The following is a 70,857-nucleotide window of genomic DNA, read 5'->3' as shown; positions in this document are numbered from 1 at the left end:
CCTAATACACTTAATACAGAAAATAAACTTAACAGCAGATACTTTGGGACTTCTTCGTAAGTAGTATTGTAATGGGTGACGTTCACTTTCACTGGAGTACTTTTCGAATGACGTATCTTTACTTTATGATTTTAGATTAGTTTTTTCACCATTGCTGCCACACTTACATTCAGTGAAATATTCAAGCTTGCGATGCCATTGATTTATGGCCGCAGCATTACATCAGATAAAGCCTATCTAGAGGTACTGTGCATCATTTTGTACACATTTCCCTGTAATTGGGCAGGACATGTTTATCTTTGGAAAGCTTCACATCTTCACTAGAGTTCAAAATAAAGTTATGTGGGTTTGAAGACAAAGCTCAGCCGCACAGCATGTATTTTTAATGGCAATCCCACTGATGGGACCGGCTGCATAAAAGGGCACAAACAATTGGATGCCGGCAGCTTTAATTTAAAAAATATGAATACACCTGCTTTCCAAAATCCGTATCTGTCAAACACCAGTTGGAACAAAACCATGAGCACTGGCCGTGCTACTGCTGTGTTTTCCCACTGGCCACTCTTTATCTTTTTTATCCTTCTTCAAACACTTCCTCTCTGGGCTGAAGCAACAGTGGCGCAAGAATGGCACCATCTTCAGTTGTTCCACATGTCTATTATTTACATTATCTCCACAAGCCTTGATTTGTACTGTCATTACCACAGCTGTATATGCTTTTTAATTGACATTTAGAGTGCATAGGAGCATTTGCAATCTATGTGTTTGCTAGTAAGTAACTAGCATTTGTATTAAAAAAAAAAAAAAAAAAAAAGATCCAGTTAATGAAAGCTAGCCCCGCTTAACCACAACCTGTATTGCCACACATATCAAAGTAAAATGGAAGTTATAGGAGCAAAGTGTTCACAATAGACATGAGAAAGCGTCCTGAAGTGAACATCGCTCCTGGTAATAGTGTGCCAGGAGGGAAATGTAAGTATGAGTCAGAAGGCTGTTTATCAAGAGATAAAACATTCAGTGCTTCCTTTGTTTCCTATCAGCGTCTTCCCAACACCTCTGTTTAACTTCCCAGACAACTGAGGCTGGGAACAATCCTGTTACTTGTAATAGCATGTGTAATCATTTACTGACAGTGACATTGTTGGCAACCAAGCACACACACACACACACACACACACACACACACACACACACACATCCACACACGTTGAGCTCAGAAAACAAGTGCTTACCAGAGTGAGATCACATACAAGGACTTTCTTATAAGCAAAAAACTCAGCAAACGCATCACAGAGTTAAACACAGGCGTATACACTGGTAAATACTTTGCCATCACACACACACACACACACACACACACAGTGTTTCCATTTGTGATCCCTTCTGTAAACACAAAGGGAGCCTTAAGGTGAACCAGGATCAGGAGAGAGGAGGAGGAGGAGAGAGGGAGAGAGAGAGAGAGAGAGAGAGAGAGAGAGAGAGAGAGAGAGAGAGAGGAGGGAGAGAGCTGTGATAGAGAGTGACAGCAGATGAGATATGTTGTCTCTGTTTGGTTTGTATGCTTGTTCTTCACTCAATCCAAACATTTTAAGCTCTTATTGCTAGCAAGCTGTCTAAACAGCATTAACTCAAGCTTTTTCTTTTCAAGGTTTACGGATAAGAAATATGGAGAAACCAAGAAGAGCAGAACCTCTTGTAGAATGAAATATTCCAGATTCAAAATTAAACTTTGTTCACTGGTGCAGACATTTGATTAGATTAGCAACTGTCTAATCATTCACCTGTATAAAAAAATACATTAACTGCACAGGAATTAATAACAGAGGCATGTATAATACCTATCACACATATCCTTGTCCTTTTATATTTATGGGGAAAATTCTTTGACTGCATTTATTCCTGCAAAACTCTACAAAAACTAAACAGTGTTTAATCTAACCCTAACCCTAAAACTAGTGTTAAATATAAACTAGAACATAAACTCAACTCAAAAACTAAAATAAACCACTAACCCAAAATTTACCAAAAAAATACCTCAAGATGTAACATTTAACTGGTTCCGGCACCCAGATTGAGTTACACCTACACACAGTAGAGATCAGGTCAGCATTACCTAACCCTCCAACGGACATGCACTTTGTCCTTGTGTCTTCTCACACGTAAGACAAGACACCCAGGCAGCCGTTTCCTCGTTTCACAAAGTTTTACACCACATAACGCAGAATGACCCTTCAACCCTGTGAGGCCTTCAACTCAGGCGTCGTAAATCTCCTGGGATGTGAAACTGAAAGACTGAAGGACAGAGAGAGAGAGGGAGAAGCAGAGGGGTTAGAGGGAAGATGCCAGACGCGGCAGATGCTGAGTCTGTTCTTTCTGCGTTCTTGTGACTTTGCGTTACGCGATGACTCAGTGGGTGACAAGGTGGGAGATGCAGTGTGTGGTTAAACAATAAGAGGGGAGAGGAAACAACAACGTCCCTATCACACAGCTCTTAAATGTGATGCGTCGGCCCTTGTGGTCGGGCTCAAGCAACAAACACCCTAAAAAACACCTCTCACACAGCCACAAACACATCCAGTGCCTGTGAATGAGGTGAGCTGAGGTGAGGTGACACATGCACACACTAATAAGCTGTTTCCCACACACACAGGCTCGTTCACTGTCCTTGAGCTGCCATTTACTGTCACTTACTTTGACACTTTATCTATCACTAAAAAGCAGGCCCCGGCTCACTCGGCAATTCCATTACTACTTAGCGGGCTATTGTGAAACAGTGTCGTCTGCCGCTTCCTGTAAAGGGGAACCTCTGGCAGAGCCATATGACGAGCATCTGAGAGGAAACGTCCCCAACCTCTGCTTTCTGCTGTGCTCGCTACAGGGAAGCGGTCAGTCCTCGATGGTGGTAGCAGCTCAGCCTGACCCAGCCTACAGGACAGTCTCATGTTAACCCCGGCCTACACCCTCGGCTTAGGAAGAGCAAAAATAGAACTGTGTTGCCTGGTTGTTTATGCAGAAGGATGTTGCACGGCTGGAATAAGCAGATTTGAAGCACACACCACTGGCAAACATTGCCTTGGCTGACATAGGCAATGTAGGATGTTAAATTAATTCTCCTTTAACCCCCTGAAACCCAGGAGCCAAGGGGAGTTCTATATTTATTTTATTTATAAGTTTTCTTTTATCCTTCCCTCATATCTTTTCCAAAATATTTTAAAAATTGCGACTTTGGCCTGTGAGTCAAGTACAATAGCTTACAGTTGACTTGACATGACATTATTTTATTATTTTATCTATTTATTTATATAATTTTGAGAATTAGAATCAGAAATACTCTCTTGATCCCTGAGGGGAAATTGGGTCAGTTACAGTTGCCCAGGAATTAAGAAATATAAAAATATGTGCCTCACAAATTCATAAAACAGCACGTGCAAGTATGTGCATTAAGTCTCAATATGTACATTAATCCTACAAAATATTGCAACAACAAATACAGAAATAATTATTCAATTCAATTGTGAGAAAGCATATAATCTTGTCTATAAATAAATAAATACATGTGTAAAAATATAAAATTATAATATAAAAATAAAAATAAAATAAAATATAAAAAATAAAATATAAATAACAAAAATAAAAAATAAAGGACAACAAATAAAATTTTCATTTTATGATGTTACTTTTCAGACCGAAAAAAAATGTGCCTTTGTACAATGAAGTAAGGAGTACTTTTACATTTTTCTCAAAGAAAGAAAGAAAGAAAGAAAGAAAGAAAGAAAGGAATTAAGGAAGAAAGAAATTTTGTCCAGAGGGTTATACAAATTTTTCAAAATAAAAGCCTGTCCACCAGCATATAGTAGGCTAATATGCTGGTGGACAGGCTATTTTGGCACAGGTGGCAGATTATGTCACAAAATCAGTTTCTGGAGGCAGGTCAAGTGTCTCGGGCTTGCCTAAACTTTCTGGCAGTTGTTGAGGCGAGCAGCAGCAGCCGGAGACAAACCAGCTGCTGAGGAGACCTGCTCTCATACATGGTGTGTGTGTGTGTACAGCACCGACAAGAGACCAGTGACAGTACAAACATACTCATTGCTCCACCTGAGCATCACTAAATCAATAAACATATTTGAGTCTGTCGTCAGATTTATTGGCAATCAAGCATTAGCTAATGTTCCCAATTAAACCGATAACCTTGAGTTAAAGTACATTTACCTTCAACTCCCTGCAGTGCTTGATAAGCTTTTACAATTTACTGCTGCGAGTGTGTGCCTCCACCTGGGTGTGCCACCTCAACTGTGTTACTCACACAGCTACCTAACAGCCTCTAGATCACGTAAGCGTATTGTGCCACTGTCATACATAGAGAAGTCACACACCTGCCCGGCACTGTACACACACATACACACCAGACTGGAGCCAGAGAACACACACTCACCTGATGCCTCACGCTGACAGAGCTGGTGACAGAATAGTGCTGAATACACTGTCTGATAAGGGTTCCCTGTCAGCCAATGGGTCACTGGTGTGTGTGTGTGTGTGTGTGTGTGTGTGTGTGTCATAGCAGTACACCTACCTCTTTGTGCAGACATGGGCTCCCTCTCAGCAGCAACACAATGCTCTTTCTATCCCCTCTCTTTCTCTTTCTCTCTCTCTCTCTGTATTCTCTCACTCTCTTTGCCTATCTCTCTCTCTCTTTCCTCCTCTCTCTCTCTCTCGGTAACCCGGCTCTTTGCTTGGTCTAATGTTTCTCAGCACCTCCTTTCACATGCACTCGCTTTATTAGGAGAAGCACTTCCCTCCTCCCAGTCGGCCCCCTCCCCTCCTTTACAAGCGCCTTTAGCTGTTCTTTCTCTTTGGCCCCCGTCTCTCTCTTTCGCTCTATTCTCTCTCTTCCTTCTGCTCAACACCTCTGTGACTCTCTCACTCACTATTTTGCTCATAAATTTCCTGCCTTTCTCTCTCCTCACTTTTTGCATCTCTCTCTCTCTCTCTCTCTCTCTCAATCTGCCGCTCTCTCTACCCTCAGTCTCCCTCTCTCTCTTTCTCTCTTTCTCTCTCTCATCCACTGGTGTTTTTTTTTTTTTTGTGCCCCTTTTCTCATTTTCCCTCTTCCTCTTCGTCGTTGTCCCTGTGTCTTACAAAAGTGGGTCAAACATGAAAGCATCGCCAGATCTGGATCTGAAGCTGGAGGGATATTCAACAAAAGCCAATGAGTGAATCTGTCTGCTGGTTGAAAGCTCGATACCCGTCACTCTTTTCTTAATCTGTGTAACCTACACCATTTGAGACAGAGTGGTTTCACTGATGCTTTTAAACATCAAAGAGATGACCTATAAAGTAAAGCTACACAGCAAAGTGCAAGCTGACATGATATGTAAAGGAAACGGACGTGTACATATTCAAGACGATTGGGGGGGGTGGTGGTCAGTAGTGATCAGTGGTAGTCTCACCTACTTGTCTGTTGTCTGCACTTTAGTAAAGACTACAGGCAAAGGCAAATATTAATATAACTTAACCAGCTGAGTCCCTACAGTGTACACTGCTAATGCATAGTACTGTCACGTGTATGAGAAAAACCTTGCCGACATCAGCAGAAAACAGCTAATATATGAGTGTGATCTGTGTGCATACTGATGTGAGCAGCACAATCAGTGAGAGTGCTGTAGGGAGACTGCGTTGCCTTTTCACAGTAAGAGCCGCAGACAGAGGTGTTCTTTTGCTTGGAAAATATCAAACGCTGTGTGCAGTGAAACAATACATGAACGAAAGAGCATGACACAAGATGGGCAACTGTAATCCCTGAGAGAGCCTCTCGCATTGTTTATCTTGCATCTGTTAGTCCTCCGCATCTATTCCTTATTAAATATTTAGATCATTCATTACTCATGCTGAATAATATCCTGGTTATTAATATTTCTGAGAATAAATAATGCTGCAACATGTCCTCTACTATCTATTCAGATTTGGGTTATTGCAAAATTCAATTCACCATCAGGACTCTTAAAGCTCTCGTCTGTCTATTTACCCATTAAAACTAAACAACATTTTTTCCTTTTTTTCATTTTTTAGCACCGCAGACTATCACAATTCGCTCTGTAGTCGTTCAGAACCATCATGACTTATAGCCAAAGTAGAAGAGTGCACCCGGTGGCTTCCGAGATTAGCTGAGGACAGACACATGGACACACAGGACCAAACACATGATCCCCTCCAGGCTGCCTGGGTGGAATAACAAGCCCTGATCTCTCTTTGTGACCCAACAGAAGGAAAACATCGGACACAATAAGCCTGATGATTGAACGCTGTGTCCAAGCTAAAAAAAAAAAAAAAAAAAAGTATCATCTCAGTGTCACTGTTGGGTGCTTTTAATAAAAGCATCCCACCAAATGGCAACTTTGCATGTTACACTTGCAGACTTACAACTGTAATAACAATCCATATAATAATGGATATCGTCGTCTGTGGCAAACCACACCCATATTTTTCCAAGACAAACAGAAACAGCAATTGCAAACACCGTCTTACCCAAGTTTTGAATAGTGTGCCATTGTGACTATGCATGTTTTAGAGGTTTGTCTGCCCTGGTTAGAACTGGCAGTAAATTGGCAGGGAAGCACCACTGCTGTTTACTGAGGTTATTACCGTTATGGGACTCACAATTCACTATTGGACTCATTATGTTGCTTTTAAAATGCTAATTCCAGTGGGTTACTGAGCATCCAACGGAGGCTCTTATCACGTTATTTGTGACAAAAGTTCTGGTTCAAACTATATATGTTGCATTTCTGTTTAATGCAATTATATTTAACAGGGACAAATTGATATATTAAATTAAAGTCAATGCTTAACATAATAATGCATGTCCTTGTCTCCATACCAAGCAACAGAACACAAGAGGGGGTATGTTTCGATGAGTAGCGTCATGACGGTAAACTTTGCAAACAAGACCTGAGGGGCCGTCAGTGTGCCTCATGAACATCGTTCTTTCACAATCTTCTTTTTGTTTCCTCATTTTGCAAAAGTCTTTGTTGATGCAACCACAGACGTCGGTTCCTCAAAAGCACCTAGGAGAGTGAATGGAAACAGACTGAGTCAGGGTAAGTGAAAGCGACGGCACCGAGGGACAAGACAAGAGGGAATTGAGAGGGAGGGCAAGCAAGACTCGTGAGGTTTGTTGCATCACATTCTGTCAGCAATTATGCAGTCACGATAATAAATAAATCCAAGCTTTAATTTGTTGTTAACACCCTTTTTTTTTTAACAGCATCAACAGTATTTCATGCTGAGTGCTTTCCTGCTGAGCCATGACGACCCCTTAAAGAGGAATGCCACACATTCAGAGAATTCACATATGGTTTTTACGTAGTTTAAGAAGGGCAGGTCAAAAGTTTCAAAAAGTGAACAACTGAAACCGATCCCTCACCTTTGTTTTATTACACATTTTACTCAGTAAAATGTGAAATAACTAACTGAGAATCATTCTGGGGGCTATTTGGCAATCTGATTTTGGTTTAGAGAAACACTTGTAAATCTTAACTAGCACAAAAAGAGCAGCCTTACAGCATACTCTAAATATGACATATCCAAGGGTGATAATTCAATGGCTTTTAATGTCTCATTTGCCATCTGCCTTCGTTTTTGGCGCTTGTGGGCCCAACGAGGCGGTTCATTCATTGGAGCTTCCAGAAGATTTGCTGGGAAAGGAGCTGGAAAAACACAACAGTCTGATGGAAGGAGAGAGGAATAGGACACCACTTGTAATGTATAAACCGGCTCGTGCATTACTCTGACACTGTGAGCTAAGAGCTGTCTGATTGAGTTACGGTATGTCTTAAAACTTCTGTTGAGAATGTTTATAATGCAGTAAAACTCAGTGGTGTAAAAGACAATGAGATAGAGACAGAGAGGGAGGAAGTGATAGAGGAAGAACAAGAGACGGAAAGACTGAGAGAAAGAAGGAGAGGGTGTGTGTGTGTGTGTGTGTGTACAAATTTAACATCAAGTCATTATCAAGTGAGTGAGGACTCGCAGTGGATAACGCGCAGCCTGACGGACAGAATCTGCGGTCCATTCTTGGGATAGTAATGGTACAGTTTCCATGTTCCACCCTGTACCAGCCTCTTCTCCTCACACATTACTCACACTGAGCAACAGGCAAAACAAACTGTGGCACACGGTGGAGAACAAGATCAGGCTGAGACCCTGAGAAATCACAGTTTTGCAAAACGCCAAACTATGGTATATTGCAAAATGGACATTTCCCAGCTGATTTCCGCCAATGCCTGACGACGATCAATAACCGAAATGCTGCATAATTACAGTAAATAAAATGGAGATAATAAGAGAGCGCTTGATTTTTCCATCTTAGCCTCCTGAGACCCGAGCTTTTGATTGGTATGCATTTTTAATTTCTTGTAGTTATTTGGGATTAGTTGGACCTAATAAATATAAAAAACTAAGCAATATCTTTGAACAGTGAGTAGCTTTCCCAAAAAAAATGATGTCCTCATATGAGTACATCAGGGCTTAATTCGCTGATTAAGGGCTTCATGCTGATTGGTTGAAGCAGATCTACCTGAACAGGGCATGCAGGAACATGTGTGGGCCTTAATTGGGTCAGGTGTGCAAGAGCAGAGCTGAAACCAAAACCTGCAGGACAGGGGGTCCATGAGGACTGGGTTGGTAGCCGCTGCTGTACAGGTTCACTATTGCTATCATCACTGCTTTGCTGATCAGATCTGTCATCACTGCTCTGCTGACCAGCATCTCCAGCGATTGCATGATCATCAAGATCAGACAAATCTTCCACCTCAGAGTTGTCTCCTACTGTTGCATTCAGTAGTCTTTCTGCTCTTGACAGAGTAATGTGCTGTGGAAATGAATTGCATAAGAATAAAAATTTTCCCAAAGTGTTTTTTTTTTTTTTTTTTTTACTTTTACACAGGTTCCCTTTGCATGAACAAAGTCCCAATGTCCTCATACGAGTACTTCATGTTTAGCAGCATCGTAGCTAGTTACAATTGCTAAAATTTGTCAAACTTTAATGCCATTTCAAGCAACAGATATTAATAAGCATAAATACACAAGATTAAAGAGGTTTCAAGAGGTTCAAAGAGGTTTTGTACCTTGCCCACTTTTGTTTAGGGACTGACCACAGAAGCATTTTGCTGATATTCTCGCCATCTTGTATTCTTACTTTTTTTGTGTATTGTGCTTCCATTACCACTAGGTGGCAGAGGAAGTGTCCCTGAATGTGTACAAAAGGTCTAAGTTCAGCAGAAATAAATATTATGGTGCAGGGAGGCCAAAATGTAATGTCCCCATATGAGGACGCTGGGTCTCAGGAGGTTAAAATTACCAAACTATGACATTCCTTCAACCCAGTTCATACATTATTAGCATCTCTTTCTCTAACAGAGAGCTTAAGAGACTGTTTGGATACAAAAGTCATTTTTTTCCCTGATAATCTTGCGTACGAGCGCTGATAAAAACTGTCAAAAAGAGAACCAATCATCTGTTATTCAAGCGCTTTGACTTGACTGCTGATTGCGTTAATTTGTACTGATTCGAAAAATTTCTGTCTCTGTTGGGGTGAAGCGTGAGGACTGATTGAACTTGTATGCCTTTGACAAGTAGGATTAATATTTAACAGATAGATTCTATATGTTTTTGCAAACTCCCAGACGGGACAAGATATTGCTGTATGTGGCAGAAAGGGGAAGGAATGTGGCTATGTTAGGGTTTAAATGACCGATAGAAGTGAATAGATGCGAGCTGATTTTTTTCCCTGGCCACTTTGTTTGACATGTTATGCACAAGGCAATCAGGAATCTGCTTCCCTGCATATCGCTCTAAGACATATGTACATGCATTTGACCGGCAGGGTCAGTGCACGAGGTCATGTTCCATAAATGAACCCATGTTCCATACCGTTTGGAGGAAAATGTGAGGCCTTGTGGTTGAGGAAAAAAATAAATTAGTATGGGGTCAATCAAAATAAGGGAGTGGGTTAGGGTTAATACATAATTCATATGACCTCTTCACTCATGCTGACCTCTCTTGGGCTAAAGCCCCACCCGTTAAAGACTGTTACCATGGCACCAGGTCTCTGAGGAAGTGGAAATAGTAAACAAAGGCCAACAAAGGCTTTTTGTCATCTGGGTTCCCCTGCCAGATGAGAAACATGATTGTTTGGTGAAAATAGTTTAAATTTAGTTCCTTCTGCCCGTGGCTGATGATAAGCACGGGGATTAAAGCTTTATCTGCCAAAAGCACACATTTAGATTTGCGATTTGGAGATTGTAAATGTTGTTGTTTTTCACGGTCATGCAGCACTGTGGACCTGGTGTGGCTTTGTGCTTGCTTGTCTTGTGATGACTTGTGGTACTGTTTACAGCTCCGTTGATGAGCTTCTATGTAGATTTTTGTACGTAATGATGGTAGAGCACCGTCTTATGCACCGGGGTATATTGCACACAGCAGAGCAAATCCTTATTTAAATAGACAGTTTAATGCTGATCTATTAGGCATCAGTTCAATGCGATTTTTACAAGGTTCTGCTGGAGTTAAACACATAAGTGAAAACACCAATCGGTCCTGTAAAGAACAGCTTAGTGTTGTAGTTAATCAGCAATGCTTCCTCAGATTGAACCTTTATTTTACCTCAAAAGCCTGTTGAGGGGAGGTTTCCTCATTAAAAATAGTGTTGAGATGGAAAAAATAATTAAAAACAACAATGTGTGACAGCTAAAAGTTTAAATACAGGATAATGTTAGTATGCATCCTATGGAGGAAATTATAAATAGCAGTGAAGAGTCCGTTGCCTGCGTTCAAGTGTCCTAAAATGACAGTTCAGTGTACAACTATTGAGACTACTTTGAAGATCATCCTAATAACCATCTGTCTAAAGGCTGAAATATGTGCACTTTTATGTGAATGCAGATAGACAGGAATGTCTTCTGCAGGGACTGGAGCTGGCAGTGTGGTAAATGAAATATGCTCCTCTGTATATGATGGGTTTAATGTATATGATGTCAAAAGGCCTCAGGGAATAGAGTGCCTCCTGGTTGTGGCTTGAAGTGCACTGCCCTCTGTTGGCAAGATATTAATCATAAAGACCACAGGCTGGCTTTGTGATGGCCATCAATCTGTCTGTTCGCGGCATAAAACCATCACCGCTTTGCACAGCGCCTGATATATCAAAGATATGTATGAGCTGTTGCATATAGGCACTGATAATGTGTTGAAAGGACTGTAAATAATATAAATGAAAACCCATTCACTGAGTCACACACATTTTCCAAAGGATTTAATATTGCAACTTGCATTTAAAAGACATTGAGAATCCAAAAAAGAGACAGACCAACTCACAGAGAGAGCGAAGGCAAAGAGCTCTGGCCCAAACAGGCCCTCCTCCATCTTTTGACAGTAAGGGGCGGACTGACAACAAAGCCAAGGGAGAGGAGACTCAGGCTGGTTTGCTAAAATCCCAATTTCTTGTGCTGCACTTCAAAACTCTCACAGACAAGATAGCACAGAAAACAAGAAAACTGACACGTCCATCCACTTGACAAACAGTTTTGTCCTGTTCAGCAACTTTCACAATGTCAGCACTTCATCAGGTTGTATTTACATAACGTACAGTATCAACACAATTACATATTTAATTGAGGAATAGAGCAGAGCTGGCTCAAATAGAATTTGGTGTAATATTTGGACCTGCATGGAGTACCAGCTGTGTGGGGTTTACCGCCTCCGGGGAAAAGCACATACTGCTAGATAAGATTTCAAGCACAGAGAAGTAATTAAACGCATAAGTAGCTGTAAATACTATTTGATCCAGGTCTGGGATACAATGTGCTTGTGGCCCTTTGTGTTTTCGAGGTTTGGCTGCCCTGGTTAAGGCCGGCTTCTAAGCTGGTAATGAAGCACCACTGGTGTTTACTGAGGTTGTTGCTATTATGGGATTCATTTTATGGATCTGACAAAAGTTGTCAACAAGTTCTTTGTTATGGTGACTGTAATGTATATCCCTAGTTACCAAACATCATTTGGTTTAAAGAGCAAGGAGCATAGTTTATCATGTAAAATTAAGGTTTACAATATTCATTATTTATGTATAATTCTGAAAACTGAGCTATCCTTACCTTTTCCTTTTATAGACTGATATCTGTGACCTTGAACTCAGAGTTGTCTTAAAAAAGTTCATATGGCACTGATTTATGCAATAATATATATCTCTAACCTAGAAAACAAACAAAGCAACCGTAGAAGATACTCTTGAACATTGTAAATTCTTGGCAAAAGGCTTACATGTTAGATGTGCTTTTTAATGTGCAGTTGATTTAGCAAAATATTTGCTGTTTACAGATAAAAGGCAGACTGTATAAACGTTGGATCCGTGTTATGTGCAGTTGCATACCACTGATTGAGGTACAAAGTCAGTTAAACGGTCGCTCATTGGCCTGCGATATGTCTTCAACTGTGAAAAATCTGCCTGAATCAGTATGGGAAATCAACCCCTTATCATCAACTTGGTATCCATTGCATATCATCTGTATGTTCTCTGCATTATGGCTGAAGTGATGCATGTTGTCTATACATTTCCATTGGAAAGAGTGTCACATTCAAAATGGGCATCTTGAGAAAAATGAAAAATAGGTTTCAGTATCACCTCCAATCTCAGAAGTCGTCAATAAATGTAAGAATAACATTTACATAAATAAAAATATCTTAACATTCTTGTCGTGGTCTCCAAATGCAAGAATGGGCAGTTGCTGACAATACATAAATACATTTACAATAGCAACAATTTTTAAAAATATTACGTATGGTCAATCCAAAATAACACAGAATAAACATTCAAACGTAAAGTACAGTATCATACAACAAAACTGAACTGAAGAGACCAAGGTTGAAACAACACTTGATGATAAAATTATTAATATACATGATGTGAAATATACATTATTAATCTGACTTTAGCATTTACAATTTTCATTCTCTGACATACAGTATATTACAGCGAGGACGGAGTTTTAGTTAATGGTAGGACAAGTGCATAGCAAAATAGAAGATCATTTGACCAAGTTAAAGAAACACTTTGAGACTGACAAACCAGCTTTAGAAAACAACATTTAAAAAATCATGTTTAAGGCAAATCTCATCATTTAAAATTGGCATAGTCTGAGAAAATGTCGACAAAGTCTTGTACCACCCTGTAGCAGAAGTCATACTGTTCCTGTTAAAAAAAGGGGGAAAGAGAGAAACGAGCGATTAAGCCAACTATAAACGAAGAAGCAGGAAATTTATAACATTTTTCTTTTGAGGAATGAAATCATACAGCTCCACAGGAATGAGGAGAATTTTTTTGTTTTAACAGTTTTGATGATTTATAAGCTGATACCTACCACAGTTTGGACCATGTGAGGCCTCTGCATGCGTAAACTCTTCACAGTTTGGAACACGTCCAGCAGCCCCTCTGCTTTGACTCGCTCCAGGATATTGCTCAGTGCAATGAACGTACCTGTTCGCCCTGCACCAGCACTACAGCACACACAAACACACACACACACACAAACACAGCCTTGGAGATTAATGAAAGCATCAACAGTGACTTGCAAATACAAAAACATAACCAACAGCTTAAGACGCGCATTTTTACGATCTAACGGGCAAACGCCCAGCAGGGGAAACCTCAAATATTACAACACAAATGCATCAATCAAGTCTCAACATCTGCCATCATGCACTTATGCAACACTACATGGGAAGGAGGGGAAGACTTTAACATCGAAATCTCTTCATAGATTTATTTCTGAGATGCAGATATTCAATTTTAAACAATCCCCACATGTGAAGCAGAGACAGATGAGGTGTTTTGAGCTACCTGCAGTGTACGACGATGGGATGGTTCCCGGACTGCTGCTGCTGTCTCTGCACTGAGGCGATGATGTCGATCATGCCTTTGCCCTCAGCTGGGATGCCGATCTCCGGCCAGCCGTGGAAGTGGAAGTGCCTGACCAGCCTCGTCTGCTTCTCCTTTGAGAGGAAATGCACCGGCCGATGAGAGATCGTAGTACATTTCAAATACAATTTACCAGGGCCATAAGAAAGCCTAATGGCAAGTGCAATGTCAGTGCAGTGTAAGTTTCACAGAGGTGTTGTGGGTCTAATTCAATGAAACAACTGAGATGCAACTCCCTTTGGCATAACTGCTCTTATCTACTCCACTCCACTTTTCCTGTAAGATCCAAACCAGAGATCTATGCAGGCACTTGCTCTTGTTTTTTAGCACAAGATATACTTTGCAGGGTCAGAAATAAACAGAGAATCAGTGCAGTGCCATCAAATGTACATGAAATGCCTTTGAGGGGGGACAGCCTACCCCTTTTGAATTTCACTCTTTTCATATTTTTTCTTAATTTATCAAATATTTATGCATGAATGTGACTACTGCCTCCAATGGGCCACTGTTGGTGAACTGTGGGAGGTGTATGACGGGAAATTCTCTAAGCCAATTCTTTCATTGTGTTCTGGGCAAGAAAATGCAGTGGTTTTTGCAGTTTTTTACTATAAAACCATATAAACAGTGGAAAACATCTCTGATTGACTGACAGTAGATTGCTGTGTATGTGAGGGTTGTATGATTTAAAATAAAATCTTAATTGTACAAAACCAGTGTTTATTTTCCATTATGCAATGCATAATGGAAAAAATGTCCTCACACCCTGCAGCATAGGTAAATGTTCATCTCTGCCACCCAAGCTGTGTCTCGATAGTTTGAGGTTAATTTGCTTACCGGGCCGAAGGTGAGTACCAGGTCTCGTAGACTGAAGGTGTCACACAAAGTGTCTCCCTTCATCTCCACTGTGTAATCTCCATAGGTGACTGAGTCTTCTGAGGGCCAGTACTGGAAACACTTGTCCTGCACACAGAAAGAGAGATGCCTGTATGTTAGCTGTCAAACTACAGACATTCCCCTCAATTGAGAAAGACACTTGATGAGTTGTTTCTTTTGTTTTTAAATGCAGCAACATCAACTAAGGCAACAGCACAGCTTCATGACAATTAGGAAATCAGAGCAAACTAAAAGGAGCAGTTCTGAATCTGAATCTGCTATGCTGTGGACCACTACTATTGCTGCAAGTTGTAACTGAGGCATGTAGTTCTTCAAATGCCCAATGGGTGGTGCTTTTGAAGCCTTAGCGCCATGGAATTAATGTACTGGTTTCCACCTATGTACAGCTTACCTGCTCCCTCTCCTGGAGCTCAGTGAGCATGACAATTGAGTGACATTTCCATTCCCAAACCATTCTCCAGAAGTCCTCCACTGTGTGGGACAGAGGCCCCTGGGTGGCAATGAAGTAGTCCTTCTGTCTGTAGCCCTGAGGCAAAGCAAAACACTTGACATTAATAAACATGAAGGTCTAGGTCCAAGAAAGTGTGTAAATGTTAATGCCTTTGGACTATTAAGGTCACAAGTGTAAGACAGAGGCCATTAGCTAATCAAATGTAAAGCACATACATCTATAAAAGATGCATTGATGTAGTCGGTGAACTCCTGCCCTCTTCTCATGGAGAGAATAACTCTGTTGAAGTCATCTGGGAAAGAAATAAGATCAGGAAACCACTCAACACCATTCAAACCACAGCTTCACAGAGTATCAGATGTTCCCCCCTGCCAACCTCACTTCTAAATAAAACATGAAATAAATTTGAATGCTGCGGACTGGATAAAATCTCTGGTTTATGGGCTAAATGGGGATGCATACACAATATGATCTGGAGATCTGAGCGATATACTGTGGCAACACTGATGAGTGATATACTGAACTGACACACTCTATATTGTACAGTCACACAATCTCCTCTATTGCATATCGTGCTTTCACATTCATTTGCTTCTTCCTTACATGGAATAATCTGCAGGACTCTGTTCTTCTTCATATTGGCAGGAAGGTTCCCTGTCCTCATGTTCTCCTTCATTATGCGCATGTTGGTCAGTTTCTGGGCACAAAGAAAGCAAGTAATGAAAACGTGACAAACCTGCATTCACATATCTATTTACAGTCATTTTACAAGTAGAGACACAAGATAGAAACAAAAGGTTAAGTTACATTATCTGGGCTTAATTTAACTTTGAGGCATAACGGTGTAGAGTTTCTCAGAGGTACCCCTATACATATTCTGCTGTTGTGGGCCACCAACATTAAGATCATGGCCCGCAGTGCTAAAAATATTTCTTTATGATCTTTGTGGCCGAAATCCTCTCACTTGATAGGCTATGTGGTTGTTGTGTTATTTTGTGGCAGTGCTGCTGCTGAAACTGTTTGGTTTGGTGGCCGTTTGACTTTCAGCTGTGACAAGCCTTGGTCAGTTTATTTAGTCAGTGTTTCCCTACTGCACTTAAATGTAGCTTATTCTTGCCAAGATGTGCCTTCATGATCAAAGTAACAAACTAGAATGTGTGGTCGCAGACACAGCAAGAGAAGCTCAAACTCACTGCCACCTGTAGTGTTCCTATAATATTTCTATAGTCATTCAGAAGAGTCACTGCTGCTCAGAAAACAGACCAAGAAAAAAATCTAAGGGAAACACTGGTTTCTTAAACCAAAATATAATACAGACCAAAATATAATGCAGACATTGCTCTAGGTTCCTGTGTGGACTAACTGAGGCATAAACATAGAGTTCATTTTCATACTCTCATGGTTATTTTAAGACTGATGATGATTTTCCTGTCAAAGCGGAGCTGTATTTACTCTGCTCACGTCCCCAGCTGCAGTGAGTTAAAGTATCTGATATGTGGTAGAGCAGGCTTGATATTTGATTGGAGGTAATCTGTCATTTGTCAGTATGAGATGCACTGCAAGAGGCCTTACCTTAAACTCCTCCTCCAGGCCGACCCGGTCAGATGGGGCTGAGGTGTTGTGCAGTTTGTGCAGGTGTCCTTCCAGAGACGAAACATCCAACTCTGTGTCTCCATAGAGGTAGTATTCCAGCAGGGCCTGGTAGATGAACGAGTACTGCATCTGGGGTGAGAACATGCACACACACACACACACACACACACACACACACACACACACACACACACATATATATAAAAACAGGTGCACCTACCTATGTACACATGTATATGTGGATCTATGTACACACTCATACTTTGGAGGAACAGGTTACACAGCAAAAGGCACACTATCAGTGTGTTTCACATTAAGTGTTGATGTAATGCCATGTCTCCAAGATGAAAGAGCACTGGGAACAGGCGCTATCGCCAACTCACATCTGTCTGGATAAGTTGTGAGCGTTGCTCTCGTATCTTGGAGACAAAGCCAAACACATCGACTTTCTGCTCTGCATGCATCATGTCTATCATGGCATCTATGACGATGAAGGTGCCCGTCCTTCCCACACCAGCGCTGTGGAGACACAAAACAAAACAAACAACAAAGGCATAAGACATAATTCTTACATGACAGTCACAATGTTGTCAGACATGAGGAATGGCCTACAAGGACATCTGTGTTAGTATACAAGTGTATTACTATAGCCACTAAATGGTTCAACATGTTTCCAGTCATACTTGAAAATGTGTTTGTCTCCCAACAAACAAAGAGGATCTTTTACATCAAAACATATTTGTTTCCTAATGACAAATTGGGTAATTGAAAGCATTATAAGTAATGTTTGGTTAAAGCCGCTGGCATGCACATACAGTTCATGGATCCAAGTAAACAACAAAATAATATAGACTGAAATACTATTTGCATCACCATTCCCCTGCAGCCCAATTAGCTCTGCTTTCTGGTACCTGCAGTGGACCACAATGGGTCCAGCGAAGGGTGGATTGACTGCCTTGACCTTCTTGAGGAATTTGAGCATGCCGATGGGGGAGAAGGGAACTCCGAAGTCAGGCCAGCTGGTGAAGTGGAGCTGGGTGACAAGCCGGGGAGTCTTGGAGGCATCGCTGGCCTGCTGCACAGAGACACGAAAACAAGCAGAGATAAACGTTTACAAAGAAATAGATAAGATAAAGATCTATACCTCAAAGGAAGAAATTCTGTTTCACTCAGAAGTACTAAGCACTTTACTAAGTAAAATCCTTTGATATACTTCTTGAAACTCACATATTGCACACAGAACTTGCGTATGGTGTAGTCCACCAGGACGGTGAAGTCCTCTACTGCCACCCTGACATTCCCATAGGTCCAACAGCCCTGGTCTGGCCAGTACTGGTAACATTTGTCCTGGGGAGAGAGGACAGTTTTAAGCTAATAAACACAAATCCTGCACAGCACACAGCCCGTTCATAATTACAACGTCCTCTGAAAGAGTCCCAGTGCAACAGGTGGTCCACACATTAAAAAAGGTTCTGAAATGTATTCAAGGACTTCTCTTTCAAGAGACAAAATGAGTCAAATGCATGACTGGACCAAAGGTGAGTGTTATGAATTCACACTGTGCAAATTACAGGCTTCAATTTTCTAGCCAGTCAGCCTGGATTAGTGTGAGTGAGAGGGATGAAACCACTCAATAAGAGTTTGCTGGGTAATTACAATACTGCCTTAGAGGGCTTTATCACACATTATGTAGCCATTGATTTCAACCTGTGCACACGCTGATTCAAACCTCTTCACCAATTCTCTTCTTATTGATCTTTTCGCCCTTCTCTCTCTGTTCCACCCTTCTTGTTAAGTGAGGTTGTTCTGGTTCACATGCAGTGAATAGAAATTGCAATAGTGTGGCAGAAAGCAGACGGCTGAGGAAAAATTACAGGTGTGAAGTGAATAGTTTAACTCAAACTCCATGGTACCATGGCAAATTCGATCTATTCCAAGTGCAAATCTCCTCAAATCTTTTAGTGATGAGCCATTAATCCCAAGGGAGAAGTTGGACTTTTCGCTTGCCTCTTCCAGGGAGGCTGGAGCAGAGAAAATGCTACAGAGGTGCTCCTGGAGCTGATAGGGGTTCACTGTGCTGCTCATGGTCACTTTCAGCAGAGTAAATTCTTTTGCTGTCACTTAAACAACTCTGGCTGAAGGACACTCTCCCTGCTCACTATACCAAACCTGCTGCTCTTCAGTGCACAAAAGGTGACAACGATTTAAGAAATTAGCAATGCTGAAAATCACTTACTTCTTTCCTTTCTTTCAGGTTTGTCAGCATGACAACAGTTGCTACTTTCTGCTCCCATATCATCCTCCAGAAGTCTGCCACAGTGTCTTCCTTTGGACCTGAGAGACCAAAGAAAATTTAGATATATTTAGGCATTATTCCCCAGTAGAGGTAATTTCATGTCATGGATTTAGGAAACAGATGGAGTGTACTTTACCTTGTGCTGCTATGAATTTGTTCTTTTCTGTGTAACCCTAGTAAAAATGAATACAAAGTTGAACACACTGTAAAACTGTGGAGCAAAATGTGTATTAATAAACCAAGAGTTCTTGTTTTGTTAGAACACAATTTTTCCATTAAGTGTAGTAGCCTCGGGCCATTAAGATGATGAAACAACAAAAACAGAGATTTCAAGCATAACTCACATCAATGTAAGAAGCATTCACATAGTCTGAACAGGGATTTCCATCCAGCTGAGTCAACACCACCCTGGAATGGTCATCTGTTTGTGAGAATACAATTTGGAGCAAACGTCATTACTGAACACATTTTATTCGCATGAAGAGCACTGAGTTGTTGGATGAACAAGGGACGAGGGACAGAAGAAGCAGAAGGTAGAGCTAGATGATACGGGCCAAAAATTTAATCACTTTTTTTTTTTTTTTTTTTCAAACTTTTCACGATTTCTAGATTTGCCTCGTTTTAGCTGACATGATCTTCAGTCCGGTGATATGCACATGCATTTGTGGACATGCACGTTCTGTGTAGATGAGCAAACTGTTTGTCTTGTATCTAGGTTGTTTGGCTTGTAGTAGTCAAAATCTCAATTTTACAATTCAGACTTTTTTTTTTGCATTGATTTAACAGAGAAATCCAGAGTCATTGATTTAATTGATTTATTGCCAAGCCCTAGCAGAAGGAAAGAAAATGACGTTGTTCATGAGGTGCTGTTGCTCAGGCTCAGAAAACATCAAGATGAAGACACGCATGCCCACACACATACAGGAAACTGTGCTGTCGGGGTGTGAGCCAAAAGAAAATGTATTTCCTACTACAGAACACGGCACATCGACATACACACTCACAGGGAAGGATGTTTGGGTATCTGTTCTTCTCCTTGTTGTCCTCCTTATTGGCCTCCTCACATGTTCCATGGGTATAGCCCCCAGGCAACGACTGCAACCCAAAATTACACCAGCCCACCGGTTAGCAACTTTACCACATCATGTGTTTTTACTGTCCTTACTTATCCTCAAACGCTGAAAAGTTGACGACCAGCATATTGTTTTCAATGCGGTTCTTTGTTCAACCTTGTTACAGGCACTTCCTCTGCCACCTACATAAAACAGAGCTCCATTAAAAGCAGAGAACTTCAACTTCCCCTGTCTGCGCTTGAAAAAAAAAAAAAAAAAAAAAAAAAAGTATGCTGTTACGTGTTGTATGGATCCTGAATCATACACTTAAGGCTCTATTCCGACGGCCTTAGATCCTCTATTATAATCAAAAATAGCCACAAGGGTATTTTTCATGTGAGTGTGTGTCATGGATTGTATTACACACATATAACTCATGTAGTTTTCTCAAATACTAAAATACACACAGGATAACTCATGGTAGGAATCTTATTCACGTGTGAACCCCATCGCACATCACTGTTGTCATGTGAAAATGCTGTAACTCCAATGCTGGAGATATTTTTAATTTTTGGAGTTTTTTTTTTTACGTTTTCATTTCAGTCCAAGAGTTACATGTTCCTCTATAGGCTGAAAAATGTTCTGACCTCTTAGGTTTATAAAACCCTGCCTGTGTGTTCTGCCACTTAATGTTGAATATTTGTGTATCAGTTTTTATTTTATCCTCTTTCTTTTCCTTCAAGAAACAAACCTTTTGGCCATGACATCCTTGTTAATAAGAACTAGTTATTAAGTGACCTGCCAGGTGAATAACATAAAGTAAAACCTACTCACAATAGCAAAGCAGCCACTGGAAATAAGAACTTGTTCAAAACTGGGTGGGTGGGAATAAATCCAGATACTGCCATGGCCATGACTTGTAATCACAAATCCAGAGCCAAACCACACAGACCAATACTTCAACGTCATCCACTCCACGATAACTGAGTAGTTTATCTGTAAACACTCAATGTTAAAAGCACTTCCAGGGCTTGTGCAGAATACAGATGATCCTGTGTTACATCCACATGCTCCTGCAGCCCTGAGCTCCGGACAGAGGGGAGCGGGGGAAGCTTACATTATATTCCTCCCTGAAGAGCTTGCCATCGTCAGCAGAGCGGAGCCTGTACTCCTCCTCTAGGTGGTCCACTGGGATGGGGAAGTAGGTCTTAGAGGCTGAGGGGGATCTGGGCAGAAGGACCACCGTCTGTTGCTCTGTTGGTATGAGAGAAAAGCAGAGAGTCAGAGAGTTCGTCATCCCTACTGGCCTGATCAAATTTACTGCAGTAAAGGCAAAATGCCGTTTGCGATCGAGAAATTTAACAGTGGGTGTGCAGCTCCACTGTCCGCAAGTGATTTAACTTGTCAATCATCTCAGTATTTCACGATTACATTAAAAAAATAAACTTAATATTATAGCGGTGTTATGCTTTGGTGAATACAGAAATGTTCGGAGACCTGACATGAAAGAGTATTGGGTTTAATTTACAAAATCAGCATATACAGCTACTGTACAATAACTTTAATGACGATTCATCAAAGATCAACATGAATGATTTGAAATGTTAGACAATGTGGTTGTGCGCTCACAAATGGAGAATTTCTCAATAACAGCAATAAGGAGTATCCTGTATTAATATAAGTATCTAATGATGATCATCACTTAACATCACTGGTTGTTAGTAAACCGACAGATCCCAGGAGGAAGCCACTTCCAACACCTTGCAGGAAGGTTTTTGAATGCAAACCTCCGGTAAACACCCAGCTACATGTTCTGTTAGAGCCTCAATTTGAAAAAAGTGGAAAAGCACTCAGAGAATGTTAGTAACACAAGGATCCTGATACCTCCACCCTGTATACTTGACCTGGTGGTAAAGTTGTGTATAACGACTCAGCACTGTATCCAAACTCTAAAACACAACACACACCGTATCACTGTTACAGACAGTTTTGGCAATACTGACAAAAAGATGCCCTGCAGTGTGGTGGACCATCACATAACATGGCTGAGACACTTTCTAATGACAGAGCAACTACAATAAGTCAAGATGGTGTATTCTTAATAATTTATTTTTTAGAATTAAGAAAAAAAACAGCATGAGAGTCTCATTTTTCAAGCTTTAAAAAGTCTACTTCCTGCCTAGCTTAAATTGAAAGTGAATTACACCCAGCCTTGCTTGATTGTACACTTGTGGTTCCGTCACAGGAGAGTAAAGGAAGCGATTACAGTAAAAAGGAAATACAGCATGACTCCTGTATGAATAAAGCACATGTCATATGTTGAGTTTAGAAACTGTCTAATTCGAAGCTTAGTAAATGTCTTGAAATCCACCCAGCATTTGTTAGGTTACAGCTACGTTTGGGTGTGTTCTGTGTTTGTGGAGTGCGCCATATCCTAGTTACTCTAGATTTCAATCAGAGGACTGGAAGAATACAACCAGTGGGAACCTGCTCTGTGCGTTCCATTGTGTTGTTGGATGAGAAAATACTTCCTAAAGGAACACTTACAAATCTTAAGGACGTGTAGTTTCCTTTAAAATCCAATATCTGTCACCATACCTCACACAAATCAGTTCTTAGAAAGTAATTAAACTTTGTACAGCTGGTAAACCCACTGGTAACTGCAGTGCACTAGAGGTGTTTGATACTGACATAACATGCACTGTCACAGTGCTATTAAAATAACACCACTCAAACACAGTTTCTTCACAGCATCATTGACAGGAAGTCAAACCAAGTCAACCTGCACACACAAACACTACTCCTCCCTCAAACTGTCATTAACACTTCTTTCTCTCGCTTGCTTGTTCCCACCTGTCAGTGTATTTATCTATCTATACGACTGTCACTCGCTCACTTTCTTTCTCACACTATACGACTACCAGCCTGTTGCTCTCTAACTCTCTATCCGCCTCTGTTTCTGTCTTACATAGCACAATATACAACAATGTTACCTTGTTCTTCCAGGATGCCATTTGGTATCTTCTTGTCGACTGTTGTGACGACTGCTTTTCTCTGGTTTCTTAACCTGCCAAGAAAATAAAGAATAGGGCAAAAGACCATTAAATACTTTGACAGTGAGTGAGTAAATTCATTTTTACCAAGGTAAAACACTCATATTTGTTTTCAGTATTAAAGATCCCCCCAAAGGATGTAACCTTGGACAAAAATCTACCCATCCTACCATCTGAAGCTTGAAAAGCTATTCTTTCTCATTAGCCGAAGTTGTGGAAAGCCAGCACTCCTAAGTCCCAATGTGTTACAGAACTTGCTCTTCACTCTCCTTCCTGTTGCCTGTCTATGTCCTCTGTCACAGCCTGGCTGCCTGTGCTCTTTCAGTCAGAGGGGCATGAGAGGGAGTAAGCTAGCAGCACTTCCTGACTGGGCTCCGCCTCAATGACTAACGGAGGAAGCGCTCGTCACCCTGAGCTCTGCACCCCACACCCCCCTCCCTCAGCCTGGCTGCCGGCCAGGCAGTAAGCTCTGTAGGTGAGGATGACTGGGTGGGCGGCTCCTGGCGGGGCTGGAGTTTTACCTGAGGAAGTACCAGGCTAGCAGTGCGATGATGAGCAGCAGCAAGGACAGCACCAGCACAGTGGGGAGGATGTGGGGGCTGGGGGACTTAGTGTCTTCTGAGGAAGAAGGAGAGGCAGAGCCAGAGGTCAGAGAGCACCATCAACAAAGAAGCAGGAAGAGGCCTGCATGGCAGACCAGGGGCAAGGCCAATGGCAAGATGTCTGTGCATGGCTGTTTGCGTGTGAGCAAATCTTTGTATGGATGTCGTTTCTGCACACACCTGCAAGTGCATGTGCAAATATTTATGTGCATGTGTGTGTATAACTGCGTGTATCTGAGGGTTCCACACACATATAGCTGATGTTGAATCAATAGTTGGCACTGCAGTACACCTCCTATGCTCTCCTCTGACCACAGGTCTGATTTAATAACTGGCTTCAGCAGTATTTTGTCTGCTGAGATAAGTATCAGGGGCTGAGCTCGTTTCAACCTGGCAATAAGTCTAACAGTAAATGAGAGGCTCTAAGAAGGGAGTCTGGGCCAGGAGTCATCCACACAGCCAGCTACTGGCTGAGTTTATAACAGAGCACAATAAGCTGTAAATTATTGTCCAGGATGGCTAAGGTTCATCATGATCCGATAATAACAAGGCTGTAGAAAAGGCCATTATCAAGCAGATGCATACACCGCAGAAGATACACAATAATCATCTTTGGAAAAATGTTGACTGCAGTGGTTGGCAATGGGATTTTGTTGCTATCGCAAATTGTTTAGTGTTGCTCAGTCTCACATGCTGAGGTGAATTACCATTGTTACTGTTCTTACCTCTTGTATGGTTTTCATTGGTAGAGTAATTGGATGTTATTGTGGTTGCCACCAAAAACAGAACTGGGACCATTGTGACTGCAGAAAAACAAAATGAAGACAGATATTAAATTTACTCCCAGACATGTTGACAAAGTGAAGATTCATGAGAACATGGCTTGTGGATAATATCACCATTCAAGAAGCACAAAGACTATTGATAGATCTAAGGCATATTTCTTTGGTTGTGACTATTGCACTCAGGAATGTGCTCATCGGTGCAAAGTTCATGGAGTCACAATACAACAACACACTCATATCCTGTTCAATCATGAGCTGTCATCCAGTCCAGAGTGTAATGCCCAACAAATCCACATGGTGGCAGAATACTCTAACCATGGAAAAAATAAGCTGGTATTAATTCATGCTTCCTCACGGCTCCATTGAGAAGAAAATTTCAAAAGATTAAACCAGATCTTCAGGCACTGCATACAAAACATACATTAATAAAGTCTTATCATGCCACAAAAAAAACAAAAACAAACAAAAAAAAAAAAACAGCCAAATTCTCATGTGGTTGCATGCTTTTTCCTGAACAGCATTCATGCAATTCTCAAGGCACTGCTTTACCATCAGCCATATGGCCCTTTCTACCCTTATGAAGCATGTGCTTATGTGTTATCAGTGTATTATCAGATTAAGAAAAGCGACCATGATAAAGTGCCATCCAAAGCTGATAACAGCTGTTTTCCCAACAGTCTAGATAGAACAATCAGCCATGCCACGCTTAATCACTTTGTATCATTTTAGACAAATAGCAGCTCAGGGTCTTAGCATGCTACATACATGAAAACACGCACATAGACACTACACACACCAACTGCTCTGCCAATAGCTGCTACATGTTCAGACGTCCACCAGGAGTCTCAGATGGAATAACTCTGATCGTTCCCTTATTTTCTCTGTATGGGAAAATGCAGCGAAGGAAATCAGGGAAACAGGGGCATCTCCCATCAGTTGCCTGCAAATTCAGAATAAGTTTCATGCTGATTTATGCGAAAGGGACCACCTCCTCTCTTATTAAATAAGCTGGTAATATATCAAAACAAATAAGCCTTGAGACGTTTGCAGTTTCAAAGTGATTTGTATTCAAAAGAAGCCCTCAAGAACTTAGATTCTAAAGCAGGGTACACCAGCACCGCTCTCACTCCATAATGAACCAGAGCAGACTAGTGCTTTGTCTCCACAAGGCTGCAGGTGTGTGTGAGTGTGAGTGTGTGCGTGTAGCTTTGCAGCTGCGGCGATAAGAAAGCCCAGGCCAGTGCATAGTCAATGAAGACAGTGTGTGTTGAAGCAGCCGTGCTGTGCCGCAGTGTCCTGTAATGTGTCCAGGACACCAGAGGAATGTGGAGGCAGCAGACCAGAGACACGCACTGCAGCGGGGAGAGGGAGAGAGAGAGAGAGAGAGAGAGAGAGAGAGAGAGAGAGAGAGAGAGCAGGAGGTCCAGGTCAATAATATTTCCTGGAGCGATTAATAAACCCTGACATGTCAAGCCCCCCTCCTTTCCACGGAGAAGACTGATGAGAGAATTCTAATGAGAGAAGAGAGGACAGGAGGAGTCACCCCCCCCTCTCCTCCCTCTTTATCCCCTCTCTTTAAGGCTCACTCATCTCTACGCCTCGCACTGCAAATGTCACCGGCCAGGACCAGGGGGAGGAAGCCGCGCTTTGTAGAGATACTGAGCTGAGTTAGTACAGAGTGTGTGAATCCTCCATGTATGTGAGAGACTTGTGGTTTGTGTGATGTGGAAATACAGTCTTGGCACCGGTGGGACTTTCCGCTAGACAAGTTAGATTGCTTTATGTGTGGTGTCTGTGTGTGTGTGTGTGTGATTGTTTCTGTGTGTGTGTGCACGTTGCTCAGCAGGAAGGGAAACGAAACAGCACTCTTAGCAAGCCCCAGGGCTGTGTCTTGTGGTCAGGCATTGGTGCTTCTCATAAAAAGATCCTCCAGTCCCCTCTTTCTTTCACCCTCCCATCCCCTCCAGAGACACCACCCTGTCACAGCCATGTTCTCAGTCTACGTTGACTCCTGGGGAAATCAGACTCCTCACTCTGCTCCACTCTGCCAGATTTTCCCATCCTGTCACTGTAGCGGTTTCCAGCCTCACTTCTTCAGCATCTCAGCGGAGATCACCCACACAGAGCAACAAACTTCCTTTCCTCTATCTCTGTGGGGAATATCCCTCTCATAACTATAAATACTATTACTTTCCATCCCTGTGGACATGTCATTTCTCTCTCCCTCTCTCTCCCTCTTAACTCTCTCACCAGCACAAACCAGCCTTGACCATAAGTCTCAAATTAGTATTAGTCATTGCTAAACATGGGTCAGACTGAGGGCACACAACATGTTGTGCATTCTCATCTCTCTATGTGTCCACTTTCCATTTAAAACTCAGCAGCTAGTCACCTGCCATCAGCTACGATGAAAATGGGTCATGGGAGATGTCAGCGCGGGGAAACTTCTAAGGCGTCCTTATTTCCCGATAGGAGACATTTGCACGTAGCCTTGGGGAAGGGTATTGTCCTGGCTAGCCAGACAGCCAGTCAGTTGGATGGTATGTGTGTCCTGAATAAGCCAGGCATAGAGTGAGCCTGGATGGTCCTGGGCTGAAAACATGGCAATAGAATGGGAGGCTTTCACTGTATTGACAGGAACTAGGCTTTTACAGAGGCTAATCGTTCAAACCCTGGGCTAAATAGCCGTAATACAGAAAGCAGGAACGAGTCCTTATGCCTAGCCGCAACCCAGACTAAACCACCAACACTTTATCCAAACACAGCAACAAAACAAAACAAAACTTGACAACAAGACTGAGTAAGAAAAAAAAGCAAGGTTCTGTATGCACATTAAATTGGGGAGCATTTCGTTGAGTACAAAGGCTGTAGGAGCTGTAGCTAAATCAAAGACTGCTATACAATTAATGAAGCGACTTCCACAGGCCTCACAAAACAGACTTAAATATATATGACAACAGTTTGGCTGCTGTTCTGTTTGCTCCCAGAAAACAACTGGACGTTACACCTGCTCTGCATGAGTCATAGCTCTGTCCTCTCTGATTACAACCCAACTCCTCTAAAGACCCGCTCACCTAACAGCAAAGTGTGGTCCACCAACACATACTTGAACAAACAAGCAAATGCACATGCAATCACGCACGCAGGTACACAAGCACACACACAAAATCTCAGCCTCTCACATTACACAGACAGACAACAGAGGATGGGAGCAGACCACTACAAAGCCATTTCAGACCCTCTTTCTGCTTCTTTATCCTCGCTTCAAACATCAAAAAGACTGTATTGGTGTTTTGACTCACTGTCAGTCTTGTATCTCTCACAGTTCTGAACCAAAAGCTGAGAAATGCTTTTGTCTGACAGCTTTTAGTTTCAGAGGATGTGCCAGCCATCTCTGTGGACTTGTTTTGTTGTGGAGTGCTTCCCTTCTATGCCTTTCTTTTCGACTGGATTTTAAAACACCCCTGCAGTCACATAATAATACCCCTGCTATTCCTCACCATTGTCTCATGTCTAACTCAATAATTAGCCTTGGAAACCTTACCATCAGAAAGGACAAGCTTGTTACAATTAGAAGATAAGATAGACCAAATGGCTGCACAACTGGCTGTCTGTATGGCTGACAAGAAACATGGCGTTCCCTGGCATTGTGTCTTCCCTTAGACAGAGCACTGTCAGTTCCATTGAACGAGGTTTCTCTGGGCACAGAGTCTCTCTGTCTCTTCAAATAAATCAGCTGGGTAATTTGGAAAACCGGGGGTGGGTGTAGGGTGGGGGGTGGGGGGTGGGGGGGCAATGTGTCAGGGTGAGTGAGCAGTAGGTACACTGAGTCCTCCTGGCAAAGGGTTGCCAGACTGTTTACCCTCTAGGCCACAGGGTCTTTTAAAACTCACAAATCTACAACACAGCGTATCAAAGAAACAACTGGTATATGTGTTTCTTCCCACTATTTAACAGGTTAGCTTTTTCTATTTGAGTGGGTTGTCCTCATATCACCGAGCCTCTCCGTCTCAGCGCTCTGCCTTTAGGGAGCAGCTGTGAGTAAACCTGGGCTGGGTGGGCTATTTAAAGGACACTGCACTACATTCACTGTCTTGACTGGGGAAATGGAGCTGAGGTGTCCATCTGCTAGCACAGATGTGTGCTACCACTTTTACATGCAATGTAACCCAGTCGAACAAAGTGTCCAATGTTGCTCTTTCTAAACTGACCCATACTGTCTGTACTGATTCTGGAGATGGTATTCATAATCAAATCGGTGTACAGTCCACGCATCAGTTGTTAATGTTTAAAATGAAGCTGAAAAATGACGCTATTTTCTCCTTTTGAGCCTCGCTGGCTTAGCGTTCCCAACCCGCAGATGCGAAAAAAAAAAAGAGGTAGATTCCTTGTTACATGTACACCACTGTTCTTCACAATGTGTTCCCATGGTAACCTGGGGTCCAGCAGTGCCGCCATCAACATGGCACTTGTGGGATGTTGAGCATGTCGGCTCACTTTAAGAACAGCTCTAGCACACAGACACACATGGAAAACCTGAGAACCTGATGTTGTTCCAACTATTTGTCAGACCTAACCATTAGGTCCCTGGAAAATAGGGGGGTTCAGTAAAATGTGAGGCTAGGAATGTAGGGCAGAGCGCAGAGCACCCCTGTCTGCAGTAAAAGACCCTGGTGGTCCTGAAAGTTTGGTTGTATGTGGCTCACTTCACAATTTTGATAATAAGGCTTGGGTTCATTTCCAACCAGGACCACCTATGCTACAACTGTAAACTGTTGTTTTAAGAGTGAAAGCAATTTTAGCAGGGAGTGAACCATATCCTCTGTCATGTTCATAAGATCTAGGGATCAGGTTGTGTCCCTCTGATCTCCTGTATTTCTCTCAGCTTTGAGGTTGGGTAGAGCAGACAGCATGACATGTCAAGTGAAGAATGACTCAAGCCAGGACAATTAATCACTGAGGTCAATTTCTACCATGGGGACTTTATAACAGTAAACCCATAATAAATAATAAATCACTATTGTGAATCAAAGCCTGATAAGGTCAGCTACCACTGACATTTGTTCATGTTTTCTAATCTTGTAAAACACATTGTGACTCTCTGACAAGTGCTCCATAAAGTAAAGATGATTACAATTTTTATCATTAGTGGTTGTACTAACATTACTATAACATACTGCATTATCTCACACTATCTACTGCCCCCATTGTAACAGCTCCACCTCTGCAACCCTGCTTTCTTGCCAATCTGGGTTCCTCCCCTCCTGTGCTCCAAGCATTGTCATTAATCAATTCCTGCCTTCTTCCCAGGACGCCCAGACGCTGTGGCAGTGGTAATGACCTTGGAGACCCACTGGCTCCGCTCTGCAGTGTCAGCCCCTCTATCTCAATGGGAACGAATGTAGCATCTCCCGCAGAGAGATCAGCGTGGGAGAAAAAGTGTGTGTGCTTATATGCATGCGTATGTGCATATACATTTGCTAAGGGAAGGGACAAAAAAGGTCAAAACTATACTGGCCACTGTCAGCGAGCAAACTGCGGTTCTGTGCGCTGTGCAGCACCAGGTTCAGGCCAAAACATCCTGTTGACCAGGACATGGCGGCTAATGTGTATGACCCTACAAGACCTGCCATTAGTGCTAGTCTTTATGGGAAATAAGAGCTTTTAGCTGCTGCATATTAGTTAAAAATAACATTGGATGAGATGAGACGCGATTAATGATAATCCTCTTAAATAACATTCCAGCCATAACTATATTATTTGAGAGCAGCTACACTATATTACCAAAAGTATTCGCTCACCTGCCTTTACTCATACTATGAACTGAAGTGCCATCCCATTCCTAACCCATAGAGTTCAATATGATGTCAGTCCACCTTTTGCAGCTATTACAGCTTCAACTCTTCTGGGAAGACTGTCCACAAGGTTGAGGAGAGTGTTTATAGGAATTTTTGACCATTCTTCCAAAAGCGCATTGGTGAGGTCACACACTGATGTTGGTCGAGAAGGCCTGGCTCTCAGTCTCCGCTCTAATTCATCCCAAAGGTGTTCTATCGGGTTCAGGTCAGGACTCTGTGCAGGCCAGTCAAGTTCATCCACACCAGACTCTGTCATCCATGTCTTTATGGACCTTGCTTTGTGCACTGGTGCACAGTCATGTTGGAAGAGGAAGGGGCCCGCTCCAAACTGTTCCCACAAGGTTGGGAGCATGGAATTGTCCAAAATGTTTTGGTATCCTGAAGCATTCAAAGTTCCTTTCACTGGAACTAAGGGGCCAAGCCCAGCTCCTGAAAAACAACCCCACACCATAATTCCTCCTCCACCAAATTTCACAGTCGGCACAATGCAGTCTGAAATGTACCGTTCTCCTGGCAACCTCCAAACCCAGACTCGTCCATCAGATTGCCAGATGGAAAAGTGTGATTCATCACTCCAGAGAATGCGTCTCAACTGCTCTAGAGTCCAGTGGCGGCGTGCTTTACACCATTGCATCCGACGCTTTGCATTGCACTTGGTGATGTGTGGCTTGGCTGCAGCTGCTCGGCCATGGAAACCCATTCCATGAAGCTCTCTGCGTACTGTACTTGGGCTAATCTGAAGGTCACATGAAGTTTGTAGCTCTGTAGCAATTGACTGTGCAGAAAGTCGGCGACCTCTTTGCACTATGCGCTTCAGCATCCGCTGACCCCTCTCCGTCACTTTACGTGACCTACCACTTCGTGGCTGAGTTGCTGTTGTTCCCAAACGCTTCCATTTTGTTATAATAGAGCTGACAGTTGACTGTGGAATATTTAGGAGCGAGGAAATTTCACGACTGGATTTGTTGCACAGGTGGCATCCTATGACAGTTCCACGCTGGAATTCACTGAGCTCCTGAGAGCGGCCCATTCTTTCACAAATGTCTTGTTTCACAGTCTGCATGCCTGAGTGCTTGATTTTATACACCTGTGGCCAGGCCAAGTGATTAGGACACCTGATTCTGATCATTTGAATGGGTGAGCGAATACTTTTGGTAATATAGTGTATTACTTAAGTGTGTATAAATAGGGTTAGTGCATTATGTCATGTCTATAGTGTTTATAGCATCTGGAAACTGGTGTCAAATTCTAGTGCTACATAGAAACCAGCCCCATAATTGGATGGTAAATATTTACTCAAATATGTGGCTTGCACTTGCAAACAGCACATCTGAGCTTACACTTGGTTGTCCTGTTTGAGCAAATGTGGTTTAGTTTGTGTTTGACTGTGTGTGTGTAAGTGTCTAACACATGCACAGAACACACGCGCGCACACACACACACACATACACACACACACACGCGCGCGCACACACGCACACACACAACACTCAAGAGTCACAGCTAATTTTTCTCTGAGCAGGCACCAGGGCTCTTAATGACAATTAATCCATAGAATTACATACCTGCACACATGCATGACTTGCATACAGCAGTTTTCTGCACTGAGGCTGCTAACAATTGGCCTGCAGATCTGCACTGCTTAGCTACAGTCTGGCATGATATGCACACTTGGACACGCATGCCCACAAACACACAGTGGGGTGCTGCAGCAGGGATCCATGGGAAACATGTGCGACTGAGCCTTTTTGGAGACCACCATGCCAGATATCACCCTGCTAATGGTCTTTGGGTGGGGGAGGTACAGTCTGAACACGAGGGTCTCATCATCTCCTCCTGACCTGACACTGTTGAACACCGAGGCATCCATCATTCTCCCTCCCTGACACCTCTGGGATTTACCTCCTCCCCTTCTTCAATTATTCAGAAGCAGAGCAATTATGGCCTGGAATCGGAGGCGTCGATGGCCAGCATAATGCGCAGCAGCCGGGCAGAAAGTGACTGAACCAGCGTTGTGACACTTCTCATTATCATCATGCACTCTGTGATTACCGGTACTTTGTACTGAACAGGTATTAGTGAGAGAGCGGTGAAGAAGAGAGAGGGGAACAGGGAGCGAAAGAAGGAAGGATTCTGCATAAAGCTGGGAGCTTGTCAGGGCAGTGATGTGAGGAAACTTCACTGCTTAATCGCTGTGGGAGAAGTTCAACAGCAGACATCAAGAGAGAAAGGTATACGCTTATTAACCAAAAAGTGGCACTTAGCACCTTGATATTTTCTAAGACTTGTCACTGTAAAGTGAGAGCTTGTGGGTGGTAGCTGTTTTAGTGGTTTAAGCATACTTCAGATCCCAAGAATACTCAATTTTTCACAGGAACACCTTATAATTACAGATAATCTAAGATTGCAATTTTATGGTTATTACTGTTTGATAGATTTGAATATCATATATCTTATTTATGTCTATGATGTACTTACCAGCAGGAAATGTTCTCCTATGAGACTCTTTAACTATTAGTTTGAGATGGCATACAACTCTGAATCACTGCAATAAAGCAAAGGATGAATGACGGGGGTCTCCTTTACAGGTAGACATCTCTTTACCTGACTATCAATTTCTCAGAGCACCTAGCAGAACTTTATACCCCAAGCAAACCTCTCTGATATCGCTTTTGTTATCCGGATTAAAAAACGGGTCTATGCAGAATCACAACAGCTGACTCATGCCTTCTGGAAGCCTTAATTTTAGAGAGCATTATTGCCAACCAGAGACCGTCTCCCGTGAGAGCTTATACCTACTTCATCATGTCATATTGTTTCAGCATAGAAATAACTGGTAATTGAGAAGTCCTGAGGGACAATGAAACACACTTCATTCAAACAAATGAAAATAAAAAAATGTCAGTTTCTGCAACGATGACAACCCACTTTGCTGCTGACATTGGGTTTATTGAAAATCAGTGTTGAAGCATGGATCGGGGCTTCCTCTCATAGAGAGCCCCCTTGAAACAGCCCTATCAGTTTCCATCGAAGAGAAATTTGGATAGAGAGAGAGATAACCACAGTCCTTCAGGATCTGCCCACGAATGACAAGATCAATCCAAAAAAAAAAAAAAGAAAAAACCCTTTCATTCCCTGAGAGAAGGACGGGGAGGAGGAGAGCAGTGGTGGAGAAACAAGTGATAAGCACTGCTGCGGGAGAACAAAAAGCCACTTGATTCAGAGGGAGAAAAGGAGAGGAAAGGAGAGGAGGAGAGGAACTAAGAGAGGAGAGGAGATGGTGGGCCAGGAGGGATAAGTGAGCAGCCCACGCTATGAGGATGACGAGACTGCCAATGTTAACTGCCTTTGCCGCTCTACAGAGACAGAACAGACCTGTCTGCTCAGTGCGGATGCAGACTATAAAACCCTTTAAATGGGATATGAGGGCTGCATTTTCTGGTTCTTGACACAGTGTCCCCAGATTGTCTGCATGGCAAGCAAGATTTGATTGGCCAACAGCTCATGTTGCCATAGCAAACCACACTAATCACCCTTGATCTTCCGAATAACAACCCTTTATGCTACCCTTATCACACACCCAGTGACAAGAGGTTTCACACACAGCCAGAAAAACAAAAGCAACTGTTATTTTCACAGGGCTGGGAAACAATATGATCCAGATCCACAGAGTATGTACGACAGCCACTGGTTCAAAGCCTGCTATATGGTGAGACTGGAAGTGGAGGCAGAGTAATTATGTTACTCAAAACCCATCCCAAGCTAACACATTTTCCACAATCCTCTTTCTCAGGATCACAGCCCCTGCAGAGCACATTTTGAGCACCACTTTGTTGATTAAGATTGTGTAACCCCGTTGTTCAGAGTTATTTGGTCTCGGCCTGAATTCTATAGGAATATGGGTCATTCAGAGGGGCCTTGGGCACCACAGTGAGCCTTATTGTCCTCCCTCCTAAGCAGGCTTGTCACACGAACGGGGAAAACACTCATACTTGCGCACACACACACACACACACCATACGGAGAGCAAGTGACTATTCTAAGTCTTAACTATTGTGGTGTGCGGCCTCTTGGAGAACTTGCTGCCCTCTTGCCCACCGACAAAAGCTCTGAGCGACAGCCCAGCCTGCTGGGAGAACCCTGACCTGCCACTAACAGCTCCTGACAGAGGCAGGGAGGCATGACAGGCCATCACAAAGCATGGACACACACCAGGCGGGTCCAGGGAGGGGGCTGACATGTTGGGTACTACTACATTTCCAGCACAGACAAATGCATTTGACCCTCTGGACACGAAGGCAACACAGAGGTCAAGACCCCAACTCTGCTACTTTCTACCTGTGACATGTAGCACTGCACTCCTGAGGAGAAAGACCAATACATTGCAGAGTTAAATCAAAATATTTCATCATTTTTCAACACACTCGGGTCAAATATTTGCATGTTATTCTGAGAATGTGCTTGGCCCTGTACAGAGAGTCAAATAGATTGAGTTTTTCCACATTGGACAGTGAGAGCCGAAAAAGCTTAGACAGTCAATTGAGAGTCAATTTTGTATACTTTTCTGTGACTGACAACTCCCCTGACACTTACTGCGTTATTTTGATGCAGGGTACACCACTCACCCAAGCACTGCACGCAAGTCAAAACAAATGTTTATTTGCAAATACTTTTTGACCCAGGTCTGTTTTTCACAGGTGAATTAAAATTCGAAGGTTAAAGTAGTACAGAAGATTGCGCCAATATATAAAGTATAAATAAGACATGGGAGAAAAAGCTGTCAGAAAAGTCGAGAGGGCAAAACAACCTCACAGCTAAACAAAATGTCCTTGGTATTATGAAAACACCTCTAAACTTTATTTGAAAAGCCAAAATGTCTTCTACCCTCCACAGCCGGTGTGGTTCCATGGAAACTTCAAATTCTGCATGGTTGACATTTGGGATGTGTGATTTGGGTCACATTCCTAATAAAAGCTACTGTATGTGCCCGTATTTCCTTATGCGCACATATTCATGTGTGTGTGTGTGTGTGTGTGTGTGTGTGTGTGTGTGTGTGTGTTTCTGCAGTGTAAGCACATGCTGTCCTCCATCTGCTGTTTGATAGAGACTGTTTCCTTTCCTGTGCAGCCAGCCAACCAGCCAGCCTTCCTGTACCGCTCTGCTCCAGAGGGGAAATGAGAGCAAGACTGCCACACACTCCTGACAAAAATCCTGGATAAGATACGCACACAAGCAGATGCAGATACAAAGACACAGATAGACACAGACAAAGCCACACACTTCAACAAAAACACACACACACACACACACACACACACACACACACACACACACACACACACTATCCCTCTCTCTTCTTTCTGTTCCACATCCTCTTTCTTTTTGTCCCAGGCTTTATCTTTTATTCTTTTTTCCTTTCTTCCATCTACATTCCTTTTGTCCTCTTTTTATCTCACACACCTCCACAAATTGCTAAACAGCGTGGTAGGGAATAAAACATTTGAACTGCAGAACAATGAAGGCGATTATTAAATAAAGGAAAAGTCAATAGGCTGGGCGTTAGGGGGCTTTTGCAGCTAATGTGATCTCTAATCATGAGATCAGTTCAGTGAAATTTCTATTAAGCACTGAGCATAGAGGATAATCAACAGGAAAATTAATGTGCAGCTAAATATATGGACCACGTGGACAGTATGAGTGTGAGAATGTGTGTGAGCATGTGTGTGTGCTGCCAGCAGCTTAGTTTGACAGAGGCAGCCCGTCTAACTGGTTCGGCCCCAGCGACCTCAATTGATGACATGGATCCTCAGACACTGGGGTGAGACAAATTGGGAAAAGCTTGCTGCGATGAAATTTCACACACTGCTTTGTGTTTCTCTCTAGAATGATTCTGTTCTTCATCTGTCTGCTTCAGTTCTCCCATCATACTCAGTAATATCTGTACGTCTGCATTCTTAATTATGCTGCCTACTTAAATGTCAGAATATCCTTGCTGATGTACTCCATCTGTAAAGACTGTAAAGGCAATATAAACTTCACAAACTAAAGCACAAGGCCAACAGCTCTGTTTCACTGACTGCAACTCTGATGCACAGTATAAATACATATTATGTAATTTGAAATTCAGGAACAGTGTCACTGATTTTGAACAAACAGTGAGCAGTTAAGAGGTTTTCAGCGCTGTGCAATCCTATGCCCTAACCACACTCTCGCATCACTGTCCTGACTTCCTGTTTCTGGGGCCTCCTTACCAGCTTACATAGACAACAAGAGCAGTGAAGCTCCAGTGTGAGGAAGTGACTAACCACAGACATGCTGGGAACTTGTGATAAACAACACAAAAGGACCATGAAATGAACAGGAAAACAGTCATGCCCCATTAGAAGTGAATGGAGTTTGTGTGTCCAGCTGGACCCCTGAAAAAAAAAAAATCACACCCTTGACCTCAAAGGTTTATGATGCACAAGTTGCTAAACAAGGTGTAGATGTAGTGTTATGTAATTACCTGGATGAGTATAGATTCACTGTATACTGACTCTCACGTCCATCATAGCAGGTGGGATTGGTGCTGGATGGGTCCAGAGGTCACATTGCTGTGGTTGTCTTCTGGGTGAGGGTAGACAGGAGATGGAGGTGCGGGGAGCAACGTCTGGTCTCACAGCCCAGGGAGGAGAGAGGATCTCTGGATCAGGGCTGCGGTGCTGAGTTGTGGGTCTCAGAGGTTCAAATCCAGCAGCTGACCAAGCAGAGCAGCAATGTAAGCCTTAAAGGAGAGCTCACCACCTTTTGTTAAACAGACAAGAAGAAGTAGAGGGAACATTTAACACATTTACTTGTACATTTAAGAGAAATGGTAGTTAGCAGAAACAGGCCAGCTGAGTGAGAAGTAGAGGACAGCTTCCCCAAAGGAGGGGACCGTAAAGTCTAAAAGGAGGAGAAAAAATAGACCCTAGGGCGCTACTGAAATAGTACAAATATCCTTTATAGGCTACCCTTTATCTATAATTATGCCATTTAGCTTTGAGGGAAATTCATAAAGTAGCTTCCTATGAGCATTTTCCTCTGGACTAGAGGCGTGGTGAATATGCTACAAAATCTACGGAGGCACACCTAAAGGCTGAATTATGCTTCCGCGTAGGAAGAGCGTACGGAGGTTGTGCGGAGCTTACGGGGGTTGTGCGACCGCCGCAGAGCCTTGCCGCGCGCCTCCCAAAAATTGTAACTACGCGGACCCTACGCAGCCCCACAAGAGCTGTGATTGGTCCGCGGAAGTACATCATTTCCGGCATTTCGTTGCAACCGGCATCACATCCTGTTGTTGTGCCGGCCGGCAGCGCCGTTTTTAAAACAACTGTTGTGTCTCGACTCGTCGGTTGTGTTTGAAAACTTTGGAGAATGCTGGGTCTCGTGGAAGAACGCCTGGCCGAGGATGTGCGCAAGTACCCGCACCTATACGACTTGTGCTCTCGCCATTACAAAGACGTACAGAAGAGCAGCGACCATGCGTCACAGGGTCTACGTTGGTGGGAGGAGAATTGCTCAGTGTGTTTCGCAGAGGTATGTTGGACACACACGCGCTGCGTAGGAAATGCGTACAACCCCAGTACGCTCTTCCTACACGGAAGCATAATTCAGCCTTAAGAGTGATGAGCTGCTTATACGATGGTTACAAAAAGTTACTATGGTAAAGAAAACAGCCATTAGTCAGAAGAGTTCAGTGAGTTTATTTACTGGGATTTACACTGTACTGGGTGTCTCTCATTCAAGTTAGGCTTCCAAATCCACCAAATACTGGCTTTAAACTCAGACTAACCTCATTTAATAAATAAAAAATGTATGTTCCTCTAATTTCCAAAGCTGCTAATGGTAAAATTATGCATATATCAGCCTAGATTTGGAGCAATGTTTCACACTAAGCCTCTTTCTGTCTCATTATCAGCATATTTATTTTGATTGCTAACAGAGTTATTTCTAACAGTGAACACATTTACTTCAACAGGCTCCAGTGAGTAAGAGACTGTCTGGTATTTGATTTACATGTATGAAAAAATACATGCATAAGCTGTATGTGGAGATTATGTCGTGGTGGCATGTCATCTACTGTATAATCACTGCTACCATCCTAGGGAGGCATGAAAGCTGGATAAGGGGGAGGGGACAGTGGGTGTGAGAAAAGGGGGACAAGAGGAGCACAATTTATCTACCTGGGAACACTGAGCGACGAAAAGCGTGACAGTGTTTTCATGTGGAAACCTTCTAAGTCCAGTTTTAGTGGTTCTTCTGTTTTACCTCAAGTAAAGGACCCTGGACACGGTCCTCTATGGGTTGAAATATATTCTCTGACCTTTGGGAGTGTGAAAGCTCTCAAATCCGCAGGTCAAGCTCAAAACTACATGGTCGTCAAGTTAAAGGAGAAAAAAAAGCTGGTAGTCTCTGTTCCTGAAACTTCGGTATTTTAGGAGATACATGGTTTTAGCCTGACAGCAGCACTGAGCATACTGAGTGGTTGCTATGGTGACACTTTCGTCTAGTCTAGCAGTGGAGGAGGAGGGAGGAGGGGTGTGGGGGATCTCTCTCTCTTTTTCTCCAGGCTGGAACATCAAATAAATGGCCACATCTTCCACCCCCCTCCATCCCCTTTCCACTGGAGCTCAATGAAAACAGGCAGTCAACATTTGCTATATGACATCTTGGAAAATGAGGTGTCATGCTTGAGGATTTCCATGACAGCCAAATAATGGCACAAGCTAAAGAGTCTCCGCTCAGAAAGCCAGAGAAGGTGGAATGGAGACATGAGACAGGAAACTACTCCATTCCACCTCTTATATCTAAGTTACCAGAAAGTGCGATGAGGGAGTATATCTATTCAAAAAAACACCTTTAGGTCTATAATAAGCTATATGAGATCTGTCAGTGGAATCAGCACAAGCAAAATTTTGAATAATAGAGAGCCTTTGAATTTAGTCTCTTTGTGACTTTTTATATTTGTATATTCACCTCTTTTCTGCCTGCCTCTCTGTGATGTAAACACATACAGAGCATCATACATGACAACATCAGAAGGCAAGACTAACCTTTAACAAAACACACGAAAGCCACTGAATGCTGACTGCAAGGTAAAATCTGCCACTTTTGTGCGTGGAATAACCTGCGGCCCATTTATAAGGGTTACCTGACATACCCTCAAACAGGTTTGCCTGGTGCTGACTCTCTAGCCAACAGGTCTTGGAAATGCGAAAACTGTGAGAGAATTACAGCTGGAGAGAGTGAAGCTGAGGGTGTGTGGGAGTATACAGAAATAAGGAATGAGGGGCTTTACTTGCCCAGGGAAAAACACATGCTGTTCTTTCTGCCACTTTCCTCTGGATTTGATATCAACACAGTAAGGGGGAAAAAAGAGTGACAGGGCGATCAAATGAAAGAATGTAAACACAGCATCTACAGGATAAAGATAGAAAGCAAGATATCTGATGCAACAGAAACCCAAACTCGTGGAAGCTTTCTTATCTTTTTTTCTTTTTTTTTGTTAAGAAAAAAAAATCTTTCCCAAACTACAGCATGAATGTTGAAGCGGATCATTTTGTTATGTAAGAGCAGGACCACTGACAGCTGATATGCATTGGTCAAGGCATACTGTGATGATAAATTGGTCTGCATGCATTATCAGCCTGTTTCCTGTGGACTTTGTGGCTTTCAGCTTCAGCTTCTCATATCATTTCCTCACAGTTATACATAGAAGACAGATCACATGTAGATGAATGTCAAGATGAGTGTCAACATATTGCATGTGCTCTTAAATGACTGTATTTTGGCACTCAAAACAAAACTAAACTCAGTTCAGTAAAGACAATATGTTTCCCACTATCAATACTACTTCAATAAAATGCCTACAAAAGCATAAACAAAGGATAATCCAGTAATTCTGCAGCCTCCCTCTGGAATTCCTAGCCTAAACCCATCAGAGACTCCAACAAAGTCTCCTCCTTTAAGGCATCCCTGAAAACCCACCTTTTCAAAACAGCTTTCAACATCTGACTCGCTCCTTTCCTCTATGCTTTTGACTGCTTCTATTTTTATTTGTGTCACTGTTGAAATATTCTCTGCTTCTTTTAATTTATCTGCTTTCTACTATCTACTATGCCACTGTTAACCCCCTTTTATAGTATCCATCTTTAGACTCCTCTATTTTAAGTAATTTTAGACCAATCTCCAGGTTGCCAGAGGATTTCACAAAACGTTGTATCCACTCAACTGATTTCATTTATGAATCAAAATGAAATCAAATGAAAAATTTCAATCTGGCTTCCACTCCCTGCACAGTACTGAGACTGCTCGGGTCAAGGTTTCCAATGACTTGCTGCTTACAGCCAATGCAGACCATCGCTCCATTTTAATTCTCCCTGCCCTCAGCTCAGCTTTTGATACAGTGGACCGTGATGTCTTGATTAACTGTCTGAAGAATCATGTGCACATCAGTGGTGTGGCACTGGACTCATTCATCTCTTATCTGTCAAATAGGTCCTTCTCAGTGATTTTTGAAGATGCCTCCTCTTCCTGTGCTCCTTTCTTTTGTGGGGTCCCTCAGGGGTCCATTATGGGTCCTCTTTTATTCACAATTTACATGCTACCCCTCGGGCAAATCATGCGTAACTTCCAAATTTGGTCTGGGTGCCTTATCTAATAACTGAATTAGAGCTGTCTTTTGATGCTCAAGTGACCACAGTGCTGCAGTCCTGCTTTGCCCAACTAAGACAGCTAAGTAAGATCAGGTCATACCCTTCTCCTGCAGATTTAGAAAAGGTCATCCATGCTTTTATTACTTCGAGATTTCACTACTGTAATGCGCTCCATTCTGGTATTAGTAAGAGAAAGACTGCAGCTGGTACAAAATGCTGCTGCCAGGCTTTTAACTGGTACTAAGAGAGGAGCCCCCACTACACCAATCCTTGCTGCTGTTCACTGGTTACCTGTGAGTTTTACAATTGATTTTAAGATTTTACTGCTTGTTTTTAGGGCACTGAACAATCAGGCTCCTGCTTATATCTGTGAACTGTTGCTCCCTGATGAGCCTGATCGTTGCCTGGGATGCTCCAGCAGGGATCAACAACTGGTCCCTAGATCCCAGCTTTTCACCAAGGGTGACCAGGTCTTTTCTGTTCGGGCAATGCAGTTGTAAAATTCTCTGCCTGGAGATCTCAGGCAGGCAAACTCAGTGTCCTCTTTTAAATCTCTTCTTAAGACTCACTTTTATCATTTGGCTTTTTTTAACTGATACTGGCTGCTACTTAAATTACTCCATTGTGTTTTTATCTCATGTTGGATTTTATTACTTGTGTTGTTTGTTTTGCTGTTAACTCCTGTTTTGAAAAGTGCTCTATAAACTGTTGTTGTTGTTGTTGTCTACTTTTGTACTATTGTTTTATTCCATGTGATTTTATTCTTTTTATTGTAAAGTGTCTTTGAGTACCAGTATAAAGCGCTATAAAAATAAAATGTATTATTACTGCAATCATCCTTGAAACAGCTAGAGCTTTCAGAAGAATACAACACATACAGGCACCAAACAGGAATGGTGTAGCCATGGCACTGTATCTCATCTCTGGTTTCTGGCAGGTGTGTGTGTGTGTGTGTGTGTGTGTGTGTGTGTGTGTAGCACATGGGCTTCTAGAGAGGTAATGCTGCATTCTGGCCCATAACCTGTCTGGGCTTCGTCCAACAGAGCCCAGGGTGTAATGGATTGTCCAGGTACAATGTGTGGACTCCAGTAAGATTTACAATTGCGGTGTGAAAAACACACTCCACCAAAAGCTTCATATAGTGGTTATTTCCCCCCCGAGAATACCTTAGGTTCAGCTGAAAATACATAGAATCAGACTGAAAAAATACCAGTCGAAGAGAGATGGACATAGACATGTGTCTTAAATACGTATAGAGATGCACTGTTAAACACACACACACACACACACACACACACACACACACACACACACACACACACACCTGGCTCTTGGACTCGTGTACCTCTCAGGGGTTGTGGTCAATCAGATTAGAGCATCATACTGAGATCTCCGAGTGCACCGACACAAATCCATTTATTGAGATAAGCTCTGGGGGCAACCGCTGCCCCATACACACACACATAAACACACACAGCCAGGAAGAGAGAGGGATGTCACTTCACCCACAGAGGAACCATCTGAACAGCTATCTGGCCCCAGCATCAGCCCAGCAGAAAGTCGCCTCTGACCTGCCACAACGAGCAATTCCATCCGTCAAACAGACAGAAACACAGCATCCCCGCAGACGATCCACATGTAAGTCTTTACTGCGATACAGACAGATTTATTCTCAGTCATGCCCGCCTATTTTCTATGTGGCCTATTTTCCCAAATGCTGCACAATCTGCCCAATAACACTAAAAGCCTGAGTAACAAAAAATAATAAGGCATAATAAGACAGTGTTAAATGTTTCATGATAGGGCTTTAATTAGCACAGATCTCCACAGCAGCAGCAGCAGTAGTCTGGCACCTGCTTCACCAAGTCAGTGTTAGAGGGGTGTAATGGTGAGACAAGTGGCAAGGCTCATTGTGATTAATGGTGTTTACTGCCAAACCTGAAAGGGACACAATCAGCCTCCAGGTGAAAACTACGGCAGCAAAAATTATAATAAATGGCACTGCGGGAAACAAACGCGTGCGTCTGTATTTTATGCTTCTATGATTAGATGTAAATAGAGCCTAGTCCCTGATGAGCTGTCCACACATTGTGAGCTTAATGTTCCAGAGCAAGAGGACAGAAGGCAATAGTGAGTGTGATTTGGTTGGCTGTAACAGTTTCTCTTCCCTGAGACTCCCTCTGCTGTTTGCTCTCTTCTTCGACTCACCGATGAGTCTTGGCATCGAGGTCTGTTGAGCAGCAGTGAATGGCCCTTGGCCAAAGCAAGCAGGATGTGAACGTGATAATATCATATAGCAGCTCTCCCAAACTTGGCAATCGCTGCTATAATCAAGTCTCTGGAAATCTCCTGAAAGGCCAAACAGGACTAGATCATTCACAGACAGATGGTATATGAGACAGGTACTGCATCGATGGTTATTTATTTTCTCAGTGGCTAAATGAGAACCATGATTGAATACAGACCTATGGCTCTCCCTCCACCTGCAGATCAATAGTCAATACAGTGAGGGAATAAGTCTCTGCACTGTGGAAAAAGTGCAAAACCCATCAAGAATAGGTGAGAAAAGTATGTGACGAAACACAATGATTCCCAGGCAGTGTGAGAAACACCTTGTGTCAACAGGGGCTGTGCACTAGCTGGCCAGCCTTTAGCCTTTGGGTGCCCAGGATAAGTCAGCACATCAATCCAGTCTCTCAGTCCAAAGACACACACATGAATTACATCTGGCCAGAGGCCTTAAATCAGCATTTCATTATAGCAGCAGACTGCAGCGTGTAAAAACACACATTATTCTACTTTCCATCCCACAATCCAGTGCACATTCCCTCGGCGGTGTTGTCTCTCTTCCCTCCTCTCACATCCTTCCCCAGTGCTTATCCCAGGCGCCTGGGAGCAGCTCAGACAGAACAGGGGTTAGGATTTAACAACTCCCAAGCTGAGGATTCCCTGCAACACTTAAACTCTATGAACCCCACTCGGTGCTCGGTAAATATTCATGGCTGCTTACACAGAGGAGTAGCGATATTCTAGGATAAGGGAGAAAAACAAACATACCTAGACAAAGGCAACTGCAAACCAATACAGTTGTATGATTTTACACACACCAGTCAGATTGGCATTAATGGGCATGTAAGCACTGTCTGCACATATAGATACATATACACCCATTCACATACTGAGTGAAAAAAGCCCCATGGGCCGCTCATACTGTGTGTGTGCGTGTGTGTGTGTGTGTGTGTGTGTGTGTGTGTGTGTGTGTGTGTGTGTGTGTGTGTGTGTGGGAATATGCCTGGCTGCAGCCCAAGGCTACAAGTCTTGTCTGTCTGCACAACCTTGTCTGGGAACGGAGATGTTTTGCACGTCAGACAGAGTGAGACATGGACGCCCCCACTTTTTTCACAGAGAACTGCCAAAACTAGGGACCACTGTGGGAAATCATGACACACAAGTCCAACTGCAGAATAATATGCAACACTGCTCTTTTGAGGGATGAGTTAATTTGTTCTCCTCAGATCACTTTTACTGAAAGGTCAGGCTGTCCACTGGATAATTAACACATGCATCAACAGAAAGACACAGGTCAGCAATGTGGTAGACTTGGCTCTGAAAGACACACTGATGAGTAACTGCTCCTGTAGGCTGTGTGAATAATGTAATGCAATCCAAGTCCCATTTTACCTGTTTTCCAGTAAATATATGACTGTAGGCCAAACTGGTCAAGGGAACTCTGTCTCTCAGCGTTGGATTTCAGTCATTGTATGAAGCTGACTCAGAAGACACGCTGTCCACAATCAGGAAGAGAAACAGTTGAGATCATATCCTGTGTGTGGACTGTGGTTTGCAGCCAAACACAGGGGGTACAAAATTAGCCGCACTGTGAGAACTGGAGGGAGAGTGGGAGTGCAAGTGATACAGAAACACACACAACCTCCCACACACTTAAGGAACAGACAAAGGGATGCAGGAGAGGGAAGGGTAAGAGTTGAGGCTCTAATTGGAATAGCTCCGACCCCACACCTCCCGTCAAGCGTGACAGCTATGACTACACTAACATAGATGTCATCGGTTGCTCAAAACTTGCTCAGTGGTGCAGTATATTAAACCAGAGCAGAGGAGGAAATGCCAGACTAAATTGCATGGGTGTGAACTACAATCTGGAGCATTTATTGTGGGTTTGTGTGTGTTTAACACCCATAAGTCATGTATTATTTTTTCTATGATGACTCATTCTGTAACGTACACAAGAGAAACCACATGAAAAGAGCAGATGGAGCCCTGACTTGGTAGCCTGACTTGGTAAATCAAAAGGTGGGTAAACTACCGCCTCTAGCCAGTGATTATCATGCAGCAAAACATCCATAAATATGACCAAACATTGATTATATTTTCAGGAAAACATTAATTGATTTGTTCAGGTGGGTTTACCTTCCACTACACTTTTGCTTAGGAGTGTATTCGACAGTGTACACATTAGCTAACTAATTGCATCAACAAAGTTGACTGAAGTGCAGCACTACACACTATACCGTCCATATGAAGCCAAGCCTGAGACAGGAAGTAAGAGCTCATAGGAAGAACGCCCTGTAAACTTACATCAACAGGATATGAATGATTCACAGTGTAACATCCACTGCACTGTTTGGAGCACTGACCAATCACGCTTGAAGTAAAGTTCTTAAACCTCTTTGCGTCCTTCTCTTCAAAGGCATCACTTGAGCTGATCTATGGGCAGGGGCGAGCGTAGGAGTAAATACTGTAATCTAGTCATCAGACGTTAGGCAACTTATCCCCCTCCTTCCAGGATGTAGTCATGTAAACATGCAGTAAATACTTTACTGTGTGCTCCCCTGATATGTAACCTGAGGCATTCTGAGGGCCATTAGCCGCACACTGGAGGTCAAAAGGATCAGATTCATAGGGCTGGCAGCAAACCAGCTGACCACAATTTCAATAACTAAAAATGAAAATTATGATGGAATTTCATCTCTTATTGAAGGCATGTCATACATTCCACTCCCGGGCCTGAGAGAATTCTCTGTATTTTGTTCTTCAGGGTGTAGCATTACTGTCTGCCAGACTTCAAACATCATCAAAAAGAGGACTTCTGCTTGGATCCCATTGTTATCCAGAGCCCTGAGACTACAGGTGCAAATACAGTTTCTCTTTTCAAAGATTTTTTTTACTGTATTCGAGTCCCCACCTGAGTAATAGTGATCCAGAGGGAAATCTGAGTTTAGAGAGCTGAAAGGAGCTCTGCTGTGGTGCTGTCTGAAACAGGTAATCGGAAATTGGCCATTCAGCACATCATCTACAGTAGCTGCACCAGTCAGCTCGTGGACTGATGGATGGCAAGCCACAGTCAAGCGGCGACACCATTGATTTTCCTCTCATACACACTGAGAATGCTGATTCAAGATACTGTTACACTTTCGAATGCTTTACTGTGATATTGCTGTGATAAATCCAGCGGAAATTGATACATGAGATCAGGCAGCACTGACAAAGCAGATCATTTGCATGGCAATGATTTATTTGTAGGTTACTGTTGTGTAGCTCCATTTCTGTGCAACTTTGCCCCTTGTTTTTAAAACTAGAATGGTAAAATAGATTACTGACAAGAATGAAAACATCCATCCATTAAATAACACTGAATCTCTCCGGCTAGGTCAATTACATGGACTGATGCCTTCCAATGTAATAGAGATATTCAGAGAACTCTGCAACGTCAAAACTGTCATATTAATGAAATGCAGTCCGTGAACCCTCTGTCACTTAACAACATTTCACAGTATTTACCACATCACAGTTAATCACGATGATGTAAACTGGCACTTTTTGATTATGTTGTTCATAGCCATTGGTGATCCACAACACAAACACTCACTTTCACGCTTTTCTGAAAATTCCTGTTGTCTGTGTCTTTCCACTGTCCACATGACGATCCACAAAGTGAGTACTTTTTTATCAGTGCAGACTCCAGACCAGCTGGTATCTGTCATGGCCAATGCTGAGGGGGTGGAGGGGGGGCCTGTCAGAGAGTCATGCTACCTGTCACGGGGATTACTGGTGTGGATCATTGGAAAGAGCTGTAAACAAAAGGCCCACGTGCGCTGCTCTGAGGAGAGGAGATAAGGAGGTGTAGGAGGGTTCTGGTGGGGGAGGAGGAGGAGAAGGGGGGATGGAGGATGGTCATTATGCCAAGATAGCAGCCGTGTGACGGATTTCACATGCATCTTCTCGTCTATCGCTGCATCCCTTTGTGTCAAGCAAAGAGCAAAAGATCCCCTTTGGTGCGCACGCAGTGGAGGATCACCATTTTTCCATCCATTCATGTTGTTTGCTCTCGCTGCATGTCATGCAAGGGTGAGCAAACACACTTCCGTGCTCCTTCAGCATGCCAGGCTCAACACAGGCATGCAATTATTGTGTTCGTCAGCCACACTGGTCTCAGGCAAGAATGTTTCTTAGAGGAAATGAGGAAAACAAATTCCTGTACCCAGACAAAAAAAAAAAAAAAAAAATACTTCAGAGTTTATTGGGTATATCAGACAAACCCACAACATGACAGCTATGCATTGTTTGGGCTGGTATCAGACAAAGGCAGCAATTTGGCTGTAGAGCTCTATGAACTGAACAGGATATTGTAGTCTTCATGACATTAGCCGTAAGCAGCCCCTTCATTTTTTAAAATCAGTAAGTGACATTACATGAGGAAATAACAACAGACAGGCCATGTCGGCCTTTCCCAAGGGTCACAAATGTGTGGATTAGACTGTCATTAATACTGAATCTGGATTATGGAAATCCTGAGGCAGCTCTATGACCATGGATTACTGTTACCCCAGCCACAGGAAAGTACAGAGACAATGAAGATTTTTGTTCCCCTGAACTGACAGAACTGCACAGTAACAAAGGGGAATCTTTTCCAAGAGGGTCAGGAGTTATTAGACAAGCGTCAGCCCATAGAGAAGCCCAAGATCCCGCTCAATCCCTCAGAATCAGACAGGATTTGTCGGATTATGGCATCACCAACTCCAATTAGCCTATTAGTGAGGTTAGTTGGGGTACCAAGGGTGAAAATAGTGTTCTCATGGTTCTCAAGATTTATAAAAGGTATTGCATCATGAATGCCTGTTATGAAAACAGATTCAATTCTGTGTTACAATTAATGATATGCAAAGAGCTGCAAAACATTCTCATTGTATTAACAAGATACATATTTGTAGGAGGAAACACAGTTGTAGATATCCTCATAGGTATCAGTCATAGTTACAATAACTCCCAGCAATTACATATCATTGTCAAACGAGTTGTGACGACAGCCTAGCTGTCCTTTGTGAGCTGCTTTCCAGCACTATATTCTAATATTTCCCTGCCTTGGCACTTTTGATGTATAATACATAAATCTCCTGCAAAGTATTTGCACATTTAACCTCAAAGCTCTGAAGCTGTAACAAATGTAGCCATGAAGATCATACAGGACTGTTTGTATTGGCAACAGAACAAGGAATGCCTCATCACAACTTATTTCACTGAGACGCATTAATGAGAAAACACAACAAGCAGCGCGTCTTAACTCTGGGCTGAGATCACGCAATGATGCGATGGCCTCCGTCTATGTCAGTGCAGCTTAGTCGACCCCAGGGCACGTTATCTAGAAACACGCAGTCCCAGAAGCTTCTAGATGATTGGAGGGGCCTCTGCAATCATCTCAAGCTTCATCTTAATGACAGTGAACAAGGCTACACTTTGCTGGTGCATCTCATATCCACCAGAGAGACAGAGTTCTGGCATCCTGTAGAAATACTTCAAAATGAGTGCTGATCCTCGCTGTTCACATCAAAGTATTTTTCTTATTTGGATTTTTCATGTGAATATTTGATAAAACAGCTGTTGCATAATCAGAGTCATTCTGAACATAGCCACCACCTAATGTCTTTCCTAATGGTTTCACACAGATATCAAAACAGATTAATTCATCACAGTAGGGAACTCTACTATTTCAGCATTAACCTTTGTTTTGTAAGATGAAGAGACAGACCTCATATTATATTGTGTTTTGGTAGGGTGATTCAGAATAAAATGCACTCTGTCTATTTTCGACGGGTGAAACGGAAGAAAACGGAAAGGAAGGGAACATCCAAAAGCCAAAAAGAAGAGGGAGAGTGGGAGTTAATATAAATGTGGAATGAAGACAGGAAAATTCAAAGACAGGGGGGCAAGGGCGAGAGAGAGAGAGAGAGAGAGAAATAAAGAGAAAGAGAGAGAGAGACTACGGAGCAGCCAGCATGACCCGTCCTTGCCCCACAAAAACAAATGACATCAGAGAATCTGCCAATCAGCTGATGTGACTCAGAGAGAGAGGCTGTTAGAATTCACTCCAGCTCTCCTGAACAGCTCTTCTCCGATACCCCGCCATTATCACATCAAGAGAATAACTGCTGATTGCAATTGCACCGCGTATTTCTACAGTCACAGCTCACATTTTTATGATTTTAATGCAGAATTTACAACACCATTCCTTCTTGTAAGCCTAGGCCTGAAACAGATGTTTTAACTATACTTTAAAGAGCAACAAATAAATAAGCTCAGCCTATTATTCTTCTTATAAAATTCTCCTTCCAGTAAAATGATTTCACAAGACACCTCAGATAATTCAATTTCAGACTTAATAAGAGAGTCAATTTAGAGGGAAAAATTAAAAGCAAATGCACTGGCTGGCATAGATGGCTTTGATGAACATAAGTAGATGCTGCTTTTGTTAAAGGGCCAGAGCATGAACCATTATACGCGGCAGTGCTGCAGAATCTCCCATAGCCTACCATTTAAAAGCCAATAATCACCTCACGCCCTTATTGAGCGGAATCACTGTTTCCCATTAGGGCGCACCCTGTTGCATTATAAATCCATAGACTGAACTTCTATAAATTAAATATGAGGAGTCAGACAGGATGCCAATTATTCCTTCATTTTTTGCAAATACAGAATGAATCAGTAATGAGAGAAGAGTTCAAGGCTCAATCTGTATTTGCAGTGTGGCGCCAACTGTTGAAATACTGTTACCCGGCTGCTTGCGCTGTTTATATAATGATTTATTGGACTGAATAGATTTCTTTCACTCTGCAGTGTGCTTCCTGAAGTCAGTACAATGAATGACATTATGTTGCAGCAGAAACTTGGTTTTTACATAAATTTTGATGCTGTAAAAGATTTGTAATACTTGTAATATCTGTAAACCCTGGATTGCAACACACTTGGATTCTGACTCTTTGAAATGTCAAAGTTTTGATATGAGAATCTGAACACAAATTGTAGATGGTCAAACCAACTGCCAGTTGTTTCTTTAAATTATTTTTTTGTTCTTTTTTGAAAATATCAGCGGCACTTCTCTGCCTCTGGGTTCTACCTACTACATCAGAGAGCGATGACAGAAAATCATTTCAGATCTAGTGAGCTTCCAAAGGTCAAAAGCTGAGTCTGCTTCTTCTAATCAACCCACCTACTGTTATGGAATAACGATTTGAACAGTTTGTTTTTAAAAATCTATTTCAATGTCACAAAGTTAAAGAGGAAGCTATTTTTAATGTTAAAATAGAGAGACGGTAGACATGCAATTAGCACCGGCTTTTCCACTTCATCATAATAACATCAAGGGTGGAGTGTTAAGAATGCTCTTAAAAATTAAATCTGTGGAAAAAAAACATTCGAGTCGTGCAGCTATAACCATAAAATGAGTAATGCTGTGACTTATGGCATCTGAAGCCAATCAAAATCAAGATACTATTGCACACCAGCTGCCTCAGTGCAAAGCACAGATTTTCACTGCTCATTCTTTTTGCTGATCGCTAACGGAAAACGCACAGCTCAGCAGGTTTTGTGATATATCAATTTGGACAGTGAGTGAGTGCCTTTTCACACTGTCATCAAAGGCAGGCATTTTCTAATGACTTCCAATGTGTCTCAACCAGATAAGGTTATTCCAAGATAACAAGAGGCAGAAATATGTTCTGGCCAAACTACTTATTACACAGATTCTTAATAAGTCTCCACACAATGGACGTTATCAATACAAGCACCCCTACATGTGAGCAAGCAGGTAGCAGCTTGAAGACTGCCTCTTAGTGCAAGTTGAACTCCATGTTAACCAGGCACCCACTTGCAAAAAGGGGACAGAAAATCACACCAGACAGCAGAAACAGCACAACTTGGTGAATTTCTGGCTTGTCACTGAACAAAACAAATGACAATGAACTAAAACGAGTGCTAAACAAAGTGGTTTATGTCTATTGTATGAGAGTGTATGTTGTGGCAAATAAAAAGGCTGGTCAACCATGAATGACAGTCTGTCATCATCAGTAAGAGCAGATTAGAAAAATGTTAATTTTTTTCCTCCTTAAAGAACCAACGTTCATATACCTTACTTGAATTCTTTCTATGATGTATGATTCATGTCAAAGATCTGGGCAAAAACCTGGGCAAACTCCATTCTGCTACATACAAAAGTGGGAAGACTGAGTGTACATGGGGTTACCCTCCACTACATCCCTCCCAAGAATACATCTCTGACAAAAAAAAATAAACCCAAACAAATTAGTTTCAGAACCCAATTTGAACAACGCAGACACGCTCATGTCATCTCTGGCAAACACCACGTGCCTAAGAGAGGAGATCCCAGAAGCTTGCACCCCCTGCCACCTTCACCCCAGCAGGATCTGAGAGAAGACTAATTGGACACATGCAAATGAAAGATGTGTTAAAAATTCCTCTTCATCATGTGGGAATGTATTTTGGCACAAGCTCCCATAGTTCCCTGTGTTTCATCTTCTCTAGTAGCAGCAGTACTGTTGGTGGTGGTGGTGGTGCACAATGGCTTGGAATTGAAATGTACACCCACCCCCTTGTTTCTCTACCTCTTACTCGATTTCTCTTCCTCTCCACAGCTTAGCCCATCCCCCCTCTGTATTTTGACAATAACCAATTACAGGCACTGGAATGCAGTGCGATACGTGTGGCCTGGAGCATGTAGGATTTTATACCAGTCTCCACACTGATATGATAGTCAGTAACAACAAGGGTGGGGAAACTACAAAAACAACCCCTTGGCTTCACCTCACCCACATTTTCAGAGCTCATGGAAAATGACAACCATCGCGACAGCTAGTAGTATCAGGCTACCACAGCCAGACTAATGAAAACAATCAAGAGCAGCCGCAGGAGTTCTGGCTGTTTTTAGGGCAAAAGTACACAGCTCCATAGGACCAACTGTTCACTGGTGCAGCAACACATGAAAAACAGTGTGCAACTAGAGCGGAGCATGATGAAAATGGACTCCAACTAGTCTGTGCTAATGAGTTTTTACCACAAGGCTGAAGGCATCTCTCTGGCTAACTAAGCGGCTAACTAGTTCCCCGCTGTGGCCAGCTGCTGGATATGATAGCACAGTAATGAACTGGTGGCAGCGCAAAGCCTTTTATTTATTTCCTGTTGCAGATGCAGCCAAGTCGGACAGGCATCACTGACGGCTCAGAGCACTGTGCCTGTGTGTCGGATTTGGTTTAGGATGCTGTACGGGACAAAGCCACACTGGCCCTGAGACTGAACACATCGCCTCATATCAAATACCACACAGCAAAATACACAACACAGCAACCACACAGGACTGAAGACAGCAGCCCCAGTTTTAACTGTCTCATTCAACACTGGCTCATCCTCAGCAGTCATGAAAGACTGTAAATGAGGGAGTGTCTGAGCATGTTCAGAGAGGAAGGCGTTTTCCCTCTCCAGGGAGGACAGATCTGATGATCACAGTTCCTTTCCTGTCTCCTATCTGAGCCCCTCTCCAAGCCCCCAGCCAGGGCAAACAGACGGCCTATTTTTCAATCTCTCATGTCAGCCATGTGTCACACTCCACTGCCCGCCAGTTTTGATAAAAGCCCTAAATATGTACAGCCCACAGAGATTGGCCGCATAAAAAGTAAACAGGGGAATGTGGAACTAATTACTGCCAAGTGCCATATATACGATACACCATCTTTTTTCCTTGGGGAACCTCATTCAGTGTAGCACTGCCAATCAGCTAATACAGTAGTAAACCCAGTTAACAGCATATCAAATGTTTCACTCACCTTAACCTCTCTCATTAAGCTCATCTCAGTAATGAAACAAACAAAAACATATCAGCAGCACAGGAAGTGGTCTGATTTATAAATAACAAGAATGCACATACTCATACGAGGCCGTCAAGTGTGGTTGTTTTCTAAAGCAACCATGTAATTTGTAGCACGATAACAAATTAGTCATTGTGCAAAGATATACTGCACATAAGGCAGACAGCTTCCCAGTGTTAAAAATACATATCCCCTAACGTACATTTGTCTTTAGTTTGCACTCCAGATGCTGTGAGAACGAAAGCGAGGAGGAAGAGGGTTTGAACAATTGGTGGTTCATAAGCGGTGAAACAGGCATCTGTGAGAAGAGCCGTCCATCGGCTGTGCTTGGCCCATGGAGAGAGACACCGGGCGATGTTCAGCCCCAAGACACATCATTATTATGATTACGCCGATCTCTAACCTCTGTTTCCTCCGTCTCTTACTCCTCCAGGACACAGCAGCAGAGCAAACAGTTGAGGGTTTAGATCACTGCTTGTGATCCCTGGCCCTTGTTAGCTGACACACAACTGTCTCACTGCAAGAGGCACCATGAAACAAGGAGGCCCAGAGGACGAGTGGGTGGATATAGGAGGTGCAATGCCATTAGCACACATTGCTCAGTTACCAGTACTATATGTAGCTAACACTAAATCTCTGAGTCTTGTTGTTGTGCATTGAGTGGTGAGATGAAAGGGGCGGGTTATAACAGCTTCAGAGTAAAACACATGTTTGTGGGTGTGAATTTACCTCTTATTAAACATCCAGCTCCTTTGGATAATGCTATGACAGTCTCACCTCCATTTGTTACATCTAGTCAACCCATTCTCATCAGACAAAAGGGTAACTGGAGTTAAATCTGTTGGTAAATAATTTGCTTTAGAGGTAAACATGACATTACTGAGCTCGTACATGCTGCGTACTATATATAAAATCTCATCAACATGAAACCATCATAAAATGCCTCATTATCCAATTACCAGCACTATGAGAACATACAAGCCAGATAGCAGCACTTCACATTTGCAGCTTTGCAGGCATCAAAGCAGATTCTAAATATGATAAATAATTGTCCCATCATTTTAAAGGAGTGACATGAAATCTGCAGCGTCACTAGCTGAGCACATGAAGGCTTTGGCAGTACTGAGACGTGTGTTACTGTCAACAGTGTGCTTTCCCAGTGGTAACATACTGTAGAACCAACTGCTGTGATGGCTAGTAACATACAGCAGAGTGGAATGACTGTGTGTCTGTGTTTTGTTATTAAGCAGCAACATTTTGCATAGTCAAAAATTAAATAAAGAAATAAAAAAAAAAGAAAGGACAGATCTGAGCGCCCACTCAGATCAACAGTTTTTTCACACACAGCAGCCTGCTGCAGATTGAATACCACTTTCCAAGCCTTTAGAGATCCTTCTAGTTCTCCATCGCTGAAGGTCAGTGTGACAATGCCACATTCACTAGCAGACATGCTCAAAACGAAGGAGACACTCACAGAAATGTACGCCACGGTGAGGGGTTCCTGCTGCTTTGCACTGTTGTGGGATGCATCCCCTTCGATGCAATCAATCCAATTTTTCCTGAAAAGCTCAGGCATCACAACTCAAAGTTATAATGACTTTTCTCATGATAATTTCCTTCCTTATGGTGTTTTCTGTGATGTCAATGCAACTATGAATGGGTCTGAAATGGTCATACAATTACTTGAAGAGCTCGACAGTGCTTTTAATCAAATGTCAAGCCCTTTTCCAAGAGGAGATATAACACAGAATGTAAATTTTATTGGAGATTCAAAGATCTGAGGCATTTTCAGGCCTCATGATGAAGATGAAAAGTCCAGATAATCACCTACAGTTTTAGCAGTAATTATCACTGAACTTACTCTCTCAGAAAAATTTACCAAATCAATAAGAGCAGCCAACAGCATTACTGACAACCATGAATGAGACAAGTCTTTACAGATATAGACTGGCCATTTGGGTATTTATTGGGTATAGCTAACACCCTAGTGATGCTAGGAATCATTTTGTCTGTGTGCCTTACAAATTTACTGAGAAAAACAAAGAATACATGATTTGAGTGGGGACATTGGGTCCCAACAATAGCGTTTTCCTGCTGAGACTTTACATTGGCCAAGTTGTGTACTGTGCAATATGTTCTCTTTTTGTCACAGAGATATCTCTGCAATACCATCGCACAAAGAGAAAAAATTGCATCCTTGAGTACTGTGACAGGCATTGAGTGGGATGAGGCATCTTCAAGGTTCTTTCCCTCCTCCGAAGGTTTTCCTCTATCTTGCCTCTAAGACACAGTGAAGCCTGCACTGCCTCTAACCTTGGCCATTCATATTATCCAGGACATCCCTGATTATCATCCCATGCATTAGCGCTTTCTGGTGCTTGCCGGAGGCCATCAGGATGCAGGGCATGTCGGCTCACCCCTGGCTGTGGGCTCACTGCGGCATCTGACTGCATTCATTTGGACACACATCACAGTCAACACTCCAAAAAAGCCCAATGCAACCAAAAGTTAAAAGGTGCATTTACTGAAAAAGGATCTGACCTCGCTTGTCAGGCCACATCCTTTTCAGCTCAATATAAAAAGCGACAACATGTCCAATGAATCAATGCTTGTCACTGATGGCAGGCCTTTGATCTGATCAGTTGGATGCATTAGCATCTCAGCACCACTGATTTCAAAAGGAGACTCAAAGTAGATTAGTGATAAACTGACAATTCCATCGACTCAGATTCATGAGATGCTTAAAAAAAAAAAAAAAAAAAAAAAAAACGTATTCTCGACTCTTCATAAGCACTGAGTGAAATCTGTGCTGTTTTACAAGTTTTCAACATTACATCACTGAATGTCTCCGATGATGAAATGTGAGAAATAATAAAACAATTTAAATTATTGCACTCTACATTTCAGTACTTGCGTAAAAATGTTTATTCAGGTTATTTGAGTACCTTCAAACCACATTATAGCTTAGAAAACACCATGCAAACATCATTAAATGGGCTGCAATGATCATACCAATCTCTCTGTGTAGCCGCCCTGAAAGAGTGAATAGGAAATGGTTTAGCAAGGCATCCATTATTCATTAAGCACTGTACTCCTCCATGTCATCAACCTCTGTAGTGACACAACCAAACCATTATTTCCTCTTTCTTTCTCTCACTCCCCGCTCTCTCTCTTTCTGTGTCTCTTTCTCTCACCCACTCACACTCGGCTTTCCTCTCTCATCTCTCTAAGAACAAGGATCAACTGGTATTTCAGTGAGTTATGAAGGACTATAGGAGCTTAAGAGCCTGCAAATTATAAAACTCTCAACAGAACTTTATAATCCAAATGAATTGTAACACTGTAAGAAATTATGATCCTACATGAACACATTTGTAAAGACAAAAACCTCCTGCAGATAATCATCGCCATCCTTTCTGAGGCGCAATTGAAAAATCATTGCATGTGCTGATGTATCACATAGCAAAATATATCTGACAGAAGATGCACAGGGGCAGCAGAGGCTCATAAAATAAGTAATAAGACAGACAGCAACCTTGATGCGTCTCAAGCCAGGCTCAATAGTTTATGGTCCTGCGGAAAGTGAGGCGAGATAATAACTCTCAGAATATTCTCCATCCCCATGTGAGAGCCATATGATCACAGCCACACTACAGCTGCTATCGGACTCAACTGTAAGCCACAATCAAAGCTGGGAAGTGGGCAAAAAACCCAGAAACTTAAGATTGCTCATTTTTCAAAGATTATTTCAGAAGAATATCACACAGTGTGATTGTATATAGGAAAAAACGGCTAAATCTATTTACAGATGTCCAAAATGTCACAAGCTCAGAGACTTCATAGTGCCTCAGTTTCACATTGTTGGCATCAGCTTTTAACTCCTGAACCCTGGCTGTATATTATCATAAAGATCCTGCTTTCTAGGAATGTGTGGGTGTCAAGTCTTGGCATCCGCATATAAGATGAGCACATCTCGGATCCATCTACCACTAACATCAAACAAAGAGCCTTCAAGGAACTCCACAATGTTGTTGTCAAAAGATGATTACTGCTTTCACCATACATCCCCAATTGTTTCCCACCGAAAATCTAATATTTATTTTTCTGTCATTCATTCTGATAAAGAAATGGATTGAAACAGGTTTTTAGCCAGTGCTTGAAATGTTTACTTTCACTTCAGCTAAAATCAGGCCACATAGCGCAGGGAGTTAATCTCTTTTGGGCTCCACCCTGCTTTTAGTCCCTGAGCAGGTTGCCAAATTGGGCTGACATATTCTCTGGCCTAAAAAATTGTAGCTCAATGCAGTAAGTGTCTTTATGTTAAAAATCACATCTGTGAACACACTGCCCTCGCCAGCAGATCATGTTAAGTATGTTAGTACATGATTATTACGTCATGACAGCAAGTGTACCGTAAACAAGTTTGTGCTGTCAGCTGCTTCCCCCTCTCTTTCTACAGGCTCAAACATAGGCAAACAGATCTTAAACCATTCCAACAATGTGTTTTGTTTTCTTTTTCTTTGGAGACTCATAAGGCAACTGCAAGGTCATTGGCTCAGTCTTTCAGAGCTTGTCTATTAAGAGCTTTGTGCACAAAGCTCTTAGTAGACTCGTGTAAAAACTGACAGAAATACAATAGAGAAACTATGTGTTGCCTGGAGGAGAAATACACCCATATTACTACTCGGCAGCTGTTGTGCAATGACATCATTCAGTCCTTCCCAAGGCTATATTCTCTTATTCAAACCAGAAGGTCTCTGGCTTAAGTACAACACGCCTCTCCTCATCACCTCTTGCATTCACGTTTAGCTGAGTGATTTACAGTAAGTGCAACTACAGAATAAGCTTAAATTGCTAGATGCCTATTATTAAAAGCAACCACTAAAGGAGGTCCACAGTCAAATCCATAGCTCCCAGAAGATCGATGCAACAAATATCCCTGTTTCTCTAAAATGTGCATCTGTAACAGAGAGGCATGAGGTAAGGCAACAAGAGCCAGGCAGACAGGGTACGCCTTAAAGTGGTATAGGGATACTCTCACTATGACAGATTGGTTTAATTTCCACTTCTCCTCTACAGATAATCTCTCTGTCTTTTCTCATGTCGGGCCATACTGTTACCTCAGAGGAGCAATATACAATGGTTCCTTCGAGCAAATGGTTTGCAAGGTCTGACGCAACTGAAAAGAGACCGCCTTGATCTCCGTCCAGCTGTTTCCACACTGCAGTGAACTAGCTGCGTCTTAAACACAGCTAACTGTAAAGTTAACAAGCACAAGAGTAAAGCAAACAATCAGCGCAGCTTTAGTTTGAACATTTCTCAGTTTAGAGACCGTAGCTGTCTTTCACTTCCCTTCGCCATCAGCAGCATAGGGACAGGCTCTGTGAACAACGGCCAGGGCGTAACACACATCAGATGCTGGTGTGACAGAGGGAGAGAGAGGGCGGCAGGTAACAGTTTGCACAGCTGTGTGAGCCGTCCCTGCAGTGGCTGTGTGTTATAAGCTCCCAGTGCAGGGCCTCCTCAGATGGTGACACACCCTCTCCATGTCACTGAGGTCCCACCTCTCTGTGAATGGAGGGTATGAATGGGGGTTTTCCTGCTCCTACCAAAGTCCTCCAGGCAGGAAGCAACACACTGCTCACATGCTCTCACTTTGGTTTTCCTGGTTTTGTTGTCATATATTTTCTGAAATTGCTTTCCATCTCAATTTATCATTTGGCACTTATTTCTTACCTCTCATTTTCCTACTATAATAAAATGGCACATTTACTATGAACTGGTATATGTAACTCCTCCCCCGGGCTTTTGCTCTTAATTTGTTGTTCTTAGTATTTATTCTTAGTCCACTTTCCTGGTTAAGTGAGAGTTTAAAATGTGTTATCTCCTCCGCATGGTTTGTAATATGTGTTATCATCACTAAATCATTTAAGCATGATGCCAGAATCCAACGCAGACTGCAGAGTTGGCATTCTGTGGCATTAGCTGCAAGCACAAACAAGCCTACAGTTGCAACATAGCTTGATGTGCCTTTGCAAGCTTCCACTAAGGCAAGCAGGAAAATAACAGGTTGGCTACAAATGGCTGGTTTCTGGCATTTTTCTCTAGGGGAAGATCTTACAATTCTATACCTTAACCATAAACAAAAAAAGATAGCTAGAACTGTTTCTGCAGGAACATATATGTGACAAGTTCTGGGTTAAGTCTCAGCTTCAATTCTTGACTCTCAAGCCTTCATACTAATTAGTTCCTCTGCCTGTATGGCTGGAAAGTGCACCTTGAAGTAGAGAGTAAAATACGGTGGCAACCTTGGAGTCAAAGCACAGCATGAAGTCTTGCCACGGCAGCACTAACTTAGAAACTGTGTGAATCCCTGTTACGTTGGGGTAGGGGGTGACAGGAGGGTTAGGGAGTTGGAGTATTAGCTTTGGGCTGGCAATTTGAAGTTTATACCCAGCAAGCTGCTCGAAACTCCAGGTATAGGCACAACTGGCTGCTCTCCCCCTCACAGTGGATTTCATAATCACCACATCTGTTCATTTTGTACAGCACACCTACGCTCAAACAACATGCAACAGTACTTCACAAGCATCCACTCAACCATTTTCCAGTTCTAACTTTATCTGACAAAAACCCGGAAAGCACATCTTGGCACAAAACATAACAGAAATAAATTGTAACTTGAAAATGAAATGATTCCTCAACTTCTTCAGCTACTGAATATTTATACTGTTTGATTACGGGTGTTAAATAAACTAGTGATATAAATGATGAATCAACTCCTCACACTCTTTCACACTTACTCCTTAAATTAATAATAACTACACAATATCAGAACAGTAGTCTTGGCTATGATATTCGTCCGTGAAACAAAGCTCTAGCAGGCTTTTTTTTTTTCAAATGGTGCAAAATTGCCCTGACAAAATAGAAATCCAATGGTGAGGAGATAGAAGTCAAATTGACCTGCCACCAGCTCCCAACACACATGGGCAAACCACCTCTGAATTTCAGCAGGCAAAAATGATAATCCTTCCTAAGCTCTGAGAAAATACGGCTTGTCTTGGTTAACACTGACTATCATCCCCTACAGCCCAAAATAACGGTGTGCTACTTGAAACCCCTGAATCTGTGTCACTCCAAGGTAAAGGTCCCCTAAGAATCAAGGAGTAAAAATGGAAAATGTGACAGTGACAGCAGACCTACGCAGAACAATTTGTGCTCATTTTTCTGCTTCAGAGCAATTCCCTACCTTAAAATGAGGCTCACTCAGAAGTAAAAGCTGTCAAAATCCGTCAAAGTGCTGGTTACTGTCAGTTCGACGGTGTCCATCTTGATGAGATCACAGACTCTTCACTCTCTGATTTTTAAGTTGCATGGTCTGATTACAGAAATGTCACACATGACATAGAAAAGGTCTTGACGATTGGGAGGTCTATTGTGTAAGAAGCCCAGCCCTGAACACAACCCCATGCCCCCTGTGGAGCCAGCACCCACCCTGCTGAAGTGCCTTTGAGCAAGTGCTGCTCCTGCTGACCCTGACCTCTGACCTTCCTGTGGAAGTTTGATTAATTGATTGATTGATTGAGTTGGATTTGGAGGTTACAAAAGACAGCAATGTATCTAGAACCCTTATTTCTAATGTGGTCCCAGTCCCAGACATAGAGAGGGGGGATGAATTTCCCTCCAGGGATTAATACAGTCTCAAATTCTTATCAAATTAAAAGTAAAAAAGAATGACTTACTTTGAGGGCAGCTTTATGATTCATCACCAAATCCTAAATGAGGGGTAAATGTCATGACAGAACCCAAACCCTACATCAGATGCCAGTATCACACAACAACAAGCTTGATCCATCCGTGATATCTAAATTGCTAATGTAGCCTTTTCCCACTGACATGCTGGAAGTGTCTGATAGCCCACGATAAACAAGGAGTATACTGGAGAATGGGGACAAAATCAGCTTTTAAATGACATCCCTACCCGAAATTAAGTGATAAATACAACGAGGAAGAGCGCGGCGGCGATGAAGAAGGAGGACACCGGGGAAAACTCCAAAAGCTCGCTCCATTAACCTACATTGAGTCACGGCGGGTTGACAGAAGTCGTCTCAGGTTGTCAAATCGCTCCCGTCATTGTGCCACAACGTTGTGAGCTCAACAAGAAACGTATTTACAGCCTTACTGAACCCAACATTCACACCTGAAATAAATTTTACAGTGACGTATCGCAGAAATGTGCCCGCGCGCCGCTGTGCGTAACGGACAGGTAAAACGGCGTTGCGTTGGGCTGTTTTTTTTTTTTTTTTTTTTTTTTCTCCAATAACGACGTTTTCTACTCGCGTCCACTGTGAAACCCAACATGATAAAATGTCAGCCTGTCACTCACCTGGATGATTTGAACGTTAAATCCGGTGTGAGCGAGGATTGTCTTGGAGAGGCGAGGCGAGGCGATGCTTCAGTGTTGCCGCCTGTCACCGGGAAGGAGCAGTTTGTGTTTACTCCAACATAACATAACTGTAGGCTACTGTCAGCCAGCAGAGCAGCTCCGGATCCGCTCGGCCTTCTCCGGTGGGGAGAGGGAGCCACTGCCTGGCCGCACGCCTTATTACATGCGCTTCCCAAGGCAGAGGCTGGAGACCTCCCGGGGCGTCCCCCCAAAGTCAAAGCAGCAGTTACACTTAATCATTATTTCATCATTTCATCTCTTTAATCTTCAAACGTTTATGAAAAAGAAGTCAAATTCCCTTTTTAAATTATACAGTGGGTTTGAATGAGTTTCACTGCCCCGTTCCATGAAGAACCTTCAAATTAATATGAAAACACCAGGCAATCAAAAGGTTTTCATGTGAAGGCAGCAATTTACTAAAATTCAGCAAAATGCAAAAACACAGTGACTATTCTGATTTGTGTATGAGGGTGTAATGTAGGCATTTAGCTGACACTCTTACCCATAGTGAGTGGGGTTTCAATATTTTGCTCAAGGACACTTCAGCAGGTTCTTGATTTTTAATATATGGCCTGATTGAAACTTGAAATTTCTGGTGATGGGAAAGTCTCTTCATGTGACCAGGCCACCTCCTCACCCTAACAATACATCTACCCATACTTACACACTTCCATCCATTATAATATGAATTATGTATATAACACTAGGGTTTTGTGGCTTAACACCTATCTATTAAGGTGAGAGATTACAAAATGTAGATTAGTAAATGGGAACTGTGATAGCACCCCTCTCCCGAATGTGTTTTTCCAAGTTGTGTTGTGTCCTAAATGTGGCTGCCAAGTTGTTGCATGTTTTATTATTACTGCACTCTTAGTTTATGATGTTTTGCTCTGTCCCTTTATGATCCTATTCCAACTTTTTCTGTAATTGTGTCAGTTTCCGTTTGAGCATAAAAGTAAGTTTGAAAGTGAGGGGACTTGAAGTAAAGTAAAGCATGCACACATACACACCAAAAGCTCCGATAGCAGGACAGGCGGAGTGTCCTTGCATATGCACGAACACAGAGCTCTTTAATATGCATATGGTCAAAGAGAACATGGCTTCTCAAAATTAATACCACATTCCACACAAACCACTTCCTGTTGTGAAGATGTTGCTGCTGTTTGTCCCCTCCTCCTTAATTATTTCACAGTTTGTGTGTCTGCTTTGACAAGATTTTCTATTTTGGTATTTTGCGAAGGAGGATTAATGTGCTGGAAGTGATTTTCCATCCATTATATGTCATTGCAAAAGAGAAAAAAATGGAAGAACCGTGTTCTGTTTTGTGTTATAAGGTAATACAGTGCCACCAGAAAGTATTCACACTCCTTCACTTTTTCCACATTTTATTACAGACTTATTCTAAAACTGATTTGAGTATAGTTTTCTTTTTTTAAAAAAATAAATAAATAAATAATAATAATAATCTACACGAAATAGCCCATAATGACAAAGTGAAAACATGTTTTCAGACATTTTTGTAAATTTATTAAAAATGTAAACATTTAAACATAATAGGTACATGAGTATTCACACCCTTTGCTATAACGCTCAAAATTGAGCTTAGGTGCATCCAGTTTCCACTGATCATCCTTGAGATGCCTCTACAACTTGATTGGAGTCCACCTGTGGTAAATTCAGTTGACTGAACATGATTTGGAATGGCACACACCTGTCTATATAAGGTCTGATAGTTGACAGTGCATATCAGAGCATAAACCAAGGAATGAAATCAAAGGAATTGTATGTAGACCTCTGAGACCGGTCAAGGCATTGTGTCAAGGCACAAATCTGGGGAAGGATACAAAAAAATTTTGGCAGCACTGAAGGTCCCAAAAAGCACTGTGGTCTCCATTATTCGGAAATGGAAGAAGTTTGGAACCACCAGGACCCTCCCTAGATCTGGCCACCCGACAAAACTGAGTAATTGGGGAAGAAGAGCCTTGGTCAGAGAGGTGACCAAGAACCCAATGGTCACTAAGGCGGAGCTCCAGTGTTCCCTTGTGGAGATAGGACAACCATCCAGTAGGTCAACCATTGCTAACGCACTCCACCAGTCAGGCCTCTATGGTAGAGTGGCCAGACGGAAGCCACTGCTCACTAAAAGGCACATGGCAACCTGCTTGGAGTTTGCCAAAAAGCACCTTAAGGATTCTCAGACCAAGAGAAACAAAATTCTCTGGTCTGATGAAATCAAAATAGAACTTTTTGGCCTGAACTCCAAGCGTCATGAAAAACAGGCACTGCTCATCACCTGGCTAACACCATCCCTACTGTGAAGCATGGTGGTGGCAGCATCATGCCATGGGGATGTTTTTCTGCAGCAGGAACTGGGTGACCAGTCTGCATAGAGGGAAAGATGACAGCAGCCACATATAGTGAGATTCTTCAAGAAAACATGCTCCAGAGTGCTCTGGAACTCAGACTAAGGCAACGATTCATCTTCCAACATGACAATGACCCAAAGCACACAGCCAAGATAACAAAGGAGTGGCTTCAGGAGCAGTCTGTGAATGTTCTTGTGTGGCCCAGCCAGAGCCCAGACTTGAATCAAATTGAACATCTCTGAAAGACCTCAAAATGTCTGTCTGCAGACGCTGCCCATCCCACCTGACTGAGCTTGAGAGGATCTACAGAGAAGAATGGAAGAAAATGCCCAAAAACAGGTGTGCCAAGCTTGTAGAGACATACCCAAGAAGACTTGAGGATGTGATTGCTGCCAAAGGTGCTTCAACAAAATATGTTTTCACTTTGTCATTATGGGCTATTTCGTGTAGATTTTTAAAAAAGAAAACTATACTCAAATTGATTTTAGAATAAGTCCGTAATGCAACAAAATGTGGAAAAAGTGAAGGGGTGTGAATACTTTCTGGTGACACTGTATTCCTTTTTGCCATAAAGCAAAACAGCCTTTTCCCCACAAAATTTGTGTATAGAGGTAATAGGTAATAATAATTGATGTTAAAATCCTAAGTGTAGCACCTTTAATCTGAGCCACACAATTGTGTTGAGTTGCAATCTTTGTCATCATTCTGTGAAATCTTTTGTTTCATTCTCAAAATGTGTAATCTGTGGATAGAAATCTGTCTGAACCACGGCTTTAGTGCTGCAGCTATCACACACGGGAGATCTGATCACTCCTCTTCCAGTAAGCACTCTTTAGAGAGATGGGTAAATAATTAATCTGCTTTATGTTTTATGACCCTGCCCCTTTAGACATAGGACTTTGGCTCCAAAGGCTGTGGATCTATTTCCTTCAAATAAAGAGCACTGGCAGGTGAAGAGGAAGACACTGAGCAATGAGAAGACTAAGAAGAGTCTGTAGAAAAGTGTCATTAATGTGCCTTTGTTCATTTGCACAAGGCTGGTAGTGTATAAGCAGAGTAATCACAGCAATGGCCCTGAAATATCTATCTGAGACACTTAAACCATAATAACAGAAATAAAAGAAAGTAACAAAATAAATTGTCTGAGATGCGACACTTCACAGGCTGAGATACTGGCTTTCCTTTCATTGTTAACCTGCAACCACCCATGTTTATGCTGTTTAGGAAAATGATGTCACTGCTATGACAACCTTCTTTCTCTCTCTCTCTTACCAAAGGTCACATCCATAATCAAGAGGTTTTATGACCAGCAGTCCACATTTTACCCCTCCCAGTAAGGTAACTCTCACAGGGAATCATTAGCGGGTCAGGCCATCCAAATCTGGTTCTGAGGCTTTGAGGGGACTTAAAAGAAAGAAAACCTGAGATTTAGACTCAACTAGAGTAACTGGAATACAGTGATAATGCCATCCAGAAAGAAGACTCTCCATTTCTTGTCCAGTGCACTGGTGACTTCCGTTTCTGTTGGGATTTTGGGATATGCTATGTCAACAACATGGGCCGCAGCTACCATGGACTGCGCTCCAAGTGGAAATGTCTTGTTTAATGGTACTGCTGTGATAGAATTTAAGCTTTTCAATGGAAGCTGGAACAGAATAAATTGTCCCTTTTTTGGACGCGACGAGAAATTCCAAGGTAACTAATGGTCTGTAATTTACATATACATAGATGCATTTAGACATAAATATACTGGGTGTAGATCGTCTTTGGAAGTTGTGAATTTTCTCACTGACTTACCTTGACGGGACAACATTACAATACAAAATCCACTTGAATCTCACTCTGGAATCAAAGCTAAGATGTTCTACAGGCACTGATCATACTTTGTCAAGCACTGTGAGGTTTACATGGTTAAATTATATATTTGTGCTGCTTTTGTAGTGTTTCCTGAGCTGGCAAAGGTTGGAGGAGCCCCTATTGTCCTGCACTCACTGTCTGTGGGCCTTTTAGTCCTGTGTCTGCTGTTTTCAGCCGTCAGCATCCTTATCTCCCTCTACAACAGTGTCAGTAACCCTTATGAGACGTACATGGGGCCTGTTGGCTTCTACGCCAGCAGCTCGCTCAGCGGTAAGCATGACCATGGTCAGATAGTGACACAAATCGTAGAACCCTGAAGTTTTCTAATTTGGTTTGGGCAACAGATGCCAATCAGTTTTTGCATTGCATTAAAGTGAGACATACTGTAATTTGTTCGGGTAATTGTGACAGCACTAACTATGCAGTTTCTTTTGTAGCATGCTTGTCTTTATTGGTCATCATGTTATTTGTGGTGAATATCAACGTGACCGACATGGCAGAGGATCTGGTGAAAAAGTTTTCCCAGGATAATCCAGTGGACCTGAGGAACAAGTCGGCTGAAATGCAGATAGGATACTACCTCGTCATCCCCTACATGGTGCTGTCTCTCCTCTCCATTGCCTTGATCTACATGTACGAGCACGCAGCCTACACACACAAGAAAGAACAACAGAGGCCTACCGAGGATGCGCCCAAAGAGATAATGATGTATTAGTGGTCTGAAATGGAATAATTTTTCACTGACATTGATGATTCACTCATCATAAGACTGTATCTCGAGTGGAAATTATTTATCACAGAGGGAAATTTCAGACCGAAATCAGAGGTATGTACAGTAAAGTAGGATTAGTGTGGAAGGGTCATATTAGAGAACAAGACTGATGATCCATTCCACCCGAGATTATCTGTTTTTGGTTTGTTTTGTTGTTGAATGTCAACACATTATGATCACTTTTTTTAATTTCAATATTTCAATCTGATATAATCACCACTTTTTAAGTATTTTGATCATAAAAACTCTAGGTAAAAGTTGGCTAAGTAGGTTTAAATGTTAATGACTTTGCAGCTGCATGCCAAAAAAATATCTATTTATTAGACAGCAAGTCTTTGTTTTTTTTTTTTTTGTACATGATAAAGTCACAATGAAACAGAATTTTAAAGCATCCATTGATTTGCTTCCTGAATTTGATATGTTTCCTGTTGCAACAGAATACTGGAATGGGACATTATAAAGGGAGGGACCAAGTAAAAACCAATGGGATACCAGGTTAGAAGGGAAAGGCAGGTTTATTTGGTGGGAGTGGCAGAAATGTTAATTGTTTTATTCACATTACTGGAACTTGTATTTATCTTTACAGCCACACCATGATACACACTGCCTTCCATAAAGTTAAAAATAGCAAGACTTTGATATAAAATGCAAAAAAAAAATCTACATTTTTTCAAATTATGTGTGTATGAAAGTATGAAAGCTCCATTTTTTTTCCTACTTATTATGGCTGTCAGACATTAGTTCCCATAAAGTGTGCAATCTTTAATAAACAATGATGAAATCATTTTTTGCCCTTTGTACTGTGATGGCAGTGAACTATTTTTATTTGAAGTTACAGACACTTTATAAGGACAACAGGAGAGAAGTCAGAACAGTTATCATGCTATCACATATATGGTTCATGAGTTAATAATATTTAAATGGTTAAAATCGTGGCACCTGGAGTAAAATCTAGTTGGAGGTGAAACCATGTCTTTAAAAAATTCATCTCTGCTGCCCTCTATCGCCAGGATGAAGTAAAGCAAGGAAACATGGAAGCATATCTGATGTCAAACACCATGGCTATCACAAGTAGATTCAAAAAGTAAAACTAAATTATATAAACATATAGAATGACCTAAGGGCATTACTGCTGTAGGATGGATAAATAACCAACTTTTAGAGCACATTAAATCACAATGACAGTTTCCCTCAGATATTTCCGGTACATGAGCTGGCTAATGTTCAGGAAGTGACATAATGCAAAGGAAAGTGCTTGTCATCCATCTTAAAATTCTCAGGAAATGGCTCATGGAAAGCTATGGTTGTCAGATTCCCACATACATTCCCACAACTGGAAATCTACTGCCTAAGACCTGGGAGGAACATACATGGATTACCTTACTTACCTAGGCCAATTCATGTCTCATGACTTGAGCAGTGCTTAAGTTGAGCCCTTTAAACTCCAGTGATGCATTGCACCCTAACCCTATCCACTTCCATGTGGGATCAACCTGGGAAAGCCTTGATGAGAGATAGAGATTTATTACTGATTCGCTCAGTGCATTGCAAAGAATTTCAGAAACAACAAATGCACGCAAACTAATAATGAACAAATCAAAGCATGCTGATGGTGTAGACGCTCAAGCAGTTCTTGCAAGAGTTGTCAACAATTTCCTGCTGGATCTCCAGACACATTCTCACAGCTGTGATTCACATGGCTGTGTTGACATGGGAGCAGGGGCTGGGTGTCCTGTTACCGCTTCCCGTGTCTCATCAGTCAGGGCCTAAGTCTGTTTGGACATGCCCTTTCCAGCACCTCTGAGCCCCGCAACGCCTTCTACCTGCCTTCAAAGGAACCACTCTTCCTTTAAGTCTCACACTTCAAGAGATGTGGAGAGAGAGATGCAGAAACCAGCTTCACTGTGAATATGTATTGAATTTCTGAGAATGCATGGTCTCTACAATGCATAAAAATGCACTACAGGACTAATAGAATTTCTGTAAAGTAGAAAAATCCACTGCTTGAAAATTTGGCTGTAGTGCTAGTGGGAAAACACAGTCTCATGGGAGAAGGAACGTAGCTTACTAAGGTCTGAGCAAGCTTAATTTATTGCTTCAATAAATTTCAGTCTTTTAGTCTACTACACGTATTAAATTACAACAACAAGTAAGTGTGGTTTGCCAGTGGCCAATGTTTCAGTGCTTAAATTCATTTGCTGACCACTACCACAAAATCCAACTTATTATTACATATTCATGATGTAGAATGATGTACTGTGGTGTAACCCTGTGTGATATCCTAGCAGGTTGTATTCACCAGAGGAGGCCTGTTTCAGTACAAAAACTAATCCTAACCCTGCTGGGAACACAGGCTTGTTGACCATGAGCTCACTTAATAAATAATTTGTAACCCTCTGAAATTTGACTGTCATCAGGGACCCAGTCTTAATTCTGACAGACTGTTGTGGCACTTGCATATGAACTGAAAAGGTAAGCAAGAGCAAAGTGGTATATTTTAGCCTCTTCTGTGATCATTATATCCAGGGAATACTTGAATACATGATAATATAAAGGGCTGAACCTCAAAAAATACACGACAGCTGTCATATTCATGCAGTGTATCTTCTAGTGTGTGTGATCGCTTATTTGCCATGTAAAATGGAAAAATGCAGTCTGGGGAGGAATGAAGACATTTTTAAGTTGTAGGTTCCCCTGACTCTGACTATCAACCTGTATGACAGCTGCCAGAGGAGATACTTAGCAATGCTTTTGTACTGCTCTCCTCCAGTTACTGTGTGCACTGAGGTGTGGAATAGCAAAAATTTCTATTGAGAGATTCCTTTTGTTGTTTGCTATGCAAACATTGATTGAAGAAAATCAGAGATATGGGCACTGATCCCTTCCTTTCCCCATGCTCTGTGTCTCTGACTTTGCCTGAATAGATAAACCCAGGATTATGCAGGACCTCTGAGCCCCGGCCACTCACTTTGTGTGATAGGATTAAAGTGGAGACTTTTGTACCTGTGAAACCTTATCCGCACAGGTCCCGCATTACAGAGGCCCGTGAAACAGACACCTCCAGCTGCAGGGCAGGGGGACACACATTCAGGCAGGTAGGGTCCACTCTGGTGCTGGGGGATGGGGTCAGGTCCCCTTCTTCCTTCGAGTCGGTTTCACCAGGACAAATAAGCGGGGCAGAGATGAGGTGGAAGGTGGGGTGAGAGGGTGGGGGGTGGTGTTTGTTGGGTGATTTCTAGAATAATTATGGGACAACACTTGTTTTTACACTTTCACAAACAAAATTTTCCAAACAAAAAAAAAAAAAAAAATCAATAATAGAGGAATACACACAGGTCCTAAACAAACAGCAACATACATATATTATGTAACTGACTGTACACCGAAAAAAAATCTCCATTTTATCAGGTAACCCAGTCTCATATTTAGTCTCAGTCTTTTTTTCTTATAAACAAGTGAACAAAAAATCTATCAGTGGGAAGAGATAATCCCACTTATTTTCAGTGCAATTTCACTGTTTCATTAATTTTTCAGGGAACAAGTATAAATTACTCCATTAGTTGGAGATTTTTATTTGCAGTGTATAGTGCTATTTCCTAAACTGTGAGTTTTCACTACATTCCATAGTTCATAATATTCCTCTGGGCAAGCCCTGAGCTCAGCGAAGCGGGAAGTCCTTTACAACTGAGAGAGTCATTCCTGCCCCAGAGCTTCTTTATTTTTCGACGCTGGACATCCTTATCTCTCCTGAGATAAGTTGTATCTGCCTCCTCCCTCCAAACCCATGATATAGCGGCAATGAGAGAGGTGTGTACAGTATCTCCCATGTGTTGCATTTCCATATGATATAATAAGCATTCATACTGCAACTGCTGTACTGTGTTGACCACACGCCTTAGCAATGGCGATAAGATTCAGTACACATTGAAGGCAGGATGCACAACAGAGAGGTATCATAGGGGAATAGTCCTAGTGATGAGCTGCATCTCCACTCACAAGGAGCAGGCCCTCTGTTACACTCAA

The 70,857-nt window shown here is 42.3% G+C and overlaps 3 protein-coding genes across 9 annotated transcripts in view; 1 reads left to right on the top strand and 2 right to left on the bottom strand.

Moving 5' to 3' along the window:
• The window catches only part of entpd1 (ectonucleoside triphosphate diphosphohydrolase 1), an 18,567-nt gene extending 13,832 nt beyond the window's left edge, over positions 1-4,735 (bottom strand). Inside the window, exon 1 of the mRNA XM_030078559.1 lies at positions 4,571-4,735. Within this exon, the coding sequence (XP_029934419.1) occupies positions 4,571-4,586 (16 nt within the window). The 5' untranslated portion in view covers positions 4,587-4,735. The remainder of the gene's footprint in view (positions 1-4,570) is intronic.
• Positions 4,736-11,290: 6,555 nt separating this feature from the next.
• Positions 11,291-61,884, bottom strand: ptprea (protein tyrosine phosphatase receptor type Ea). Of its 7 annotated transcripts, none has more exons than XM_030077931.1 (22): positions 61,780-61,884; positions 37,053-37,330; positions 24,630-24,707; positions 23,824-23,920; positions 23,243-23,316; positions 22,154-22,198; positions 21,367-21,503; positions 20,202-20,292; positions 19,542-19,618; positions 19,334-19,370; positions 19,138-19,235; positions 18,129-18,248; positions 17,813-17,976; positions 17,285-17,420; positions 16,881-17,030; positions 15,912-16,005; positions 15,524-15,600; positions 15,249-15,383; positions 14,798-14,923; positions 13,886-14,037; positions 13,407-13,542; positions 11,291-13,237 (listed from the first exon to the last, which is right to left on the bottom strand). In XM_030077931.1, exons 3-22 carry the CDS (start codon positions 24,700-24,702, stop codon positions 13,163-13,165), a joined length of 2,094 nt encoding a protein of 697 aa, XP_029933791.1. In that variant the 5' UTR covers positions 24,703-24,707; positions 37,053-37,330; positions 61,780-61,884; the 3' UTR covers positions 11,291-13,162. The 7 variants fall into 7 exon arrangements, with proteins under 7 accessions (XP_029933791.1, XP_029933794.1, XP_029933792.1 ...); XM_030077934.1 differs by having other exon boundaries at positions 17,813-17,973; XM_030077932.1 differs by lacking the exon at positions 61,780-61,884 and adding an exon at positions 61,471-61,583.
• Positions 61,885-65,668: 3,784 nt separating this feature from the next.
• clrn3 (clarin 3) lies at positions 65,669-66,777 on the top strand. The gene is made up of 3 exons (XM_030078314.1): positions 65,669-65,900; positions 66,147-66,332; positions 66,500-66,777. The coding sequence occupies exons 1-3, from the start codon at positions 65,669-65,671 to the stop codon at positions 66,775-66,777; spliced, it is 696 nt and encodes a 231-aa protein (XP_029934174.1).
• The last annotated feature ends 4,080 nt before the right edge of the window (positions 66,778-70,857 follow it).

This window comes from Myripristis murdjan, chromosome 19 (assembly GCF_902150065.1).
Source record: "Myripristis murdjan chromosome 19, fMyrMur1.1, whole genome shotgun sequence".
NCBI lineage: Eukaryota > Metazoa > Chordata > Actinopteri > Holocentriformes > Holocentridae > Myripristis > Myripristis murdjan.
Note: the sequence above shows the minus strand (reverse complement) of the source record. Positions and strands in the feature narration are given on the sequence as shown.

What these genes read in the sequence shown, in the direction of transcription:
- clrn3 (XM_030078314.1), top strand. Translation starts at nt 65,669, where the DNA reads ATGCCATCCAGAAAGAAGACTCTCCATTTCTTGTCCAGTGCACTGGTG. An exon ending in ACGCGACGAGAAATTCCAAG is followed by an intron (nt 65,901 to 66,146) that starts GTAACTAATGGT and finishes CTGCTTTTGTAG; the next exon opens with TGTTTCCTGAGCTGGCAAAG. An exon ending in CGCCAGCAGCTCGCTCAGCG is followed by an intron (nt 66,333 to 66,499) that starts GTAAGCATGACC and finishes TTTCTTTTGTAG; the next exon opens with CATGCTTGTCTTTATTGGTC.
- ptprea (XM_030077931.1), bottom strand. Translation starts at nt 24,702, where the DNA reads ATGGTCCCAGTTCTGTTTTTGGTGGCAACCACAATAACATCCAATTAC. An exon ending in TGAATGCTTCTTACATTGAT is followed by an intron (nt 19,371 to 19,541) that starts GTGAGTTATGCT and finishes CATTTTTACTAG; the next exon opens with GGTTACACAGAAAAGAACAA. An exon ending in AGCTCCAGGAGAGGGAGCAG is followed by an intron (nt 14,924 to 15,248) that starts GTAAGCTGTACA and finishes TTCTGTGTGCAG; the next exon opens with GACAAGTGTTTCCAGTACTG.